This window comes from Coffea arabica, chromosome 7e, assembly GCF_036785885.1.
Source record: "Coffea arabica cultivar ET-39 chromosome 7e, Coffea Arabica ET-39 HiFi, whole genome shotgun sequence".
NCBI classification, from domain to species: domain Eukaryota; kingdom Viridiplantae; phylum Streptophyta; class Magnoliopsida; order Gentianales; family Rubiaceae; genus Coffea; species Coffea arabica.
In genome coordinates this window covers 11,458,268-11,510,814 of record NC_092323.1, presented here as the reverse complement: position 1 = coordinate 11,510,814, position 52,547 = coordinate 11,458,268, and the positions used below count along the sequence as shown (strand labels likewise).

Below are 52,547 nucleotides of genomic sequence, written 5' to 3'. Positions count from 1 at the left end.
AATCATTTAAGGAGAAGATAGATCTCTGCAATTCCTCTTTTTTAATTTCAATCATAACGTGAAGATTTTTATAGGAAAGAGGAAGAATTAAATAAAGAAGAAAGAGAAGAAGAAATAAAAGAAAGGAAAACAAGGTAAATGAAAAATCAAAATAATGCAAGGGTAATTTTGTCCTAAAGGGGGTTAAGTGAGCAAAATTAAAGGTTAGGGAGTAAACTGAGAAATTAGGTATTCTTTAAGGGGATAAAATGTGATTAACCCAAGAAATTATATGATATCTTCTTATAACTTACCAGCTTGACAATTTTGATTTGCTTTGAGTTTTCTATGTTCACTTTTAATGTGCTACATGGAAAGTTCCAATGCATTTACACTGAATCCTTGGTAAAAGAACAAAAGAAGAAAAGAAATTCCATTCTGGCTTCTCTTGGCTATTCTATGACTAGCCAACAAAGAAAGTGAAAATGAAATGGTCCTAACAAGAAATCCAAATCAAAACAGAAGTCCTGAAATTCTTTCAAGAAAAACTATCATTAAGGAACTGATTCTAAGCTTAATAAGTAGACAACGTGGGGCGATTCTTCTTGAACTTGGAAAGGTACTCTTTATCTTCATGCCAGACTCAGAAGTAAGATGCAAGACAAACTTGCATATATGAATTTCCACATTATACTAAATAATGATATGATTGACCTTCATCTCAAAGCCAATTGACCATCAAGTCCCTTTCAAGCGGCTTCTATTATTATGTCAAGAGTTAAAGACAACCTTCTTACTCTATATCATCACCATCTTCATCATCATTAAGCAGTTTTTGAGTTATAAAATTGTTATTAGATCTTCTGATTGGCCCTTTGTTTGTAGATTCTCTCGCTAGTAATTAATGAAGGATGCTGGTCAGACTTTGTTAAGATACCAAGAATGTGACGCCAAGATTAGACTAAGCAAATTGTTGACAATTACATAAAAAATGCTAATGTTCAACTCTAATTAATCATCAGGGAAATTAATTCATGGCAAGTCATTATCAATCTTGGCCTTTGATGAAGGTCTTGGCGTCCCTTGGATGACCTTTCTGGCTCCGAATAAGTATTGCATTTGGATTCTAAACAAGAGCATGGGATACAAAGATCTTTTGCATGTTAATTTTATCATTTATTTTTTCTCAGATTATTTTTTTTATTGAATATCCTTTCAAACTAAATTTATTTTGAGAAGAATGCCTTGTGAAGTAACCTTCTGGCATTGACAATTTCGTTAGATTTTTGTCCTACACCTTGTTTTAAGCAGCCAGCTTTGCTTCATTTTTAGACGGCTTGCTTGCTGGTTAAACATTATTATGAGTTAGCAAACTTTGTCCATTGTGTTATTTGTAGTTGTAGGCTATTCATATTCAACAGTTTGAATACAGAACAATTGCAAGACTGTGTTTCCAATTAATTTTCCTCAGGGTTGAGGTTCTGAGAATATTTCCGGGATCCAAGTTTGGCAAATGTGTCCATTGTGAATTTAAAAAATGTTTTTCTAACCCGCGTCAATTAACAGAAACAAAAGATGATATTGGGTCAAGCAACCATTTGACAGTTACTCTAAACCATTCATTAATTTTCTTCTTCCACTTTAGAATTGCCAATTCAACAAGTTAGAAAAAGGAAGAAGAAAATTAAGTATTTTCTGAATCATTTGTAGAATTATAGTGCTTTTCATTCCTTCTGCCTCTTTTTATCCGGCAGATAGTCAAAGAAAATGAAGTTGATATTCCTATGGAAAAATTGCATAGACTTTGATGATCACCGAATAAGAAGTTTCGTTTCGGTTGACCGGATCTCTTTTTTACCAGGTCTATACGTACCGTGCCTTATGAGTTAATTCATGAACCAAGTTCCGCAATGACAAACTGACACCTCTGATGTTGCCTTTTTCTTACCATGAAAATGATTGAGGTAATACTTGTTAATTAAATATCAGTAATGCTAATATTTCTTGCTGACTTACTTTTATTCATACAGCCGGGTTTTTACCTGGAATAAAAAACGAAATCTTGTTGTGGCGTGATAGTATATACATTAAAGTACATAAAATATTAACCCTTTTAATATTAGTCTAACAATATAAAAGGAAGAGTTGTTATATGAACAGTGCTTTTTGTCAAGCGGTTATCCTACAATTGTTATTGGATGTCCGGGCTATTTTCATCAATTCCCTGTTTTGTTTGTTTGCAGTTTGTATAATTTTAGTGCATTTACCGGATATGTTGACCAAATTGGTAATTGATGATGTAAAGAGTGAAGCCTATGAAAGTTGGTATTTTGTGGTTAATTATTTGCTTTTGAAGTGTTCTGTAAATGCAAAATTACCTAGGAAAGAATTGATAAATTATTCTTGGCTTTAGTGACTTTAAAAATGGCCTTTATTACTGTGACATGAAATAAAATTGTTAAATGTTCTGTAAATGCACAATTATTGAGGAAACAATGAATAAATTATTGTTGGCTTGACATGAAATAAAATTGTTAATTGTTCTGTAAATGTACAATTATTGAGGAAACAATCAATAAACTATTGTTGGCTTTAGTAACTTTGAAAAATGGGTTTTATTACTATGACATGTGGTGATTAATTTTTAGCAATGTCAAGTTCTATGGTTTAAGTGCTTAATTGAATTGCGGAATCCCTTCTCTTTTGTGTCAACAATAATTAATACTCTTTTGGGAATGATTCACTTTACAATTTTCTAATTATCCCGATCCAAATGCAAAATAACCTTATACGATTTTCTAATTTACCCTTATACATTCTATATAAGCACCCTCATACATTCTATATATTTCATAATTGTTAACCTTTAACAAAAACAATAATTTCCTAATGATCCGAATGAATTAGATAATAATAGAGATGTACACTAATAAATCCACACAACAAAAAACAGTTAACACAGGAAATATTAGCCCCATGTGCATCGGACAGGCCGTCTCACTAGTATTCTTAAAAAGCGAAGTTGATTAATAATACACCTAAATGTAAGGAAAAGTAATAAATACGGGTATGTATGTATATATTTATATGGTAAATTGCATGCACTAAATCACTGTCTATTAGGCATTGTTTAACAAAATTTTATAATGAAAATTAAGATAATCGTATTCAGCAAGTCTCTGAAAAGTGGATACAGATTCCTCAAAAAAAAAAAAAAAAAAGATACAAACGTATCTTAGCAGTTGTTTGTTGGAGCTGTAGAAGTAAAATGGAAGTGCATTGCATGAGGAGTAACGTTTATTCAAATTATGTTTGTACGCAATTCTAAAGTGGATAAAAGTTTTAATCATGGCATTCCCTTAAAAAATGCCATTAAATAGGTGCCACTAATTCAGACTTTTTTTCTTATGGTGAGTTTTTTAGTATAACTACTACTTATAAGATTTTTATTTACAAGAGTATTATGAAATTTTTTTCGTAAAAAAGTTAAGAGGCATTGAATTACTAAAACGGACTTCAATACTCCTTGAAATCCTAGATGTGTAGCTTTGCTATAATGCAATTTCTTATGAAATTTACTTCAACAAGGATGCTGACAAACTATTTTTCCAAATCTACATGCATTATTGCCCATCTGCAGTGTTATCATACATCTAAAGCAAATCATAAATACAAATCACAAGTAAATAGAATAATAAATAAGAAACTCTTACTTTAAGGTTTGGCCATAAATAAGAAACTTCTGGCCGTACCAAAGTTACGTGATTACCTGAAAGTTCATTAGCCCGTGACCAAACATGCGTGCTGGGGTTGACCGTATATTGTATCCCTCTGAATTATTCGTGGCAGCACTGAATGGAATAAAAGGTCGAAACTTGGCTCTTTATGCGTTTAGCATCTAAATCTAAATAAATTGAGAAGGCATGCTTGTAGTTTGTTAGGATCCAAACGCGGAATAAACAACTATTGAGATATCAAGTGCACAACAATTTAATGAGAAACAAGCCACAAGCATGAAAGATAAACGACACACAATATTTAACGTGGTTCGACTCCACCATTGAGCTTACATCCACGGAGAGAAACCTGTTCTTTATTATGAGAGAAAAACCCTATACAAGAATACAATTTGAACCCAAACCCAACCCTTGTATACCATCTCTCATCTCCCAAGAACCCTCTCTCACACCCCATGTATAAGGCTACATGATGCCCCTTGTGTCTCCTTTTGTGTCCCTTTGTGTGTCTTGTGTGTGTAGTATGCCAACCCACCTATTTATAGGGAACATTACTGCCAAAAAACCAAATAACAATTTGGAAACCAATACTATTTCCTAAATTCATATAGAAATAGCATCTAATTCCTGCTAAATAGGGCTTTACTTGACTACTACTTCAAGTAACTAAATCCAATTAGGAAACTAGTCACTTCCCACACCAAATAAGAAATCTACCTAAAAGAATTTAAGCCAATTTCCTAACAAATCTCCACCTTGGCGAAAATTTCTTTTAGAAACCATTTGCCTTCAACTACCAAATAATATGGTACCAAACTACACATCCGAATCAATACAGTCCTGATACCAAATTGATTCAATCGGCAAATGAACATATGTAGTTACCCCGAGTCCAACCTCCAGTTGACTCGTGAGAAGGTGCCTCAATTCACCGTCTCCCTTTGCAGGATTTCTTCTCACCACCACTTGCAATTTGGGATTCCCTTCTGTGAGCTCTAACCCTAACCATTGAGGCAATCAAGTGGTAAAGTCACCATACTTCTTCCCATCCTTAGGACTGTCTCGCCACATGTGGTTTCCAAGACTCCACCTAAAACGAAAAACTCGTACCTGTCAGAGTCTTCTGGCGCATAGAAATTAGATCTCCTTATTTCTTTGGGACACGTGCCACACCACCCAAACACATAACCAAAATCTAAAATCCACCGGGATGAAGAATCAACCGTTGGAGGTGTGAGAAAGTCTCCACCGATTCACGTCCAAAATCAACATTGGACTCCACATTTTCCTTGACCCTTGAATCACCTGCTTAGATTCACTGTCAAGCATTTCCATGCTTTTCGACTTCTCATCCTTCACCATCAATGGTTTTTCCCAAGCCATTGAAACAAGGATACCACCCATTAAATTATTCAATTGGTGACAACTACCAATCCACTTGATCTCAATAGTTAACTAGGATCCAACTATGAACCTTGAGCAGCCCAGTCTCACAACCAAGCTCTGATACCACTTGTTAGGATCCAAACGCGGAATAAACAACTATTGAGATATCAAGTGCACAACAATTTAATGAGAAACAAGCCACAAGCATGAAAGATAAACGACACACAATATTTAACGTGGTTCGGCTCCACCATTGAGCCTACATCCACGGAGAGAAACATGTTCTTTATTATGAGAGAAAAAACCCTATACAAGAATACAATTTGAACCCAAACCCAACCCTTGTATACCATCTCTCATCTCCCAAGAACCCTCTCTCACACCCCATGTATAAGGCTACATGATGCCCCTTGTGTCTCCTTTTGTGTCCCTTTGTGTGTCTTGTGTGTGTAGTATGCCAACCCACCTATTTATAGGGAACATTACTGCCAAAAAACCAAATAACAATTTGGAAACCAATACTATTTCCTAAACTCATATAGAAATAGCATCTAATTCCTGCTAAATAGGGCTTTACTTGACTACTACTTCAAGTAACTAAATCCAATTAGGAAACTAGTCACTTCCCACACCAAATAAGAAATCTACCTAAAAGAATTTAAACCAATTTCCTAACATAGTTATATCCACGACTTTACACAATTAGAAGTAGGTGATAGGCTGTGGTTTATTTTAGTGTAGATAATTAGGGAAAACAAAAGTTAAATGATTAATACTTTTGCACATGTATGACTTCTGCAAAATTTGAATCTAAATTTTACATTCTCACGCATTTAACGCGGATCGACTCGACTAGTGTATTCACTATCAATGTATGAAACTTATATTCGAAGTAAACGTGTGATAGTTCGACCATGAAAATGCATTTTGCAGAGTAGGCTAGCCTAATTAACAGATAACAAGAAGATTTCAATTTTTTCTCTTCTAATCTCCTATTGTTTGATTAAATATCGTATGATAATATTGATAGGACATAAAATTGGGCATAAATAATTTTCTTTTCCAAGTTGAGCTAGGTTAGGTCCAAAGGCAACTCGAGTTTGAAGTGATTACGCCAAATTTGTGCTTTCATAAACTTGATTCTGCATATTTACGATATTCCATATGAACCTCCTTTTTTGTAAGGCACATCAGACATGCATGCGTATACACAAGAAGTCAAACGATTCTTGTATTTTGGAACATTGAACAATTGATTTCGTGGTGGTTTGTAAACAATGCATCAGGATGGATCGCGCAAGGAAATAAGTAGAAAGACAAAAACCAACCTTCCCAACATACAAATGCGGAAAATCTTTAAGCAATTGGTCAGGGATATTTTGACAAGACACAAGCATTAATCATATTAGCAATTCGAGACCCTAATGCAACTGAACAATCTTTTAGGTCCACACCCCCCCCCCCAACACCCCCCATAAAAAGCCCTTTAGATTTGGTGGTCTAAAATTTTATGCACGTATATATAACTCCATGGATCATCATTTTCTGAATCGAAATTAATTCCATGTGCAAAAACAGTATCATAAATTCAAAACCAACAACTTTTTTAGTTAAGTATTAATTAGCGATGTGACTCTCTTTTTTTTTCCTTTGGCTTTCCTTTTGGATATTACCATAACACATGTTTAGGTAGATTGTTCAACAAAATTATGTTTGTAGGACGTTTTCTAATTACTTTATTGTTAGGTACAATATTTTTAATAAAGTTATACTCTAGTAAACTTTAAAATAAAAAAAAAAACCAAAACCAACCATCTATAAGACTGAAAGGTGGAGGTATCAAAATTTCGTTTACAGCTCATGAAATAAAAAATAAAAAAAAGGAAGCAAAACAAGAAGCGTGAACTCATCTCAAACTCCCATTCAAGGAATAAAAATATAAAAATGTTAAGAAGTCATACACTTGGAGAAAGTCAACTTCTTAAGGGCAAAACAAAATCCCGACCGCTAATCTCACATTTGTGAAAAATAGACTTATGAGCGAAGCGGCATACGTTCTTCCACGTCAGCTCAGGCGTGCGTTCTATTGACTGTACATTTCCTCCCCCAGAACAAGGAGCGGCGCGTCCACTTACAACATACAAGATGTCACGAAGTAAGAACCTTGTGGACCATTTTTCCATTTTACTTTATTAAAAACTAATAACCTTTAGTATTGGGAGGGCTGGATTTGATGCAATATTCATTTTCCCCCCACTATTTCTTGGTGGAAGAATATAAGCCAACATGCTAAATTGCTAATGTCATTTTCCTTTAAACCTCGACGAAAAATAAATGACTCAAGTGAATATAAACATAAACTATAAATTAATTAAACATACATGACATTTGAAAATTGAGTAAACAAGTCAAAAGATAAATCGTAAATCCAAATAGAAGATGTGAAGTATTTAATAAGATTAAAATTCAAAATCTTTCATTTATAACCGGTAAAGACTCTTGGCTAATATTGTGGAAGGATAATTTGATTATTTCTAAACATTAATTTGCTTAAAGAAAAGGATCTTTTCTTTGACACTAGGTTAAAGATTTTTTTTATACAAATGTGAAAAGAATAATTTTAAATTTAAAAATAAAAATGATATGTCATGCATTTAGTACAGGATTTAAGATCCCTAGGGAGAAAATACTAGTATGAAAATAGTAGGATAAAAAACTTCCATGGATGAGCGCGTGCAAATTGTAATACGATAGGGAGTACTATACAGTGGAGCCGGGAGAGGACGGAAGATTCAACCAAAATCTATTGGTGGAATCTATCTAAAAGAGAACTCTAAGCGAAACACACAAGATGCGATTTCAAGGCAATACTGGGTCCCTTGGCTAGCTGGCTGTGAGACTCCAAAGAGGTTTTGCCTTTGAACTTTTCGAATTCGAGGTTGCGTTGCGTGACGATTAATACTATGCACTCCACGCCACTACTAGATGTCTTTTCGAATTCAATTGTGTTTGAATTGTAATTTTCTGAAATTTTTATAAAAAAATATACTGATTTGATATATGTGAAATAAAAATATGATTGAAAAATGCATTTATAAAAAACATAAAATTTTTTTATAGAAAATCCCTTTTCAGATAAGATTTTACTTCAGTTTGCTAGATTTATCATTGTATAAGGATGAGGATGAGGGAGAGGAAGAGGAAGAGTAGAAGAGAGGAGGATGGAGTGGTAGTGACAGAGAAGGGAGAAGGTGAGAGATGGTGAGGAAAGATTTAATAAATTTTTTAAAATATTTTAAATTTTAAAAATATTCTAAAACACATTTATAGTGAAAAAGCTCTTGAAATATAATGTTCTAGTGTAACTTTTGCAAAACACCCTAAAAAATATTCTACATTCAATCTGCTTTTCGTGCTTTGAATTTACAAATGGACGTTTGTTGAATATTTTTGTCCAAGTCATAAGATCCCAAATTCAGTTTTCTTTTCTTTTTCTCTTTTCTAGGGAGACTAAGTTGTTTCTAGAAATTCAAATGCTTTAATCACTGCGTAGGAGAGGGAATTAATTTGATACCATTCTTCTCAAACACGTTTTTTTTTCCTTTTGCTTTTTTTGATAAAATAGCTTCTTCTCAAACACTAATCTGTCAATATTAGAGAATGAGAGGACTACATGAGGTTTCGATTTGTCATTTAATGTTTTACAAATACTGAAATCCATATTATTAAGCATGACTGATTAAAGCCAAATCAATTCACGTATGTCTAATCAATTTTACATGAGATGTCATGTTCCTTATTTGTTGAATTTGATCCAGTTTTTCTCTAGGAATAGAAATAACAAAGCAAAGTGGAGAGTCCAATAAACCTTCCAAGATTAGAAATTTTACAAATGAAAGATGATATCTTCAATAAAAATATTAGAGTGAGAATCATTTGGTTCAAAACTCTCAACCATCTTGAATGTGCATAACAATCTTTCATTTGTTGAGAATATAATAACAGAGTTCTTAGTTTCTTTTATCATGGCAATATATAATTGCATGTCTCGTAATGGAGAGGAAATTTATCCATAATTTATGGATGAATGTAATCTAAGAGTTCAAAATATTATAATTATCTATAATCAAAGTTTGAAATTATCTTTTATTATGGTGATATATACCTTTTACTCGTAACCTAATTAGAAGTTAAAAAAAAAAAACAAATTTCACCAATCAGAAACATTTCCACTCCTGGATTTAGTTAATCTTTCTCCTCAATTTTAGTTAATCCAAGAAGTGCTCTAATACACTATTTGAAGGTGATTTAGTTCCTTCTAAATTTACCGGGTCAATCCTTACGGGACCCGACTAATCCCCTGCGACCCGGGAGAGGAGGCCTCACTCCACACCGAACACGTTAACAGCGGGACTCGAACCCTGGACAAGTCAGGAAGGTCGCCATACCCTAAGGAGGGGGAGCGGACCGCTCGAGCTATCCCGCAGGGGCTCCAATCCTCTCCATAATGCAGAAATATAAGAGTAGGGTAGCAATTATAGTGTTGATACGAAAAAAAGAATCCCTCTACAAGGTTTTTATTTTCTCAATCCGAAACTACTTTATAACAATTAACAATTAGTAAAACTAAGGATAGGTTTTGAAATTAAGAAAACGTTCTGTGAAAGAAAAATAAAAGAAAGAAAAAAATGCTTGGACTGAGAAAGGAAAGGACTCTTATTGTACCGGGAAAATAGTTACCAGGTTAAACTACCAGTCTGAAGATGGGAATCTGATTGAAGATTCTCTCGCAGTCGTATACTTCTCCGAACAACCCCACTTCCCAATATTAGTACTTTAATCCGTGTATTTTCTCATAAAAATACCATTAAAAGGAAGAAGACGTCATAAATCTGGTCTACTTAATTTAAAATACGTTTAAAAAAAATGAAGAAGACGTCATACATCTGAATTGCAAGAAGACGTCATAAATCTGAATTGCTTCATGCGGCCAACTCTGAAACTGCACTATATAAACAAACTCCTTGCAGGGGCTGGCTCTGTACTTCTCTGCCCTCAAGAGTTCATCCTTCATCCATTCTCAGAGCTCAGAGAATTTATTTTCTTGCTTAAAATGGCTTTGCTCTCAGATCTTGTTAATCTTAACCTCTCTGATTCTACAGAGAAGGTGATCGTTGAGTATATATGGTGAGACTAATCACCTGCTTTGCTCTGTTTTCCTCGGCTTTCTGTGAACTTCTATCCGTTATCTTTAACTTGGTTGGTGAAGATTTTGATTAATGAATGCTTCCGTCGAAAGGGTTCTTTTTGGTTTCATTTTTTATGGCAATTCTTGTATTTTTAAGTAAAGATGGTTTAACAACGAGTAATCTTCATGGTTTCTCACCTTTCCATTGGGTCTTGCGTTCATATTTTTATTGGAGTAACATCTAATCTGATACCACGAGTCTTGTTCCTTGTATACACTCTTGTTATAGAGAAATGCTGTGCTTCTATTGATGTTTAATTTTTCCAACGGAGGTGAAGATTGCAAGGCTCTTTTGCAATGATCCACTCCGGGAGATATACTTTTTCCATGCATTTGCAGAGGTCAATGAATAAGTTAAATCTAAATGATTTTTGGTTTTAAACTTTTTAACAGGGTTGGGGGATCCGGTATGGACCTCAGAAGCAAAGCCAGGGTAATAATCTTTCTGCTTACCAGAAAGACTGAATTTTGTTTAAGCCATTTTTGGTCCGTTGTTTAACTGAGTGATTATGGAGGTCGATGACGTATGAGACACTTGAAATATTGCAGACTATTTCTGGTCCCGTAGACGATCCCAAAAAGCTGCCTAAGTGGAACTATGATGGTTCTAGCACAGGCCAAGCTCCTGGTGAAGACAGTGAAGTGATCATATAGTAAGTTTATATCCGCAACGTTTAGAATGTTTTCTTATTCTGCTAATGGACTATTTGGTAAATGAACCGATTTTTTTTTTTTTTTTTTTTTTAATCACCATCTAATGAAACAGTCCTCAAGCAATTTTCAAGGATCCCTTCAGGAGGGGCAACAACATTCTGGTAAGCGGTATTCAGTTGTATAATCTTTGACATAAAATACACAAGATTTGATTTGACTTTATGTCTCAATTCTCTCTCTCAGGTCATGTGCGATTGTTACACTCCAGCAGGTGAGCCGATTCCCACAAACAAGAGGCATAACGCAGCCAAAATTTTCAGCCATCCTGACGTTGCTGCTGAAGAGCCCTGGTAATTCTTAATCCTCTAGTGCTTCTGGAGTGCGGTTTCTTATTATCTAGTTCTCTGCTTTTCTTTCTTTTATTACCTCTTTTCATTTGGAAATGTATCCATGAAATAAGGTACGGAATTGAGCAAGAATACACCTTGTTGCAAAAGGATGTCAAGTGGCCTATTGGATGGCCCGTGGGAGGCTTCCCTGGACCTCAGGTAATTTTCTTCTACCAGTTGCTTTCAATTCTATCCTCATAGTTTGTCCACTTCAGATAATTCCTACTGAGTGGTTCTTCAATCATGGTGCAGTTAATTATGATTCTTGAGGTTTTGGCCTTTCTTTTTCCTCTTTTGAAGTTACCCCTGATAATATAGCTGGAAGATTTGCTAACAATGCAGATGCCAATAGGATTGTGCACTAAGGATATATGGATAACTGATTGGTAATATATCAGTCTGCAGGATGGCCAAAATTACCCAAATTCTCTTAACCTGTCATACAAGAATTTCATGTTAGTTGCGGTAGAATAAAGAACCTAGTGTTAACTATCTTTTTCAGTTCTTTTTCTAAATATCCCCATGTACGTTCTCTCTCTCTCTCTCTTTTTTTTTTTTTTTCAAATTTCTTAACATGGGCTTAGATTTTCCTCCCTTTACAACCAAGCCTCGAGTTTGTTCTCTTCTCTTTCCATGCTCCTGTTACTGTCTTTAATCGTTCAAGATTTAGATCATTTATGTTTCTTCCTATTTCTTTGATTGCATAGGGCCCTTACTACTGTGCAATTGGAGCTGATAAAGCATTTGGACGTGATATAGTAGATGCACATTATAAGGCGTGCCTTTATGCTGGAATTAACATAAGCGGCATCAACGGGGAAGTGATGCCTGGCCAGGTAGATAAAGCTTGCTTCTTGTGTCTCCTCTTGGCAACTTGTTATCTCCTTTAGCATCTCTGATTTCTAAATTTTCCTGAATATTTTTATAGTGGGAGTTTCAAGTTGGACCAGCCGTTGGCATCTCTGCAGGAGATGAGCTTTGGGTTGCTCGCTACATTCTGGAGGTATTTGGCTTTAGTTTCTTGAGTCATTGAAACAAGAACAATTTGTTCAAGTAACAGCTGAAGTATAGTACATGTCGTTAAACCAGTTAAAATTGTTTGGTAACAGAGGATCACTGAGATTGCTGGGGTGGTGCTTTCGTTCGATCCCAAACCTATTCAGGTAAGGATTTTTATTTGTTATTTCTTCCGAAATCTTGATTTGGACATCATTATTGTTTGTCATTGTCAAAGTGAGTGATGTTCTTGGAGGACATGGAAGCTTCTATTTGGGATCTGAAAAGACCTATTTTGTACCTTCTATGCTGTTGGTTTCTTGAAATACTACATCCTTTTTAACAATTGCAAGAACTTGCTATGCAGCTTCTGAGGGAACTTCTTGTCTGATGTCTTTATATTATATTGAAATGTAGCTAAGAAAAACTAGGTGGGCAGAAATTGGATGCTGGAAAGAAAACCAGGATAACAATAGACTGTGTGATGTAATATCTATAGTCTCTCTCTTTTCACACAACTTCTTTACTCTCTACAGGGTGATTGGAATGGTGCAGGTGCCCACACCAATTACAGGTAATGTAGTATAGAATCTGGATGACTTGTTTCTCAGCTTCCTCTCAACACCTTCCCCACCTCTCTCTCTCTCTGAAAATGAAGTTTGTCTTGTTCTTTTCAGCACTAAATCTATGAGGAATGAAGGAGGTTATGGAGTCATCAAGAAGGCAATTGAGAAGCTTGGACTTAGGCACAAAGAGCATATTGCCGCATATGGTGAAGGAAATGAACGTCGTCTCACTGGCCGACACGAAACAGCTGATATCAATAACTTCTTGTGGGTAAGTAATTACTACATCTTTGTTCCTACTTCCATCTAGTTCTCCCTCCAAAATTTACCATAGATACTTTTCTTTAGGGACGTACTACTTGAAATTTGATCATATATTTCTTGAATCATGGGATTTTCCAGGGTGTTGCAAACCGTGGTGCATCAATTCGTGTTGGCCGAGATACAGAGAAAGAGGGCAAAGGGTACTTTGAGGACAGAAGGCCTGCTTCAAACATGGATCCGTATACTGTCACCTCAATGATTGCAGATACTACCATCCTCTGGAAATCTTGAAAGCTCTATTAGCCTGAACTGAAGACGAGATAATTCAACTCTGGGGCCTTCGACACAGGAGAATTGTGTTTCACTTACAATTGCTATCTTGTATTACTGAATAGAATAGTGTCCTTGTTGTTTGCTACCATGTATTTCAGGCAGCAAGGACTATAGTTCATTGCGTTGTTGCCTAGTGCTTTTGCAGCAGTCTTAAAATAACAGTTGTCATTTTACTAATGACAGTTGAAGCGTGATTTCCTTTTTGTCATTCTAAAACTTGGAAGTTGGCGTCAAACTTGAAAGTATCGATATTGCCCTCAGAGAATATTGCCAAGAGGGGAAAAAGATGAGGCCATCAAGAGAATAAAGGCGTGAAAAATGATGCTCAACAATACAACAATTGTGTGAAGAACAATTGAACAAGCCGGTGACTAACATCAATGCGTTCTCTACTAAGTTGCCTAGAAGCAAAGCCGGTGAAACTGCCTAGTTGTCAAATTGCAAGCAATATGACATAGAAGCCTACCTACTAGGATTGAAAGACAAGTCGAATTATTCATTACCCAATTTGAACTCAAGATTTTGCCCAATTTGTGCTCAATAAATGAGAGAGTTATATTAAGATCGATTTTGTTATCTAATCAAACTAGTACATGTCAACAATATTTGGTGTTACCAAAGATTTTAAATTGCATTAATAATTTAATTCTGTAAGCTAAAATCTATATTTTATATATAAATAGATGCTCGACTTAGATTCAATAAAAGTTTATCCGATTGTGACTTGTGAATAATAACCAAGTTTTTTTTTTTTTTTTTGAATAATAACCAAGTTAAGCTCAACAAAATTTTAAATTGGTTTAAACCCCATAGAAAATACCTGCAACTGATTTGTCATTTAGCAACCCGAGTTAATCTTCCCGGTTGAACCAGAAACAGTATTCCGGTTTAGCATGTCACCTCTGCTGATGGCAGCGCTGACAAAGTGAAAATGCAAAATCCCTCTATTTCGGCTGTGAAGGGTTTAAGAATTTGATCAATAAACGACATAAACTTCAAAATCTTTATCTGGAAAAACCAAAAATTGACCAAATAATCTATCTGCAGAGGTTTCTCTAATTATACCCAAAACTTTAGTTTTCTATTAACCAGACGATGTCTTCCTTCGGCCAAGCAGCAGTTAATTTGCTGAGAAAGCTCCGGAATTCTCCTTATGCTCGCTCTACCTTTCCATTTTCAAGAAAGCCCACGAATTATTTGCCGCTTCCAGGTGATTTATGAAACTGCATTGCTCGAATTTGAATGAAACTATTATGTGATTTCTTGATTTTTAAGTTGAGCTTTCATATATTCCAACGTGAGAATTCTATTTGATCAGATGATAAAGTTGTCATTTTTAACCATTAACTGAATAAAGGGTTTTAGATGATCTCATTGCCACAGCAAAATCAGTAATAGTCTCTTGGCGGGATAAAATTTATGGAGTGGTAATATACTTGGTAGCTGAAAATTAGATAAATTTAGTTGATGATATATGTTTTAGTGCTTCCTCATTGAAGAAGGTGATTCCTTTTGTTTCCAGGAAGGCGAAAATATTTTGCTGAAAATGGTTTTGGAGATTATGGCAAGAGTGGGCAGCATAAGGAAACCTTTCAATGGATTCTTCTGTCTGGTCAAGCTGGTAGTATCATTCTTTTATGGCAGCATTTGAAAATGAGGGTTGTTATAGTCACTATATCATGTTTCTGCACGAGGGAAAATGCATATTATGAGATTTTAGATATCTTGTGCACTACATAGTAATAGTTGACACTTCACAATAACCGAGAAATGCAATGTTTGGAATTCTCTTCCATTCTATCTAACTTTGAACGTTTCTTGGTTCAAAGCACACATTTAGCCACTTTTGAGTGTACCTAGATAACAAATGGTACTGAATATTTATAAATAATGTTCAGAAACATCGGATTCTATTTAGAAAATCTCCTGCTCATGAGTTTTCTTTTCTCTCCTTGTACCCTTCTTCTCAGCAATATTTCTTGGGATCAATGGAACCCCAGCCTTGGCAGATGATTCTTCAATTCAGTTAAGTTCTGAAAATACAAGCGGTCCCGAGATAGCTGATTTGCACCGAGTTGAGGACGGTTCTGTGGTGTCTAACATACATACTTCTAAATGGAGAGTTTTTACAGATAATGCAAGGGACTTCTTTTTGCAGGTAAGCAATGTTCTGACTCTTTTCCCAGAGATTTATCTTTCTCTGAGTGTGCGCGTCGTGATTAGGGACTTATCTTTGTTATTTTACTGTATCCAAGGGAAAACTGGATGAAGCCGAAAAGTTGTTTCTTTCTGCATTACAAGAAGCTAAAGAGGGGTTTGGCAAGAGAGACCCACATGTTGCATCGGCATGCAACAACTTGGTAGGTTGTAGATGGAGAAATTTCAAATATAATTCTTAGGACTCTCCATATAAATGTCTGCTTGATTTATTGTTTTGACTAGAAAAACAATTCCGTGGACAATACGTAATTGGAGGTGCCGTCAGATTGGCAAACTTCAGTCTTAACGGCTTCAATTCATCTAAATTGGTCATGGGCGTTCATTATGTTGTCATTCACAACTTATGAACAATTATGTACATTGTTTTTCTCTTGATGTTTGAACAATTACATAGATTTTTCTCTTGAAGTTTGGGTAGGAATAAGTATTACTATTGAATTGAATGTAGTGATACCTGGATATGGCTTCTCTCCAAGATGTATGAGAGTGCAATATTTGGCAAATTCTGATGCCTTGTTTTGCAGATAAAGATCTAAAATCATACTTTGAAATGTTGCTTTGGTCCAAATGCTAATTTTGTGTTTACATTATTTTAATGCACACTCCCAGTATTAAATATGGTTAACAAATATCAATAGATATCTTTCTCTTTATTTTTCTACTTTAGAAAAAATTGAATTTTCATGTTATTGCAACTCTGATAATGTTGCAGGCAGAATTATATAGAGTTAAGAAGGAACTTAATAAAGCTGAACCTTTATATTTGGAAGCTATCAGTATACTTGAGGAGTCATTTGGACCTGATGACATAAGGTAGGAAATTCTCTTTTTTGTTCACTGAGTTACTACTATGTACAAAACTGCATTTGTTTGTCCTTTCTTGGTTAACTATACTTTGAACTTCACCAAGATTTTCTTTGTTTAGTAATATACCTATTTGTGTCCAATGCATGGATGACTAATGAAGCATAAACAAGTTTAAATTGCTATAACTTCTGTGATTAAGCTATTTAACTGGCTGCCTATTGCATGCATTTAGTGACATTTACATTCATGCTCATTCCTTAAAGAGAAGTAGCATGGTTTTATGTGATTTACTGGGCTACTAGTTGAGTAACTCATTTGACGCTTCACTGTACATGTCTAACCACTATATAACTGTTATACATTTGCACGGGCTTTATTATAGAGTTGGGGCTGCCCTTCACAACCTTGGCCAATTCTACCTAGTCCAGCGGAAATTGGAAAAAGCTCGTGCTTGCTATGAGGTAACTGCATGAACAAAGCACCGTAACTTTCCGGCATGTCTTCACTGCTTCTTTGTTTTCTCCTTCAGGATTCCATTTCTCCATCAGTCTAATTCTGTTCTTGTTAAGGACCAGCGTCTAGTTGTGTAATTCAATCTGGCATAGCCCCTGGTTCAAATGAACTTTAAGCTTTAATATGGCATAGTGACTGGGCCTGGCATATTTGTTTCCCTTTTAATCCGAATATAAGAGTTTAGTGCAAAAACCAATTGTATGCTTGGCTATTCTCTATAAAGCATAACATCCACAAATTAGCCGATTTTGGCTCAAAAGGACCAAAATTTTTGTACTACAGCCCAGATTTGGAAGCACAAATTTTTAACAGAAAGGCCTGAAACTGAATTTGTAATTATTCCTGGAAAATTGGATGTCAGTGTTTCTGGCAAGGAATCATGGAGCTGTTATCAATTCTATGAGATTGTTGATTAAGTTCAAGGGATACAATGGAAATACCAAAGTGAGATACTTCTGGTCCTGTGCACTTCGCCTTTGCAAATTTGCCCATAACTATATCGCTTTTGCAGTCAAAACATAGAAAGTCATGCATTTTGAGTTTCTGCATCCGACATGTTACCTTATAGACTTTGATTCTCTCCTTTCGAGTGATTTGAATTATTCAAGAATATATATTTCATTTTTGTGCTTAAGAAGAAGTGGTATACATCATGTGTAATAATTACTAATACTGTTTTCTGCCTTTCTCTTTCACAATTCCTTTGGCAGCGTGCTCTAAAGGTATGCTATAATCATTGAACTGGTTTCTCTCCTTTACTCTGATAAATAAAATTACTGACATCTAGTCTTATTTCCTGGATTTCTTATCTAGATAAAGAGGCGTGTTTTGGGAGAGGGCCACCCAGACCATGCTGATACAATGTATCATCTTGGAACTGTAATGCCTTAATTTTCTGCCTTACTGTTAAATCTTCCCATACTTGCTGCATTCTGGTAGCTTATGTTCTTAACCTTAACATTGTTCAGTTGCAAAAATTAGGTCTAAGGAATGATCTGATATGAAAGATACATTTAGGCTCTAATTGGCGCCTGGGTTATGATTGGCACAATAATGAAAAGCTATGATCATTAGATGCCTAAAGGCCATTAAGTTAAGTATGGCCAGTCCTGGCATATGCTTTCCTAGGAGTTGTTGTTTATTTATGATTACTTTTTGCCCACAACTTCAGATTGCAGATCAGTTCAACATTTAGATATCTAATATTGTCCCTCATACTTGAATAGATTACTTTGGCAGCAATGCTTGGCTACTGCTATTGGCTGAAGTTTTTTACTCTTGGAGTTCCTTAATTTGATTCTCAGTTTGTTCAGATTTCATTTCTGTTATTTGCCAAATTAATAGGTTTTATTTGGTGATCCTCCATTAGACTTAGGGACCAGTAAATTCTCAGGAAAAAATGGTACTTTTTGCCATTGGTAAATTTTTCAAAAGCTTTATTTGGTTATACTCTTGAAAGTGTTAATATGCCTCATGATTTTTAGAGGCGATTGATTCAGCCTTATTATTAGATCTTGAGTAACAGATACAGTTGTGACGCTACTTAATTATTGTTTTAGTGGTTAAGCAGTTGCAATAATTCATCTGGTGTTTTTACTATGTTTTCCTTTTTTGTTCTAACAAGTATAAAGGATGAGAGCGCTCTATTTATTCTATTGATTCTATTATGTGGCCACTAGTGAAAAGCATTTCAAAGTCTTCAGAAATTGAGCCCTTGCATGAATTTTAGATTCACATTGGGAAGGTCAGGATTAAGTAATATGAGAGGCGAACATAATTTTCCTTCTCAGATGCTTCCAGTTGGGTGAATTCTCTTGTATGCATTAATGGGATTAAACTTTTTTCTGTTAGGACAGCTAGATTAAGGTCTTTTTGTTATGTATAATGGTTCTTTCACTGTTCTTTGTCTTATACATGTAACCTGACTTCCAGGTAATGTTTCTTGAAGGAAAAGAGAAGGATGCTGAGGCTTTGGTTCGAGATTCTGTTCGAATACTTGAGGTCCATTAATCTGTTGCAATTGCTGGTTGTTTGCTGTCAATGATTTCTTCTCTTCTCTTTTCCTCATTGGCTTTGTACATAAAATGTAGGAAGCTGGGCTAGGGGAATCATTTACATGTCTCAGGAGGCTGCAATATCTTGCTCAGGTTGTATTTCTGTACCATCTAGTTGAGGAAGGTTCTCTAAATTCATTGTCATGGAGGATGCAACCCTGATTTTGCGTCTATTATTGTTCCTATGGTGTCAGCTACCTGCTCTTTTTTTTTTTTTAATTTTATAAATATCTTAAATCTAGATAGAAGGTCTTTCAAGGAGTTTCAGTAAATATATTCTGTTTTTGAAAATTGTTCAGTTTATTCTTAAGCTCTTGATTAGGCTGTTGATTGTGAAGACAATGACGTAAGCAGACAGAACAGATAAACATAATTATCCTAAGATTTTGCTTTAGCTTGTTACCTCAACCATTTGCTTGCCTCTGCCTAAACCATGTTCAGTTCTTCAAAGATGCTCATCTACTTTACGTGCATAATTGTATTCAGTCCTTCATTTTCCTTCTTTTATGTTGTGCATATATTCAGTTGCTTTGTGGATGTAACAGGATCCTGTATCCTGATTATCTCATGCGGAATCATTGAAAGCCCTTCAATAAGATTTTTTTTTTTTGGGTTTGTAGATCTACATAATGTCCAACCAAATTGCAGAAGCTGAGAATATACAGAGAAAGATCTTACACATGATGGAATTATCAAAGGTATTGCATGTTCCTTTTTCTGTCTTTACTACTTATTCAAACTCTAGTCAAGAATCTGTCTCATTTGGTGTTGTTTGGTTATACTTTAGCTTTTCTAGTGAAGTGGAAATGATACTCGCTGAATAGTTGTTTTTACAACTGGCTGGGATTTTCTATAGCTTTTCCCAGTTGCTGAATGGTATTCACGATGGGACGGGATGGTCATAAATAGCCTTCTGGATTATATCTCTTCATGAATGAATACAAAATTGAGGATGCATATAGAAAATCAACAACCTTGGTGTTTCAAATCAGCTGAATTGAAATGCAATCACAAAATAGGGTAGTAGCGTGGCTGATGGTTGAAGTCTCCTTCATAAGCCGATTTTTTGTGCCAACAGTGCCCACAGTATCAACGTGGACAGCTCAGATAGCTTCTTTTCGCAACTCCCTGCACACTTTCACTTTTTCTTCTTCTTTTCAAGAACTTGAATTTCTTCATGTTACAGTAAGTCTCTCGCTGTATATTGTCCCTTTGCTTCAAACAAGTTATTCTTATCAAGATATGGACACATTGAAATTGTCCAATGGGAAGAAACGTTTTCTCATTTTCTGTGACTGAACCCCAACAATGCTTCATTGTGTTATGTGCTCTTTCCATCAGATGTCATACCAATTGCAGCTGCTGATGTTTAGCTGCCTTCACAATCTTCGTGTTACTATTGTATTTTGGCTTTGATCTGATCTTGGTTGTATGCACTACACTCGTTTTTCTTGATATGTCTTATTGCTGCTACCTTTTTTCTGTACTTATGTATTCCATTTTTTTCTGGTCATCATGTACACGATACATGCATAACAAGTAGCCTATTTCTTAGGGTTGGGCTTCCTTGGATACTGTAATTGCTGCAGAACGCCTTGCCCTGACTCTTCAATCAGTTGTAAACTTAAAGGAAGCAGAAGAGCTCTTAGAAAGGTGAATTTCATATATCAAAGACAGAAGTTTGTCAAGTTTACTAATTCCATTTGCAAAAATGTTTAATGCATCAATTTACATGGCAGATGTCTTGATGCCAGAAAAACCTTACTTCCTGAAGACCATATTGAGGTTTGTGTCAACAAAAAACACTGACATTGTCCACCCCTGTAGTTGTCAATTTTTAGCGGTTCTTTCTAATTGAAAAGTCTGCTTATCTTGAAGGCTGGAAACATTGGAATTTCCTATAACAACGAACTTATTCCTTTAATTACCTCATGAAGCCTGATTGATTGGTTAACTTTGGCAACTATTTTATGAATCAACAAAGTTGGGTGGGAACATAGTTGCTGCTGCCTAACTTATCCCAGTTGAAAGAAAAAGAAGAAAGAACAAGAAACATGATCTCAACTAAGATGATTAATTTGGTTCACATGCAGACTGCTGCAAATATGCTCTACATTGCTAGGGTGAAAACGCTCAAGTCTAACCAGCTAAGGAAGAAAAATGTTCCTCAAGCAGTGGAAGAGCTGGAGAGGGCAAAAGGCCTTTTAAGTAATTCAATAAGGTCTGTTCAATATATCTTGATCTTGTTTACTTCACACATTTAATGTTCTCTTTGGATTGTAGAAACTAAATTTTCGTTGGGGGCTGTGTGCTTTAGCAGTATAGCTTTTGATATATGTTAATTGGCTCTTCAATGATGCTGAGATGAGAGTGTCAACTCAGTTTAATTCTTTATGCTATTTTGGTTTTGGTTCTTTCTCATTTTCAAGATATTCAAATATTGTCCAGTGTGGCCCATAAGAAGTTCTTAATCCATGAGTTTTAGGCTCGTCTTAGTGGCCTAGTAATCATGGATGAGCAAGTTAACTGTAGCTGCCCTCAAGGCGATATAATTATTGATATGTTTTTGATGTTTTGACATTCTATTGGGAGTCTTAATACAGTAACATCAAACTTTTTTTGGAAGAACATCAATGTTCATTTTGAGGAAAGTTTGAAGCACTAAATTAGGGATTGTAAGTTTAGTATTCTCCTAGTGTCTCGGCTTAAGCTAGAAAAAGATTGTGCAATATATAAAAGGACCAGGTTTAATGTTGAATGTTTTTTTGGTAAACAATTAATTGAAATGAGGAAGTATAAATGTTGAGGATCATATGAACAGAACTTATTTCTGCAGACTACATGTATACACTAAAAGAAATTGTGAGATGGTTCAGTGGATCTTTAACTATTTAACTCAGAAAAGTGGTATAGCTTCTTAGATCATTATGATCTTGGACAGAAGCAGTATTAGGCAAGTTTTCTTATTTGGTGGTAATCTTTCTTGTAAATCTCGTGTGTTTGATAGTGGAATACATTTTATGGAACATTTCACTCTTTTGATCCTCTCCTTTCCCATCTTTGATCTGTGAATAATAGGGTAGCTCGAAAAGTTCTGGTTCAATTAAGAAAGCAGAATAGAAACCAGCAGCCCCATGGAGTGGTCCGAAACATTGCCAAAAATGAGCATTCAGCAATGTTAATACTTGTGAGTTTCCTTATTGTTTGCAGGTTTTCTTGTGTGCAAATAAAAAAAAAAATCTTGGGTGGAATATTGTAACCTTCTCAAACATTCATCAGTTTTGGGGCTCTCTTGATGCTTATCTTTTTCTTTATCTCATTCTTTTGGTTCAAGGAACTTTGATTGTCACAAACTCACAATCATTTTCATGTAGTATTCTTCTCTCATATTTTCATACGGACAAGTTTGACATTTTCTTTTTGCTATTGATTCTGCTTTTCATTGATGTATGTTCTTTAAGCAGACATCTTTTTTCTATTTCCTTTTGTGATGGTTATACCTCTAATGGTATTTACAGCTAGAATTATTGACAGGTCAATTGGTTCAGAAGATCAAAATTCTGGAAAGAAACATCTTGAAGATCTATCCAATTTCAATGAAAAGAAATTTAAACCACTTTAGTTTAGTTGCACATCGCTTCAGTGCAGATGCTTTATCTAAGATTGAAAAGCTCTTAAACGGGTGGTAAAAGAGATGGATAAGGTCTATCAAGATTGCTGAATTTCTTAAATAGAAAAGAGGAAAATGCTTCCCTGTAGGTACTGGGGAAAGCTCTGCTCAAGTTACTTCGAAATACTTACTTAGATTTGCTCGAGATCTACTAAACTTATTTTTAACTCAATTGAATTAACAAATTTCATTGTATAACATGAAGGTTACACGAGGTTTCAGTTCAATCAGCTGACCTCTGTTTTCTTAATGCGTTTGACTTGGTTTGATTTGGAAAAGCTTAGTCAATTATGTTTTATCTAACGTTATATGAGTTCATACACTAAGTTTGGTTTGCAGAAATATACTGATATGTGCTTTGCAATACTTGCTGTTCTGGATCAAGGGACTTTTATGTGATTCTAACTACAATTGCTGGTGAATTTTGCTGCAGTTGCAGTCACTTAATGCACTTGCATCATTGGAGATCACCAAGCTAGAACTGCAGGAGTCTATGGTCAGTGTTTGCAGCTCCCTGAAAAATCAATGAAATTGATGACCTTTTGGTGAAACATTAAGTGTGATACTTTACCTTTAATAAAAAATTGAATAAATTTGATAGATAAGATGAAGTGTGGATCTCGTAAAATGGAATACTGTGGGTTGATAAGATTATTTTATATTCTCAAATATAATAAGGTAGGTCATTAGAATAAAGGATTCCTCTGAGATACCTGGCCATCAGATTGGAACAAATCTGAACTAGAAGTACAGCATCCAATTCAGGTTACAAATATTTTGGATGTCCAAGTCTTAAGCATCTGTTACTTCTTCACATACTCAGGAACAAATCTGCTCTGATAAAATGGAATTGATGGAAGAATTACTATTTTTATTTTCTCAGATCAGATGTTATACCTTTTCATTTTCTCATCAGATTTGATAATCAAATATTATCAATTCATCATTTTTTTCCAGTCATTTCTGATGTCTGAATTATTATGAATATGGTAATGTTTGTAATTGCGTTGGTAGTACCATGGACGTTTCTTTGACCTCATTGTAGCAAAACATGCTTCTTATGGGGGTTTTGTGCAAATTCTTGTTACTGCTTATGGTGGTTATTGTGGTAATTTTGTCATAATGAGAAGGCTATTAAGAAAATGACCAACAGAAAGCAAATATATAGCACTTGATGCCCTTGTTTTTGATCTTCTCTATCTTCCTTACCAATTCACTACTGCATCTCTCTGATCAATTGGAGCTTGAGTGGGCATACATTATAAAGCAGCTTGACCATAATGGACAATATACTTTTAGAAAGATTAATTTTATGCTTATATCCAGCTGAAATTTCACAATCTTCTGGATGTTCTTTTCATATTATCTCTGTAGGATTTAATCCTGAAATTCTCTACTATGTTCTGGTTTTGAAAATTCTTAGTGCAGTTTAATCATTCTTAAGTTCTATTTGCTGAAACAGGATGAAGATCGTCCTGTCTTTGAGGCTGAGAAAATTCTTCACGAATGCATGTCTACTTTTAAGGAGGTATGTCCAAAATGGATTATAGATCCTTGTCAGGTTGATTTTGCTCTCCCTTTCCAGAAATTAGTTGTTTGGATGTGTTCCCTTACACATAAAAAATCGTCATACAGCTGCAGATATTGGATTATTTACAATATTTTTGTTATATTTTTACCAAATATTTTTGTTATATTTTTACTAAATTAGAAAATATTGAAGCTTTTATAAGTTTGAAATGACTTTGAAGTCATACTAAGAAATCGGCTTCCCGGTCTCCTCCTATCACATATGGCTTTTCTTTTTCTTCTTTTGCAACTTACAACGTTATTCTCCACTCAGCAGACAACATGATGCATCATGGAACACAATCTTCTCAGAGCATACGAAGATTCAGCGATGCATCTCCCCAGCTGGTTTGACAGTTTAAATTAAAAAAAAAAAAAATTAACAATCAAACCACAATACACTTTTAGGGTACAAAACCCAGAACCTTATCCTCCTATAATCCTTCTTTAATCCAAATTCATGGGTCACTAGCGGGGAGAGCTTTTCTGCATTACATTTGCTCTTCCTTTTATGATATAATTTACCATTTCTACTGTAGCTCATGCCTTTCCTGTTGACCTCCTTTTGACTCATCTTGCTGATCCTAGTTGCATGTGAATGAGGTCTAATCCTGACAATGGCTGAAGAGATCATCTTTTTTTTTTTTTGACCTCACATGAAGAGATTGTCACTCCCTGTTTGGCAGTAATTGTTTAAGGCAGTATGGTTTTTCTTTGCAGTTTGGCACCGAGACGTCCTTGTCTAGTTCTCCTGAGGTAAAAACCGAGTACCTCTCGTGCTTGAAGCATCTACTCGCTTTGATAAATGATAACTCAACAGCAAGCGTTAAGCAATCCGGAAAGGCTGCTTTGGAAGAGTTGAAAGACGAAATCAAGCATGTAGAAGTTGAAATTTCAGCCACCAGAAAACGTAGAAGTTAAATTTGTTTGTACATGATGTAAGTTCAGTCACTGGCATCTGCAGATTCAAAGAATGTTCCAGCAGAGTTTAACATGCAGTTGAAGTCCTCAGAATTGTGCTAGCTGTTCAGCTAAAAAGAACGCACAACGTGCGTATAGTTCTCTTTGTTGGATTTCCGCAGTTTTGCTTTTGTAGCTCAATTGCAATTGGTAGTTTTGATTCCTATTCTTTTGAAGGTTTACAGGGTTTGCTTCGATAGGTATTCTGTACAGATATTTTTACTCAGAATGTGAAGTACATGGTGACTGAAATTCCAGAGCTCTCCAGCTTATGCTCATTTTAACATTTTTCCCATGAAAGCAGAAGATAAAGAAAATATAACAAACAATAGCTTCCAAGTAGAAAAGAGAGAGCACACACATGAAAGAATGCATATCTTGTAGCATACATGGTAATGAATATGCTTTTACAGATGGTGCTAATAGGTGATATATTTTTGCAGCTACAGAGTTCAAAAAGCTAGAGATCAAGGACAAATTTATTACTTCAGTGTTGGCATATTTAATTAAGAGAAACAACCAAATTAATGCAACCTTTTCCGATTTGTTATCGGCCAACTTTTGCATAGTGGGATTACACGAAAAAGTGCTTGATCGCTGATTCAGAATAGTTGCAAGTTCCGATAAAGTATCTAGTCATAATAGTATTAGTATAAGGACTGCAAGCAACACTACTGCAATCCAAGGGAAAAGAATTTTTGTTATCAAGTGATTATCCAATACTTTTTCTTCTTCTAATAGTAGATACGTCAATGGTATGGTTGGATTAGATGACATGACCAAGCACCACAAAAACAAGTAAACAACAGTCATAAAACTGCTACGGGTGGAAGATCCAAATCACAAATATTGCAACGGGTGGAAGCTTAAACAAATGCCCCGCCGCCGCCGTGCCGTGCCGTGCCAGAATTCAACCACCACCAGATTATCATAGGGAAGATCCAAAAGTATCATCATAATTTTGGAGAAAAAGTGTCGAAGTCTAAAGTTCTTCTGAAGTTTCATTAAAGCATCATGGATAACCGGCTCAACCAATAATATTTCAACCAATGTACGTACATAATTAAGTGTAAAATTTCAAACCTGCAGGGCATGTGTAAACAGTTCAAAGCATTTGATTTTTAGAAGTAACGTATTCAACAACAAATCTGGCTTGAACAAATCAACTGAACGCACGCAACCTTGTTTTTCCTTCTACTAGTAAATATGCAAAAGCTGAACAGAACACGAATACAAGTTGACTCAGTTGGTAAGGAGATGTGAATACAAGATTATGAATTTTTATATCGCTGTGTAGATTGAAAGTATATCTTGATTCATGGTGGTGGTCGAAATCGAAACCATTCAAACTTTAATTTAAAAAAAAAAAAAAAAAAAGAGGCGGAATGGGATGACCAGCCTGGCTGACTCTTTCTAGCAATATGAACATGATGAAGATCTTCCCTGTCACCCGGACTTCATATGTAATCTATTTTGGTGAATAGATAAAGTCTTTTATACGTCTAAACAATAAATTGCCACAACTGGGAATTATAAATTAAGGGACCAATTCTCTTGTTTCCAGTTTCACCCGGTTAAATATTCTATTTCTCACCAAAATTTAAAACAGTCCTTGTAATGGAATGGACCCCTAGCGACACATTGAATTAAATGGACATTCAAGCCTGACATCAGCTCCACAACTAGACATATAGCGACTCTATTATTACGATTCATGTAACGAATTATCCTACGGCCTTCATTACTTCCATGACAGTATGACATACCTACGTTACTTTCATTTTCTGAAAGAGACATATTATTGTTCGAATGGTTGAAGCGCATAACCAACACATTCCCAATAGTATAGCGTGGAGCTTTGTGTTTCATTCCATTCCGACCCCAATAGTAAGCAAAACTGGCCATTTCCAGAAGAACCCTTTCGCCATAGCGTTGCTTCTTTGATGGAAAGAAGAAAGGGTAGCAGAGGGAGCATTGATGAATTGGCTTTGGTGAAGGCAGCAGCATGGGCATGGTATCAACATGGATCAGGATCTGAAGGCCGAGCAGTGCGCGAGTACGATCTTGCAATGCCTAAAAGAGCTCCTAAACCATCAAGGTACAAGATTGAAGCCATGAAAGAGTCTGAAGAAGCTCCTATACATCGTCTCTCACCTCCAACATCAGCTCCTCTTAGTCCATTCTCTACTGCTAGTAGCAAACAAAGCGAGATATCTCTTCTTGATGATTATGAAATCCAGAGGATATCGAAGGAACTTGATCGCTATATGGCAGAGTCGAGTCGAGCCGAGTATTTAAAAAGTTTTCTTGGCAGTGATCATCGCGCTAATAACAGAGTTGTGTCGTTATCAGAAAGTGGCACAAGTGAGGGAAAAAGTAAGCAGAAACGCAAAAATTCAAGAGGGTTTTGGATGAAGTATGGGGCGGTATGTGGCTCGAGGAAAGATGATGTCGTGGATGGTCGGAGTTTTAAAATTGCATATAGTCATGGTGGCCGGAAAAATTGGTAACGGAGGTCAAAACTTCTAGCTGCTGAACACGGGGCATCCATGTCTAGTCAAAATTGATGAGATTGGATATGTTCAGTTGGTTGTCGGCTTGGAATTAAAAGCTCAAAACAGAAACAGTACATTGAGGCGTGGTACGAGTAGTGTATGCTAGTTATGGATCTGATTGAGGTGGACCTTTTTTTTTTTTTTTTTTTAAGTTTTTCAATTCCTCTATTGGTATCATTTTTTTGAATGGAGTGTGAAACTGTGAAGTAAACAAAAAGTGTAAAATCTCTTGCTTTTCTGGAGTTTGCTCCATCAACTTGTAAGGTACTTCTGGGCTGGCTTTGCTATTACAATGATTTGTTTTAAACGGTTCTAACGTAAATTTGTAATTTTTGTTCAGAAATCCTCAGCCAATAACACGACGCTTTATCCAGCTTAGTACCAAGTTCACAAATTCCACAAAAGCGTGAAACTAGTTACGCTTTCAGGGCCAGTAACTAGTAGTAATAGGATCCCCTTCACGCGCCCATTCTCAACGGCACAAACAGCACAAAAAAGGTTAGACCCCACGCTTCCCGGACAAATTCATGGAGAAAGTTTTGGTTTTCTTTCTTGTGTATACCACGCCTTTATCCTCATTGTCTTTAAAGGCGCAGAATTTGGAATTGTTAACTTTGCTTTCAATGACCTTGAGCACGTGACACTACGGCAGATGTCGGGAGCACCCCAACACTCCTTATCCTCTCTAACCCACCTCCGCCATCTCTCCACCAGCGCTGCCGCCACCTCCACCACCACCACCTGGTATGCGCCACCAAAATCCCTCCGCCAACCTCAAATTCAGGGTTCATCAGACCCAATTCTCACAACTCTCTCAGAAGCCATAATAAACTCCCCAAAAAAACCTCTTCAAACCTCACTCAAAACCCTCCTCCCTTTTCTTAAACCCCAGGACATCATAAACCTCATAAACACCAATCCTCATTCCATTTCCCCTGATTCCATCTACTCTTTCTTCACATGGCTCTCTTCTCCCTCACACCCCACCCCCTATCGCCACACCCTTTTCTCCTATTGCACGATGGTCCACTTCCTCTGCAGCCACAAAATGCTCCCATATGTTCACAACCTTGTCAACACTATTGTTTCAAGAAAAGGCAAAAATTCGGCTTTCTCAGTTTTTTCAGCAATTCTCAAGACCAAAGGTAGCCAAAGATCCAATCTTTATGTGATTCTTAACAGTTTGATCATTGCTTACTTGAAATTAGGCCTTTTTGACGATGCAATGCAGTGTTATAGATTGATTAAGAAGCATCAACTTCATATCCCTTTTGAGGCTTGTTTGAGAATTCTTAATCATTTTATGAAGTTAAAGTCTCCAGCTTTGGCTTGGGACTTTTATAAGGAAATTTTGGAAGCTCGGTTTCCACCAGATTTGTTCTGTTTTAATATTTTGATGAACAAATTTTGTAAAATAGGTGAAATAAGGGAAGCCCAGTTGGTTTTTGATGAAATTGGGAAAAGGGGTCTGAAGCCTAGTTTAGTTAGTTTTAATACTTTGATTAATGGGTACTGTAGGTTGGGTAGTTTGAATGAGGGGCTCAGGTTGAAGAGAGTAATGGAGGAGAGTGGAATATTGGCTGATGTTTATACTTATAGTGTTTTGATCAATACATTGTGTAGGGAGAGTGAGATAGATGGTGCAAATGAGTTGTTTGGTGAGATGTGTGGGAAAGGTTTAATTCCGAATCATGTTACTTACACTACATTGATAAAGGGTTATTGCAAGAATGGAAGGATTGGATTGGCAATGGAAGGTTATCAGAAAATGTTAAGTGATGGAGTGCAACCTGATTTAATCACTTATAACACGCTTGTTGATGGGCTGTGCAAGACTGGAGATGTGGGCAAAGCGAGGGGTCTTGTTGAAGAGATGACACGAAAAGGTTTGAAGCCGGATAAAGTTACATATACGAGTCTTATTGATGGATTATGTAAAGGGGGTGATTTGGAAGCAGCATTAGAAATTAGGAATGTCATGGTAAGTGAAGCAATTCAGCTTGATGATATTGCCTATACAGCTCTTATTTCTGGCCTTTGTAGAGAACGGCTTATCAATGATGCAGAAATTATGTTGAGGGAAATGTTAAATGTTGGTTTGAAGCCTGATGATGCTACGTTTACTATGGTCATGGATGGATTTTGTAAGAAGGGAGATGTTAAGAAAGGTTTCAAGTTGCTGAAAGTGATGCAGAGTGATGGACATATACCTGGTATTATAATTTACAATGTGCTAATGAATGGTTTGTGCAAGCTGGGACAGATGAAGAATGCTGACATGCTCTTGCATGCAATGCTCAATCTAGGAGTTGCTCCGGATGACATTACTTTTAACATCCTATTGGATGGGCATTGCAAGTATGGCAACCCTGACAATTATGAGAAACTACGTAGTGAGAAAGGGCTTATTCTTGACTATGGCTCTTATTCTTCACTGATTGCCAGTTTAAGTAAAACCTCAAAACGATACAATAGATGATCAAGCGCCGCATTGTGCTCATCCCAAAGGAATATCTGGATATCAAAACTCAAGGACTTTTTTTACAATAGCCTCAGACTGGATGAAATGTGTTGTATAGGTGGAGAAAACTGGGTATTCCTAGCAAACAGCCTAAACAGCTTCAAGATATCTATTCCTGGGCGGGCGGACCTTTTCCGAGTTGTATATGTGGTTACATTTTCTTGAGGTGGAAAATGCATGCTAGGTAGCTATATCTAGGCTTGTGATAATTCATGGGTGTGGAAATTGCACGGGTTTGCTCAAGATGCAGTTCTGCCGAAATTGAGAAGGATAGTAGATTTAAAAAGGCTCTGTCAAGAACTTTATACAGGTAATTGACGTGTATTATACAGGTAAAAGATTTCTCCTGCAGATGAAAAAAAGGAATCTACACATCATGGCTATGCTGTCTCTAATTTTTTTTTTTTTTTTTTTTTTGGCGGTGGGCTCATTCCTCCTCTTATGAGGAGTTGCTACACTTCTTGATGAGAAACAAAGCAGTTGATTTCTTCTTATTCACGATTGCCATTCGATGATTCTTCACAACACTGCAAGAATGATTGGCTACTTTCATCATTTGTAACTCTTAATTACTAGAAGTCTCTGTTCTATGATCAAGCTTACGGAAGCTAGTATGATTAAGATGTTATTTATTGTTGAAAACCAATGTATTGGATAATCTTGCTCATTGAACTTTCTAGCAAAGGAAAAAAAAAAGGGAATGTAGGAGATAAATTGAAAGGGGCTTAAAAAGTATGACGTTTTCTACTATCTCATTGGAGTAAATTATAGGGACCAAAAAAAAACGCATTTTAGTTTATTTTGCTTCCTTTTTTAATTTTTTTCCCCATAAGTCATTGGAGTAATCCAGCTAGATAGCCTGACGGGGTCAATGTATTGGGCTTAGTGCGATTGATCTTCCAATTAATTGATTGGGTCGCACACTAGAAAACTGGAAATTGCTGTAGTCTGCTTGGACTCGTTCGGCTAAATTTGGCCCTTTTAATGCTTGGTTTATTTAGTTCACACGGCCTTTTAAGATATGAGCTTTACTGCCAAGAAGTTTGTCAAAATAGGTAAATAAACGAATAAATAAAAGCTTTATTACTGAGAAAACCATTCATAATATGAAATTTGACAACAAAAAAAAAAGAGAGAGAAAAAACTATTCACGATTTATACGCTGACACTTCAAAATTTTATTTCGGCAAGTGTATGTCACAAAATATTTTTCAATGCAAAAGCACAAAATGGTACCTATGTAGCTTTTCGTTCTATGAGGGGGCCCTAATTCCAAATGACAAATTATAGAAAAATTTAAACGGAAATGGTCGAAAAGATGGTGGCAAACCGGCATTAGTCTAAATATTTCAATTATTCAAAATAAGATACTTGAGGAAACCGATATCAGTTCTGAAGACATTCTCTCAGACATATTATAGATTCGATAATTGAGAATGTTCGCTTTACTGTATTACATCAACATGTAGTGGATGTAATTTGTATTTCTAGAGAGGAGGAAAACATTGAGCACAAATCAGCACATCATGCAAAGATGTCCAATCATATTTAATCTCTTTGAAATTTCCCTCCGACCATTTTGTAAAGCAATTGATACTAGACGAATTCTAATAATCTCATTAATAAAATTTTGCTTCTTTTCTAGAAAAAAAGATATTGAAGGAAAAGGAAATTATCTAAAAAAAAACTTTTGTGATGGATCCAAAAGTATTTTATTACCAGACTTAAGACCAACAAAACAAGGACAAAGACAGAGATATTGGGTAGGTAGCCATGGTGCCTATAGGCGGCAGGAGCACTAAAGAACCCGTGTGGAATGTGAAAGAAGATGCATGTATTCAACAGCAAATCGCCATCGAAATCTTTAATATAATCAGCAAGAGTGGGGAGATGGTACAAAATTCGAACCCTTTTCATTTGGAATTCGAAATTGAAGTATTCAAAATAATAAATGCATGGGGATTGTTCAATAATGCTACTCCTAAAAGAAAACTGGAAAAGTGCTTAGGGATCAGCATTTATTAGCCTAAAGAAAACAAATAAAGTGGAAACCATTAATGTAAAAATTGTTCAAATTCTTGTGCAAACTGGAAGAACGTTGGATCCAGCAGTGTGCTTTGAGGTATTCCAATAGCCAAAAGTAGACTCTTTTTCCAATAATGGGAGGCAGGTTAATTTCATGTATGAACTTCATCGCCAACTTTGAAATTTGAAGGTTTTGTTGCAGGCCTCCAATTAATATATCAACGTACATTGATTGATATTTAATAATTATGAGTCTCATTGGGCCTAGGTGAATTTTCTTTCTTTTTTTGTGGGGCTCTTGCCTTCTTTGTCCGAATGTTTCTTGATTTATTTTTTGCATTGGCATTTTCAACATGAAAAGACGTAAAAAAAAAAAAAGAAGCTTTGATAGCTCATCATCGAGCACTAGATGCATGTTGATAGAGAACTATCATCATTGGATAAAAAGGATGACAACTTTTTCAACTTGAATGCAATGAATCCGCTGGGCAGAATCCCAATGCCAAATGCCTTAATAATCCAAAAAAATATAACTAATCCCTGCAAAGAAAGAAACACTGTGCTGTTATTGGAAGTTTAAAACTGGGCATGGCTTTGATTATGTTATTGAAAGCCATGTTGAAGTACTCCTAGGTTAGTACAAGAAAAGGGTTTCGCAAATTAATTTTCTGTTCTTGCTTTCAAAATTTGTCTTGAAAAACAATTGTAGAAGCTTTTTTTTCCCAACAAGTCAGGGTCATAGCCAAGAGCCCTTTATTTTTCGGCAGTGTTTTCGTCTGAAATCACGTTAAAGTGTATCTTAACATTATGCAGTTCTCCACATGCGAAATGCCAAAATGCCTTTAAAAAATAAAGTCACAGATCGAAAGAGGAGAAAAAGCTAGCAAGTCACAGTTTGTGTTTCCCACGGCCTGCGCACTAGAAAATGATTTGACAATCATATGTCTAAATCTAAATCTGAGTGTTCTTCTTGTAGTCGTCCATGTCTTATAAAAGGACTCCATGGAGAAGATGTAGTTCATCATAAGTATATGTCAGGTGCCCTAGATTGCATCATAAGTGGAGAAGATGTAGTTCATGAATATATATCATGTGCCCTAGCTAGATTATATTTAATTTATTTTGTGAGTACATACGTCCAACTACTTTAATCTCCCAATATGCTACTACACGATGTACCAGGGAAATGAACCGTGGAATTGTACCATTTTCTACCTCATATAGTATAAACAATTAGTAGTACTCTGTGACAGGGACATGAACTAGTACTATACTACATTATAGGGCCACACTGATCCCTGATATTTGTTTTTTTTTTACTTGTTTCCATCCATTTCTCCATTTTCACTTCCACAAGTACAAAGGCTGGTGGCCACCACCAATGCATTAAAGTTTGGTGGGATGGAAGGTAAAGGTTCAAACCTTACCTTCCATCAATTTGCTACATTAAAAGTGACTCTGCTTAAAAAAATTCAGGCGGGTGCATAGTGCATTTGTCTGGTCCGATGGTGGTTCAATCCCCTCTACGTTACCTTTGGACCTCTTCAGGTCCTCCCCTCCCCTAGTACAGGATAATTTATCGTATCAGCGAAAAAAAAAAGTACCAAAACCAACAAAAGGACATGGACAAAATAAAAGGGAAACTGTTCCCTGCTGGCAATAACTATTCACGTAACTAGCGGCCAAGGCCAACCATCTCATGGTAAACGCAGAAGAATTGAAGAAATTGTTTTGGCGCAAGGGAAGGTGATGAGGGCCTGAGGGGACCAAATCGATAGTACGTACTAGCATATCAAAGCACGTAGCAAATATACAAAAACTTGAGTTTGACACACTTTTTCAAAAGAAGTGTGCGCTTTTATATCATATCCATGTAACAACATAGCAGCAGCTTCTGTCATCTACCCTAATAAAGTGATGAGATTCTAAAAGCGTGGCTAAAATCTAATGTTTTATGTTAATCAATACAATGCGTTTTTGTGCGAGCCGCCGTATTTGATCGGCAAAATGGGGTACTCGAGGAGGCTTGAAAGTTGAAAGGGATCGCAGCCTAATTGGTTGTGCTTTTGTTTTGGTTTCCAGCTGTTTTTCGCATTGCAAGTCTCAACTGCATTTGTTTGTTTGCTTCCATTCCAACCAAAATGCAACCTTCCACAAGTTGCAATCTCCTTTTTTATCTTCTTCTTCTTCTTCTTATTCTTGTTTTTGTTTTGTTTTTTCTTTTGGGGGGGGAGGGGGTGGGGGTCCTAAATGGCATATCCCGATGCTTCGTTGGTTGGCACCAAGTGCATGCTATTTATGTAAGATGAAATCTTATCCTAGTTAGATCTTCATACTGACCTTCTTTCAGTGTATCTGTAGTTTTGCACTAATACTGCATTGGCTAAGAATGCCAAGCATATATGGCTTCTAAAAGAACTGGTTTGCACTCTTTTTTATGGATGGCCTGATCAAATAACTAAAATTGAACCCCTTTTTTTTTATTATTATCATCTACTGGGTTAAACATAAGATTGCCATTTACTAGTAAGGTGAGATTTGGTTCTTGTCATTTCCTAGGTGGCCCCTTCTTTATCCCGTATCATGATTATTGTGAGTTCCTGCACCTAAAATGTCCAGGAAAATTTCCATTCCACTTGAGGACTTGTCTTAATCCATCAATCGTGCTATTGTGAATTCGTCCATGGATATGTCATAATATGTCTCCCTTAGGTATAAGTTATATCATGACGCTAATAAAGAAATTCGGCATGGGATGCTGGAAAGAGTGACTTATACGTGTATCTCAAAAAGGAAATCCAATTCCAATCAGTAGAATATACAATTTGTGATGCAAATTTTGATGTTCTAGACCCAGTCTTCGATCTAATTTAGATGCCCATAATTTTGGATAGATGATATGTTTTTTGGGCGTAACTTTGCATGGATTAATATCATAGTATGTATGTATATCATCTTTACTTTTAAGAGATGCTACTTCGACTCTTGCATCAAGTTCTTAATCAAAAATCTATGCCATACAATATTAGCTTATAGTCAAATGCACAAGATCAATCAAGTTCAAAGACTTGGTTGCTTAATATATAAAGACAAAAGAAGAATGAAAAGAGAAAGAAGAAAGATGAAAAAGACCAAGATTATGATGGGACAATTATTGATGTTACACAGCTAATACAATGTGTTAGTCAATCTCGTGGTGATTGCTAGAGACCTTTATAGGGCTGGCAAATACAGTGAAATTAGCTTGAGAAGTCACTGCCGACTAACTTAAAGTTTATCCTGAGGGGACTGCACGAAAGAGATAAATCCCAAACTCTAATTGTCTTCCAGTCATGGGATTGGCTTTTCCACGTCGCTTTTTCTTTTCGTTCTTTTGTGGTAACTTCTAAGCTTTTAGGCTCCACTCCTCTCCCCACCAAACAATAGATAAGTTAAACCCCACTCAATCAAAATGGTCATTTATTCAAAAAAAAATCGTATATTCAAATTTTACTGTTAATACGAGGGTTATGTAGATAAATAATCTATAAGAACTCATATGACTGTAAGCGACTTATGATCCTATGATATATGTTTTGATTCGTAATGATGATGATTAGAATTGTATCCATCGAAATATTTTCCTATGAAAAAATAATAATAATTAAAAAATAGATACAAAACGAAAAGAAGAAAATAAATCCGCTCATGATGATCTTGTCACTCTTTTGTGCAGGACTTAACTATTCTCCACAATTAATGTACATGACTCAAATTCTACTTCATGATTGGAGTGACAATTCTCTACTGAAACCAAAATTGGACTGAATCTACTCCGGTTGCGTTTGGTTCTGTAGCAGTTGGAAATTTGATTGGACTTGAAATTTGAATAGAGTATACTTGTTTCTGTCGAACCAAAGACAACCTAAAGTAAATCTATTCAGTTCACATAAATTTTGGTTCGTCAAGTATTATGAATTATTGCTCGTACGAGTACACGGCTCTTCCAACCACCAGCTTTTGATCTGGTGGTCACCATCAAAGCATTAAAGCTTGGTAGGATGGGAGGCAATGGTTCAAACCTTGTCTTCCACCAATCGTTATATTTAAGTGACTTTGTTTAAAAAATTCAGACGAGTGCGTAGTGCAACTGTCTGATTTGGTGGTGGTTCAATCTCCTTTGAGTTACCTTTGGATCTCTTTAGATTTGTCCCCTCCCTCTAGTATAGAATAAAATAGGTTTATCGTCTCGGTCTCCTCCGGGTTACCATTGAATTAACAAAAAAAAAAAAAGTACACGGCTCTCCCTTTTAAATGCAGGGTACAAACAAAAACATTGAGAGTAAATCCAATTTCCTATCCCTGGTCTGGTGGTGGTTCAATCTCCTTCGGGTTATTTTTGGATCTCTTCAGATTTGTTCCCTCCCTCTAGTATTCTAGTATAGAATAGAATAGATTTACCGTCTCCGTCCCCTCTGGGTTACCCTTGAATTAAAAAAAAAAAAAAAAAAAGTACACGGCTCTCCCTTTTAAATGCAGGGTACAAACAAAAACATTGAGAGTAAATCCAATTTCTTATCCATTCAGGCTAGCCAGCCAGCTAGCTGGATTAACTTCTAGCAGGTCTGACATCAGTCTCCCTGACAAGAAAAGAATTATGCGATCCAAACAGGAAGAGAAGATACAAAGCTACCCAACAGTGGATTGTCATACAGGATTTACCTCTTACAAAAAAAGTTGTTAAAAAATGAACTGATATTAAAAAATCACCATAATTTACAAATGATGAATCATATGCAGTAACCATATACAGTAATGCACATGCAAAGAACAAAAAAAAAAAAAAAAAAAAAGAGTGGTTAAACTTAATCCCACAAGACAAGATGAAAGAGCCTCTTTAATCATTTTATTTGCGCATGTCGGGAATGTGTAAGCTTTTGAGTAAGGGCCGGGGAAGAGTCTAAAGAAGCTGTCTTCCAGATTGCATGCAACCTTCCTTTTTGTAGACCCCAGCATTACTACCTGTGCTGTGACTGATATCCTAAACTTTAAGAAACTAGTACTACTACTACTAGGTTAATCCTTCTTCTAATAATAATGGCTCCGGTCTACTCCATCGTGGGTTAGGTGAAGAAACTTTATTATTATTATTATTATTTATTATCATCTATCTTCCACCCCAAAATAAAAGGAAAATGGAAAAATCCTTTTAAACACAAATTTGTGAGCGCTACCCGTTTTAGCCAAATCCTTTTTTTTTTTTCCTCCCATACATTAGGCATCTATTGCTTTCTATTATTTGTGCTAATTAAAAGATTCTCTTTAGATGCCAAAATAAAAAGAATTGAGTGCGTTTAAACATTATTGATTGAACCAACCATTAGTTTGAATTATGATTTGCATAACCACCTTTTTGTTGGTATCCCTTTCTTCACAAGTTATTTTCTAAGGATCGGCGCTGCTGCTTCCCACCTAAAATTTCCCACACATGCAAACAAAAAATGAAAATTTGTATTTAAAGGATGTTTTGTTAATAATTAATGTAAGGCAAACATTTGTTATTACTCACCAAAAAAAAAATTCTGTAATTACCAAAAATAGAAAAAGCATTAAGACTGAAATGCGGACCAAGGAAAAAGAACCGAGTGAATGGATGGATATTATAATTTAACGCTTTTTTAGTAACTAACCAAGTACAGTTTGGCATGGAAAACGACCACGTTTGATCAAAAAAGACTGGATGATTATTGTGCTATAGATGATACTAATGTCCAAAAAAAAAAAAAAGGAAGGAAATCACAGACATAAAATAAAAAAATATCTTCACTAGCACAATACAGTAGTAATACTTTACACAGCACAGCACAGGACCCAACCCAAGTCCTGCGGATGCATTATCATGAATTATACATTTCTCGTTTATCTCCAGCTAGCCACCTCACCCCCCCAAAAGAAAAAAAAAATATTTACCAAGCCAGAGCAGCACTATTTGGTACTACACAGACTTGCTACAATCGGCTTTTCCAAATCCCACTCTTCTATTGGCCAAATCAAATTCCACCCACAGATTCTGCTGATGGAAGTTGCCGATGATGTTACTTGCAACTCCAAGGGACTGTGACCGTCCGATGCCTAGACAATGCACCCCGTTACCCATATCATCCATGATTCTTTCTTTATTAACAAATATTTCGACACCCTTTTCAAATTCTAGAACCATATCCCCTATCAGCTGCCCAATTTCAACAGGGTTGCCATCAAAACACATGTCCAGCGAACCACCGTAAACGTACCCCTTCTTCAATTTTGGACCTGCTAGCCGTACAACTTCTTCCCTCACTTTATTGTATGCCTCCTCGACCAAAAATGTATACTGGGTGCCGGAATCGATCATCGTCTGGCCGGAACCGCCACCGTCGGGCCGGAACACGGATTCCGATATGTTCAATTTTTTGGTGCCAATTCTTATGCCCACTAGCCCGATGGTGTAGGCTAGAGGGTCAAAATTGGGCATGCGTTGACCATTCGCAAAAGTCAAAAGATCGATGTACTGAAAAGTGTTTGAGTTCGGATTTTGGCCTAGGTAAAATCCTCCCGCGGGCATTATGTTACCTTGACCCTGTCGGACGGGCACACAATAAGAGAATTTTTGCAACTTAGTTTGGGAGGCAAAGGATAATCTCCCCTGATTCATTCCCAAAATGCCCTTGTCTTCGCTCGAATCGGCTGCGCATCCAAGAACCAGGGGAGGGGTACTCTGGGAACTAGAAAACGTGAATTTTTCTCTGACGAGATTGCCCTCTGCCAATGTGCCGTCGGCATAGAAGTAAGAGTAGTGGCACAATTGCTTTTGGTCACAGGAAGTTGGAACGCTATAATCGGGAATTCTGGGTTTACACATGGGGTGCGTACAAGGCAGAACGGAGAAAGAAGAGGAAAGAGAAGGGTCGAACATCGTCGTAGGAGGTGCCGTTCTCGGTGATGGACTCTTGTTGTTGCATTGAATCCAAGAAAGTTGGCTTCCGGTGTCCAAAACCATTTGCTGGCTCTGTGGGGGGGTCCCTATTGGTAGAGAAACAATCAGAGCCATGGAATACTTGAACGAAGATTTGTAATCGTATGGCAATGGTTGCTTGACCTTTTCTCCAGCATTCCGGTTCCGTTTCTTGGTGCTCGTTGATGATGAAGCAAGAGACGAGAGAAAGCTTGTTTCTGACGAAGCATGTTTGGATAGAGGGGCTGAGGTTAGAGGAAAAGAAAGAGAAAAGGAATGGTCCAAGACTGTTGCTTTAGTCAGCTTTGAGTGATGGTTCTTGTGGGCTGCTGATGAAAGATTGTGAAAGCTGAAGAAGAATATGAGGGAAAGAAAGAAAAGGGGGCTGAAGGAAGCCATGGATGAAGAAGAAGTTCAAAACTTCAAGAGCTTCCTGAGAAGAAAACAAGATTGTTTTTTGGCAGAGGAAACTTAAAGGGGGAGAAGGGAGCGAGTCTGGACTCTGAAGTGTGGGGAAGAGCGTGAGAAGTGGAGAGGGGTTGGTTGGTATTTATATGGGTTGGAAAGGGTCCGGAAAGAACAATGCAAAGCCAAAAAAGCAAAGAGAGCGGAAAAACGCGGTTTCCTTATTATTGATGAGTTGTTGCAGCTAATTGATCGCCTCCTTAGCTGAGCAGTACTGCTGGTCTGTCCGAAAATATAAAGACCGAGTGAAGTGAGGGAGATTCACCGTGCGCTGGACTGTCCTTCTCAATGGTGCCACATACGTAGCCTCTGTAATTTGCTATAATTAGTTTAATTTAATCACCCAAATAGTTATCTTTTCACTACTGAATTCTTAATTCAATTGGTTATTTTGCTCCCTCCTCGGGATCAACTTTTTTTAATAATTAAAGTTTGAATAGATTTGACTACGATCATCATCACGAATCAGAGTAAGTCCACAAAATGATATGTAATTAACAAGAGCTCTCACATATCGTCCATATAATTAAAATACAACAATATTCTTCAATTGGAAAGTGGACTATAATTTGGGACAGATGAAAAAGGAATACAGGACTATTAAAATGGGACGAAGAGAGTAATAGGAAAATGTGATCACGAAAAATGACGTAATTTTTTTGACGAAAAATGACTGTCCAAACAAGACTTTATTAACTGTGCCAATTTTTGTTGATCTCCTGAAAGTCTTCTATGTCGCAGGTTAAGGGACAATTTGCCGAGCAGATCGGGCAGTGTCAATTATTCTCAAAATCCAATAGCTTTCGCTCAAATTGGAAAAATTTTTATTTTTGTGAATTCAAATTTGTATCACTCGATTTAGACCATAGATCGCTTGTAATTTTTCCATATGAGGGTCTTGATTGACTTCCGTAGTTGCACCTATCACTACAAGCTCTTAATCTCTAATTGTCACACGTTCAACTCATTATCATCATAGTTGGCAATTGCTCAAAGATTGGCTGCAATTTTACTGTCACAACCATGATATGAAAAGTTTATTCTTGCCGTCAAGCTTTTTTTTTTTTTTTCATCTGTTGAAAAATGTTGTGCTTACGTGCTCCCTAGGAATTTAAAATACATTAACACAAGGACTCGTATTGAAAGCTACGGCTAGTAAAATACTACTAATCTCTTGCCAACTTGGCAAGTGTTCTCAAACTAATCTGGTTGGGCGATCCTGCCCTGGTCGCGACTTTTCACCCTGTATTTGATTGAATGGGAGGTTGTTTAGGTACTTCCGAGTTCCTCACTTTATTTTGTCAAAGCATGGACTCGTGAATTTAAACTCCATTAATATCCCAACAGCTGGCCTGCCCTTATTGCTAACTGCCAAGAAGAACCTTTGGGTCTCGGGCTTGTGCTCATCCTCTTCTTCAATTTGTGTGTTGACCCCAATAAAAAGGGCAAAAAAAAAAAAAAGAAAACCTTTTTTGTCCTACCAAAATTGAGGTCAAGTTAATCAGAACGGTTAACAAATCCCACAAATTATCCAATTAAATCTAGTAAACTTCATTCATTCTTTCTTTTTTTTTGTCACCGTCATCTTCTCCCTCATTTTGAACCTTGAATTTTAACAAGGAGAAAAAAGTTCATGTCCACGGAGTAGTGTATTAGAAACTTCCAAGGCTCATAATTACAATTCCAATTTCCAACCCATATGACAGCTACCCTTGTGGTTCACCTAAATACTGTAAATCTTGATTTGTGAACTGGAATCTTTCTAAGTACAAATGTTGGACATTGAGTGATCAACAAAAAGAGTGTCCAAACCGCAGCAGCTTCTCTTTTGCTGGCTTTTTTTTTTTCTTTTCACTTTGCCCTGCCGAATAAGAAACCTTTAGTTAAAGTCAATTGCTCCTACAATATCATCAATACAACAGATGGAGGATTCTCACTCAGTTTCGTTCAAAAAGTACTAAAACATCTCTTATTAATATCATATACACACGTCTTTAGATCTTGTCTAATCCATTCCTCATCTGTTCACATTTTCTTTCTTTTAAACGAGTAATTGAATCTATGGGACCAATAGCAGCTGCGGGTCATCATGTCTCTATCAAACACACTAAGGTTTGGCACTAAATTCCTTGGAGCCTAGAATTTGTCAAGGGATTCTAAACACGGTCCATCGTGGCTCTTGCCCTGAGGCCTATACACGTAGATACGCCTTGATTAGGGTCTTTCTTAATAATAGTTCTTGGCGTAATTAGCAGATTATGGTTGGTTAATACTTACTGATAATAATTGCTTTGTTTGCTTAGAAATTCTACGCATTTGTTGATAATCGGTTTTTTCTTCCTCGAGCTAAAAAGAAAAGGCGTTTAGCAAACTTTGAAAGGAAGCTGCGTGGCCTTTGAAAGATTGTCCTGTCACTCCCAGCTAGGTTCAATCTTTGGCAGCTGAATCCCATCAACAAATAATAAGTGCTGGCCATAATTTGTTTCATCAAACCTTGTCTTGGTGTCTCCGAAAATATCATGCTGTTGGGAGGTGCCTTGACAGAATCGTGAGAATCTGGTGAGTCCTCTCTAAGTGCACGTTTTCAGATTAGCAATATTTCTTTCCACTTTTGACACTAGAGTACAACCCCAAAAAAAAAAATTCTAGTGTAAAGGGTGATTATTCCTTGTGCTAATCTATTGTGAAGGAATTGTCTCTGCTTCTAAGAAAATTAATTATTATACACGTTTTCCTTTGGCATGCTGAATGAATGGTAACTATACCATTTTGCACGTGTGATATGTATTTAGACCTTAATGTATACATTGTTAATATAAAAAGATCAAAATTTTTCTTGATTTTTCTACAAAAGGAGGAAACTAAAATTAAAAGAAGAACAAAGAGTGGCAAGGAACTTCTCACACATCAATTCTCAATTCTTAGCCCCCCAAGGCTGCTTTAAGTAATTATATATTTCACGTGTTCTACACTTCAGTCATAAACAAAATATGGTGTTTGCTTCACAGAAAATGACTCATCATGGTTTTTCAAGTCACAAAATTTGACAAACCGAGTCAATTCATATGCTCCATCTAACCTTGGATGTAACTCTCAATAATTATGACAAGGCTGTCCAGTAAAACCAGACCTTCCACGTACCCTCAGAAGCCAATTATGAAAGCAGCATCAGTGACCAAATTCTGGGTTAACTCGAGCCAAGTGGCTTAATGAAGTGCGTTGAACTAGTCTAGTCACTAGTAATGAGGGTTCCTTTCCCCATTCCTCTTTTTCTTGAGAAAGTTGGGATGACTCAACTCTTGGTTTTTTGTGCCCGTGGACTAACTTCTATTATACCTCAAATGTGTCACCATCTTAGACTGAGAAGCAAGACTCTTGCAGTCTACCGTCTCTATTAGAACGGATAGGGCATCATCAATTCTAATTGGTTTTTGGAACTATTACAATCATTGACGTTCTTGTCTTAAACAGTTAAGGATTAAGAAGAATTAATGAAGATTTAAGGATTGAGGTGGATGAGCTCTGAATGTTCAATTTATCATTATTTGATGTTTTAGCTGAATTAATAATAGAAAAATTTGTTTTTGATGATGTACAATTTTTTTAGGCCCTACTAGGGATGTAATTGAACGGAATTGCTCGCAAGTAGGTCAAAAACTTGACTCGAACTCGAGTTGACCGAGTTCGAGCGCCTCGATAAGCTAAACGAGTGGAGTTCGAGCATATAGAAACAATGCTCGAAGATTCGTCGAGTCTTATCGAGCTTTTTAAATTTAATTTTTAAATATATTATTATTATAAAATCACCTTTATACCCAAAAGAGTTGTTGAATTTATGAAATATTTCAAATCATATAAAAATTTTTAAAGGGCAATAATATCTTTTTGCTAAAAAATTGTCAATAAAATGAAAATTTCTAACTCAAACTCGACCGAGCTCGATAAGACTTGCATTGACTCGAGGTCATGTGAGTCGAACTCGAGTTCTACGAGCAAGCATCAAGCTCGAGTTCGAGTTCCAATAATACTACTTACTTGAGCTCTTGCAGTCGAGCTCGAGTATCGCTATACTCGAGTTCGACTCGATTCGATTATATCCTTAGGCCCTACAGCTTCTTGATGGAAACTGGACCAACCGGGGTTCGATTATGGTTCAAAGTTGATGGCTATACTAGCCTGTACGTATTGCATGAAATACTTGGGTCATCACATTACGGTATGGGTACAGCTTTTGACTCTACTGGTGGTTTAGGGATTCTGAAGTTGTTAGCTGGCAACTGATTAGTGACCCTCAATTGAAATAGGGTTAATTCCACTTTGTCCCTCCAAACTTTGGATGATTACCCACTTCAATCCCTAAATTTCAAAATGGAACACTTAAGTCCCTAAAACTTATAAATTGAGATACTTAAGTCCCTAAACTTATAAAATAGGACACTTAAATTCCTAAACTTATAAAATGAGACACTTCGACCACCAACGACATTCAGGATTCTGTCAACAAATTTCCTTAATTAGGAGGTATTTATACGTTTAGGGATTTAAGTGTCCCATTTTGAAGTTTAGGGACTGAAGTGAATAATCATCCAAAGTTTGGGGGGACAAAGTGGAATTAACCCATTGAAATATGCCAATATGGGCTTTCATTGGTAATTTTTTATTCAAAAGATAATGAGAGTGAATAGTGAATTATTTACATAAATTTATTTACTTTCATTTTCAACATATTTTTTTAATAATCTTTTTATCTCATATATATCATATTAAAAAAGTGTTATAATATCTTTTTTATAAAAAAAAATTCCAAATCATCTACCATCCAAACACACTATGTTGTGTGATTTTGTTATAAGTTAATAAATCTGAAAATATGTTTCATACAAAATTTTCTAACTCACGAGCCCCCTGAGGAATGAGTGCATGTGCATTTGTTTCTTTGATGAACACTTGATCATGTGACAAGACCTTTGTGTGAAATAAAATTGATGGCAAAAGTTTCACCTGAAGCAACTGGAAAAAGCCCAGATGAAGTTAACGTTGAAGGTGAGAATTAAGAAAAGTTAAAAGAGTAAAAAGAACCCAAAAGGTAGTATGCTAAGATTGATATTCACGGATTCTTGTTTTCACTGAAGGGATCACGGGCAGGCTAGTATTGATCTTTTTGATGTTGAACTTGGAGCGGTTAATCTGTCTAAATCTCCTCAAGACTAATCAATCAGTATTCACATCCAATACCCATCGATTGATTTGTTAAAGTTATCTTATCTAGAATAATGAAATTCGAGAGGTTTGCCACTAAATCTTTTCATCAGTTTCTTTCAATCAAGGATATGACTCATATCCACTTTCACAAATATAGAACTATTCAGAAGAGGTAGCTGTCAACCGACTCTAGGATGAGCTTACGTGCATGCATGATCGATATGCCAATCAAAGAATTGAGTAAAAAGCCCAAAAAAAAAAAAATTTTTTTCAAAGAATTGAGTAACGTACTCTTTTTTTTTTTTTACTTCTTCTTCCTTTTTTTTAAAAAAAAAAAAAAGAAAAAGGGTGAAAAACCGACTTGGACAAGGTCGTATTTGTTTAGTTTGATGATACAGGCTACTTTGTGCTAAGTTAAGTGGTTTCATGTTCATTTTATATCTTTTACCATATTATGGCAAAATTTGGGTGTAATTCTTTGAAATTTCTATAAAGCTTATCACTAGGTGTTGGTGCAGTTTTTCGGTTGGTGTTGATGAGTGTACTGCAAATTGTAAATTTTTTTTTTTGGGTGTTAAAATAAGCTTTCTCTACTTGTTCAGACAACTCTTTGTAAAATGGAAAATAAGTTACTAGCAGTTTGGAGTGAAAAGGGTATGGAAATGAGTGAAAGGTTCAAAGAAATCAAAAGAGAACAAGCTTTTTTTCGAGCACTACTATCAAATGAGGGAGGAGTTAGAGAGTTTTTTTTTTAAAAAAAAAAAAAAAAGAAACAAGATTTTTTTTTTCCTTCGAGCACTACCATCAAACGAGGGATGCTACTTTAAGAGTTATACTAACTAGTTTGATGGCTCAACAGAGAGGAACTTTATCCTTCCAACAACCCTACTAAAAGATTTGGAAATTCGAGTTGATGATTTATACATAAATAAGAGTTCCTTCTACAAAAAAAATAAATAAATACGTATTGAGGCTTAGTAATGATTAGATTTCTAGGCAGAAGATTGAATTGAAAGATAAGATTTACGCGATTATAAATAAAAAATTTTGGATTCAAAACTTTCTACTTTAAAAAAAAAAAAAAAAAGAAGAAGAAAGATTGCATTTCAAGAATTCACCAATTAGTCAATTACTAGCCCGTCTAGTATGTATCTCCATAATTGAGGGCCAAATTGTTTAGCAGTAGCAGGGAGGCCGACACACTTAATTTGCATATCACCGTGTGACACATAATTGCCGACTGCTCCAGCCTAATGATGAAATGCTTTGATTGTGAGGGTAGTATCATCTCTGCTGTTAATTTGTTTAGAGATCTCATTAATTTCTATCAATTTCAAATCTATAGGAATGACCCCATAATAGCCTTCTGGACAGTGAATATCTATAAGATCTGAAGAGAGAGCATAAACATATAAACATCGCATAGAAACTAAAGATCTAAAAATCGATTGCACGATTTGTGAGAGGTCTCAATCGTCGTGAAAGCCCTTAAGTTCAGATACATGTTTATTTCCACCGGTGGATGTATGTGCAATCGACATCGCCATTTGCAGCATTGACATCGCCAACTTTCTTGAGGTCCTCCCATTTTTGGTCATTGATCTTGGCCATGCTCCTTAATATTGGAGCCCTTTAACAAAGCATGCATCTATAAACATTTAAATTTTTTTGGATGCTCATCCTTTTGATAATTTTTCTTTTATAGAAAACAAGAGCGATTTTATTAATGAGATTATTGAAAATCGTCCAGCACCATTTATTTGACAAAAGTCGGAAGGGAGTTCCAACTTTCACAGAGACAATACAAAGTTGTCCGATTTTGCAGAGCGGGCTAAATTATGCGCAATCTTATTAGCTTCTCTGAGAATTCAATTTACATCAACAATATCGTGCTCTAAAAAGCTAAACGAACATACTCAATTATCCGAGACAATGTATTCATTACTTCGGATAAGTTTTGACAAATGAGGATGCAACCTTCCAAAATGTAACTTGGAATCATTGACGGCAATGACGTATAGAAAGAAATTGAACGCCCTGTGTTGATTTGATTAATTCCACACGTTTTATACTCACAGGAATAGCCTTATTGACGTTTATCCTTCAACTGCCAAAATAATTGGGAGCAAATTCCAAATTGGAGTTCTTGTAAACAATCTCAAAGATAAGAGCGAGACTTGTGTTTTGTCTTCATGACCCCATTGAATAACAGTCAACTGGTACGGGGCCAGATTCCGCAATTCGGCTAAGCTTTTAATAGCTTAAGCCAATATATATATACATGTATATGTATACATCAAGAAGCTGGCAAAGCAGTTCTTCATAGTTGGTGAGAACAAGAGAGAAGAAAAAGACTATAAGTTATGCATCCTCGAGCTAGAAAATGGATGAATTCAAGCCAAAAAATGGTCCTCGCACATGCATGTTAGCTTCTGCCTTAAATACATAACCAAAAAAAAAAAAAAGAACGTTTATCCATGCAATTTCCAGAAGATCCTAATTGAAACTCGACACAGCATTTTATCTTAGATATATAGCTTCTTTGATGTGGTCCTAATGAACACCCCAAGAAAAAAAAAATCAAGAAAAAGTTTTTTTTTGAAAGACAAAAATTGAGGGGTTGAAGTAGCCGGATGCTGGTTCATTAATTGTTATTAATGTTCATGTTAAATCATGCATTGAAAGACATCCCCAAGATTATAAAATACAACCAATTACTTTCTCTTAAAGATTTTACATCTCATTTTATATTCTCTTGAATCTTACACGCTCCCCTAAATTTTTCAGATAAATGTAAGTTTGCCTATGAAAATCATGATAGGAGAAGAAAAAAATTACGAAGAAAATCAAACATAATAACGTTCAAAACTAGTCAACTGCAATATGGAAAAGAATATAAAAAAGGTAAAAAGAAAAATTCCCAAGTGCCCTTCTTAAGAATTTGGCAATACGAAATGAACAAGGGCTGGGCTTTTAAGCTTATATCGCAGAGCTGGGCTTCTAAGACCGTTCTTATAGATTGGCTATTGACCGGAGCAAGTAACAGGCCTCTCTCTTCGATGTATTATTAACAAGCCCAAGAGACCCCCTTTTTTTTTTCCGTCCTTCGTACTTGAGCATTGTTATTTCTGTTTTTCCATAATTTAAAAATATGTTTTTGTACAATACTTAATATTGAAAATTAGCATTTCAGTTTGGTTCAACCATTTTTTTTTTTTTTTGGCCAGCCAGGCTCTGTTTGGACCTTGGAATACTCAAATTCACGAATTCGCATGCAAGTGAAACACGCTTTGATGTTTTATTTTCTGAAAAATTTAGTCAAACCGCTCTCTTTTCCGTATCTCCGGCCTCCTCTGCAGTTTGCTTCTCTGATGATCTGATCAAGAAAAGGTACTTTTTCTGTTTTTCATTCTACTGTTACAGTTTCCCTCTACTAATTCAAGATATGTCGGTATATCGATAATTTGCCTTCTAAGCTGATGCATGCCAAGCGAATTTATTCGTGCAAAATAATCTCACGTCCACTTATCTTTTGGTTCGGGATGTTTTGAATTTCATCTGGGATTCGGATATTTGTTATTATTAAGAAGACTTTCAGTTTACCTCTGCCTATCCAGTTGACTAAAATTAAGAAATAATTATAATAAAATCACGTTTTTTGGTAGTGACATGCATCAGCTTATTGAGTAATGGCTCTTGCAGCATTTCTTACTAATGCAGTTTTTTGGAACTTTTCTTGAAGTGAAAACTTCGTACTACTCAGGCGTAAAAATGATGAGTAGTTCCCCAATATAGCCAAAGTAGACTTGTGCTTTTCCTTTTTTGGTTTGATTTAGCGCCTGAGTTTTATTTTCCTCTAGTTCTTTATTATTGTAAACTGGTTATTTTGTATTGGTTGTACCAAGGATGAATTACAAAGTTATAATTTAGTGATTTACAAGTGAGAATATGTAAATATGGACCAAAGGCTAGTGGGATTTGAGTTCAAGCCATATGAATATCTTCGGAATGAGATTCCTACAAATTTCCTTCTGGATTAGTCGCTTAGATATCGTGGTTAGGGGATAGTCCTGGTTATTAAAGATCTCATCTAAAACTTACTGTAGCTTTCCAAACCAAAGCTAGGAGAAAATATTTCTTACTTGGCTAACTCAGATAAGTCAAATTTTTGTTTGGTCTATGCAGTGTGGCATCTTGGAAGTTATTACAATTTAGTTTGAACTGTGTTTTTGTGTGTGTGACAATCAACATGTATAGGGTAATGATATGAGATTTGTCAGTCCTCTGTTGAGGGGAACCATATTCTACTAGTACTAATTGAACGCTAATCCAATTGAAAAAAAAAAAAAAAACCATCAAACGCAAAATCCAATTCAAAATCCTCATAATTGTTACTAATTGTGGAAGGAATTCCGGGACAAATCTCACCAAATGAAGTCAGTGGGATTCCAACACCATTGAAACTGAAGCATCTGATGAGAAGAACACATTTGTGATATCTAAATCTGATCAAACCAAATCCAACCTTCTAGTTGAGCTCAAACTGCCACTGCACAAAATGCTTTTTCATTTCCCAATATTTCTTTCCTTTTGCCTCTATGTAATCAGCCATCGTCAACCGAAGACTTTGATAGTGAATGTATCAGTTTGGTTCTATTAGTCGACTTTTGATGTCAGTACACGAACAACCGTTTGGCCCAGGATTCAGGAGTTCACACAAATTTCAGCCATAGCACCATCCAAGCACAATGGGCACGAAACCAACATAAGACTCTCCATGTATCCTCCGTACATATAAACAAAATCGCAGTGGCAATAGTGGAAACATGTAAATCTAGTAATGGCTCCAAAAATATGTACTTGTAATGTTTGTGTAGAGATTAAGGAGTAACAGTAGTGTCACTATTTCATTTCAAATTTCTGACTACATAATCTTCAATCACTGACTGATCCTTAGAGAAGTTATCTTTTGATGCTCAGTAAGAAGAAACCCAGGTTATTTGATGCCTAGATGATGGTTTCTTTTCCAAGGAATAAACCGAAATCAAAATGCCACTGAATGTTGAAGCTAATACACCGTTGAACAATTATGTTGAGTAAGATGGAATATAAGTTGTCTGACTTTTGGTCATTCATTCATTCATCTACAGCTTATGGATGTGATTGAATTTCATAGTGTTACAGAACTTCATGCAAGTATGAGAAACATGACTTCCTTTCAGTTTTCACTGGTCTAGCTGCATGTGTATTCCGCTTGGCAGTTATTATGCAGAGCATAAGTCTGCCAAATTACAAAGTAGGACAATTTCCTGTAGTCTTTGTTTAGTTATTGAGGTCAGAGACTCATCTCCGGCATAGTCCCAATAATTGGATGACAGATATATGCCGAAACGCTGTCTCATCATACTTTACTGCTATTCTTTTGGATGTCTTCAGGTATTGTACCTTATCCAATTTCCTTGGTCCATAAAGATAAGTGAATTTGCTCAGTTGTTTCAAATGATTGTATGTGGAGTTGTTTAGTTTTTAGTTTTAATTCACTTTTCAGCATGTGGGAATTGAATGGAAATAGTTTCTTGGTTTGGTCTTTATTGTATCTTCTTGATAGTTGATACTCAATAAGCTAAAACCTGAGACTTATTTGAGAGCTATATAACTATGACATACTGTAAGCATCAAATAGTTGTCAACTTCCTAGAGGATTTTGAGGTGATACACACACACACACACACACACATATATATATATATATATATCTTTCTCTAATGTAAAATGCAATCTTCACCACAATAGACATGTTTTACCAGTGAAATATTATCCCAGTAATCTGTCATAGGCCACAATCACCCTTTACTTGAAGCTTATTCTGGTGCATGGATATTTTTACCTGAACCAATTCATAACGTATATTCTGCATTCATAATATTTTCTCAATGAAATCATTTAGGCGAGCTTGATCATATTTGCCATGCATGTGCTATATGCAGTTCATATTATGTGTTTTCTTCAAGAGATCAAGAACTTGGTCGACAAGTACGAGGGGTCCTGCATCATGGGCTACTCAGATATTATTCTCAAATTTTTTCATCTATACAACAACCCCCTATTCAATTACTATATGAGTTGAGCTTTTGGATAGTGATTTTGGTCTCTTGTTTAACTGATTTGTAAGTCTATTGGGGTTGTGTTCTCTGTCTTTTGAGTATTTGCAGAGACGCACTGAATTGGTGAATGTTGTTGAGAATCTTGAGGACGCTTTCCAATTTTTATATTTTCTGGTCCAATGTTGGTTAGTTTAAGAGTTTAATACAAAACATTCTTCTTCTACTATTTAGTCATTTTTTTCCAATAGGTTTTAGTGCTTGAAACCTTTGCAAGTCTTTCATTCCTCAAGTTTTTTGTAGATCTTTGTCCTTGATTGCAGCAACAGCATATTGCTTGTCTTTGCAACTCCAGACAGATAGAACCTTTAGAGGATGAACCCTGAGATGGTCATACATAACGGTGGATGCCACTGCAAAAGTGTACGATGGCGAGTCCAAGCACCAGCCAGCATTGTTGTCTGGCAGTGCAACTGCTCTGATTGCTCCATGAGAGGGAATACTCACTTTATCGTCCCTTGTATAAGATTTGAGCTTCTTGGAGATTCCAAACAGTTTCTCACAACCTACACCTTTGGCACTCACACTGCTAAACACACTTTTTGCAAGATTTGTGGCATAACCTCCTTCTATGTGCCTCGATCTAATCCAGATGGTATAGCAGTTACATTTCGTTGTGTGGACCCTGGAACGCTAAACCATGTTGAGATCAAGCAAATTGATGGTAGGAATTGGGAGGATTCCATTAGTCAAACTGGCATTGCCGCTTGTTCCAAAGTTTTGGATAAGGAGTCGAAGTGAGTGCCTTCTAGACCATCCAGTTTGATGATTTGTGAAACTTCCGCTGAAGATCAAACATTGACTTATGCAAAGTTATCAGTATTGCATTGCGTTTTATGTTATTTGCTAATTGCCAATGGAAAAGAAGAAAAAGAAGAGTTGCCATTTATAGGCTTTTTGGTTGAATTTTCAATCAAATTTTTTACGTTTTTGTTCGTCTTCGTTTTGTAAAGGAGAATGAGGTTTCTACTTTCTAGACATTCTCTGTAAATGTATATATCATTTTCCCTTTTTTCCTCATGTTTTTATGAGACACGAAGAAAGAGTATAAAATTGCATCAGTTGGATATGATGATCCTAAGTATATTGCAAGCTTAAAGCCTTAAAAAATTGCATAGTTAGGATATGAAGTTAGACATGGTTAAAGTATGAAAGAAAAGCTACATGATCTAAGTATGCTACAAGCTTAAAGCCTTAAGCCAAATAAAAAAAAAAAAAATTTTTGTGGCTACTTAATTTGCACCAATTTAGTATTTGATCATCACAATGCATTTCCTATATGTTCTCATTTCCTAAAGTT

General features: G+C 36.0%; 4 protein-coding genes and 1 pseudogene across 5 annotated transcripts; 4 read left to right on the top strand and 1 right to left on the bottom strand.

The window, feature by feature from the left end:
- The first annotated feature begins 10,130 nt into the window (after positions 1–10,130).
- Positions 10,131–13,746, top strand: LOC113701006 (glutamine synthetase cytosolic isozyme 2). Its single transcript, XM_027221448.2, has 12 exons — positions 10,131–10,289; positions 10,744–10,783; positions 10,900–11,003; positions 11,117–11,165; positions 11,248–11,354; positions 11,465–11,552; positions 12,101–12,229; positions 12,322–12,396; positions 12,503–12,556; positions 12,926–12,963; positions 13,067–13,226; positions 13,358–13,746. The coding sequence occupies exons 1-12, from the start codon at positions 10,216–10,218 to the stop codon at positions 13,508–13,510; spliced, it is 1,071 nt and encodes a 356-aa protein (XP_027077249.1). The 5' UTR covers positions 10,131–10,215; the 3' UTR covers positions 13,511–13,746.
- A 606-nt stretch (positions 13,747–14,352) lies between these two features.
- On the top strand, positions 14,353–25,623 carry LOC113699969 (uncharacterized). Of its 2 annotated transcripts, XM_027220336.2 has the most exons (18): positions 14,354–14,762; positions 15,075–15,173; positions 15,523–15,710; positions 15,808–15,912; positions 16,485–16,585; positions 16,962–17,040; positions 17,803–17,814; positions 17,906–17,971; positions 19,025–19,093; positions 19,183–19,239; positions 19,767–19,844; positions 20,702–20,799; positions 20,886–20,931; positions 21,240–21,367; positions 22,225–22,333; positions 23,250–23,312; positions 24,279–24,344; positions 25,106–25,623. In XM_027220336.2, exons 1-18 carry the CDS (start codon positions 14,648–14,650, stop codon positions 25,304–25,306), a joined length of 1,680 nt encoding a protein of 559 aa, XP_027076137.1. In that variant the 5' UTR covers positions 14,354–14,647; the 3' UTR covers positions 25,307–25,623. The 2 variants fall into 2 exon arrangements, with proteins under 2 accessions (XP_071915762.1, XP_027076137.1); XM_072059661.1 differs by lacking the exon at positions 17,803–17,814 and having other exon boundaries at positions 14,353–14,762.
- Positions 25,624–27,850: 2,227 nt separating this feature from the next.
- On the top strand, positions 27,851–31,049 carry LOC113700382 (uncharacterized). Its single transcript, XM_027220818.2, has 2 exons — positions 27,851–28,023; positions 28,241–31,049. Exon 2 carries the CDS (start codon positions 28,553–28,555, stop codon positions 30,377–30,379), a length of 1,827 nt encoding a protein of 608 aa, XP_027076619.1. The 5' UTR covers positions 27,851–28,023; positions 28,241–28,552; the 3' UTR covers positions 30,380–31,049.
- Positions 31,050–38,230: 7,181 nt separating this feature from the next.
- Positions 38,231–39,959, bottom strand: LOC113699405 (aspartic proteinase PCS1-like). The gene has a single exon (XM_072060222.1). It carries the CDS (start codon positions 39,816–39,818, stop codon positions 38,421–38,423), a length of 1,398 nt encoding a protein of 465 aa, XP_071916323.1. The 5' UTR covers positions 39,819–39,959; the 3' UTR covers positions 38,231–38,420.
- An 8,276-nt stretch (positions 39,960–48,235) lies between these two features.
- Positions 48,236–52,316, top strand: LOC113700957 (uncharacterized; annotated as a pseudogene).
- The last annotated feature ends 231 nt before the right edge of the window (positions 52,317–52,547 follow it).

What these genes read in the sequence shown, in the direction of transcription:
- LOC113699405 (XM_072060222.1), bottom strand. Translation starts at nt 39,818, where the DNA reads ATGGCTTCCTTCAGCCCCCTTTTCTTTCTTTCCCTCATATTCTTCTTC.
- LOC113701006 (XM_027221448.2), top strand. Translation starts at nt 10,216, where the DNA reads ATGGCTTTGCTCTCAGATCTTGTTAATCTTAACCTCTCTGATTCTACA. An exon ending in ACCTCAGAAGCAAAGCCAGG is followed by an intron (nt 10,784 to 10,899) that starts GTAATAATCTTT and finishes GAAATATTGCAG; the next exon opens with ACTATTTCTGGTCCCGTAGA. An exon ending in GTTGCTGCTGAAGAGCCCTG is followed by an intron (nt 11,355 to 11,464) that starts GTAATTCTTAAT and finishes CCATGAAATAAG; the next exon opens with GTACGGAATTGAGCAAGAAT.
- LOC113699969 (XM_027220336.2), top strand. Translation starts at nt 14,648, where the DNA reads ATGTCTTCCTTCGGCCAAGCAGCAGTTAATTTGCTGAGAAAGCTCCGG. An exon ending in CAATGTATCATCTTGGAACT is followed by an intron (nt 17,972 to 19,024) that starts GTAATGCCTTAA and finishes CCTGACTTCCAG; the next exon opens with GTAATGTTTCTTGAAGGAAA. An exon ending in GCATGTCTACTTTTAAGGAG is followed by an intron (nt 24,345 to 25,105) that starts GTATGTCCAAAA and finishes TTTTCTTTGCAG; the next exon opens with TTTGGCACCGAGACGTCCTT.
- LOC113700382 (XM_027220818.2), top strand. Translation starts at nt 28,553, where the DNA reads ATGTCGGGAGCACCCCAACACTCCTTATCCTCTCTAACCCACCTCCGC.